The 60,948-nt window shown below is 42.5% G+C and overlaps 1 protein-coding gene across 12 annotated transcripts; it reads left to right on the top strand.

Moving 5' to 3' along the window:
- Positions 1–665: 665 nt before the first annotated feature.
- mrtfab (myocardin related transcription factor Ab) lies at positions 666–45,448 on the top strand. 12 transcript variants are annotated; one of them, XM_071463233.1, is made up of 20 exons: positions 666–824; positions 1,658–1,719; positions 7,165–7,350; positions 28,891–28,956; positions 33,385–33,440; positions 34,116–34,191; positions 34,924–35,085; positions 36,035–36,198; positions 36,347–36,487; positions 36,676–36,747; positions 37,395–37,579; positions 37,882–38,053; positions 39,345–39,740; positions 39,856–40,869; positions 41,091–41,297; positions 41,390–41,482; positions 42,194–42,334; positions 42,495–42,587; positions 43,714–43,774; positions 43,865–45,448. In XM_071463233.1, the coding sequence occupies exons 3-20, from the start codon at positions 7,227–7,229 to the stop codon at positions 44,446–44,448; spliced, it is 3,807 nt and encodes a 1,268-aa protein (XP_071319334.1). In that variant the 5' UTR covers positions 666–824; positions 1,658–1,719; positions 7,165–7,226; the 3' UTR covers positions 44,449–45,448. The 12 variants fall into 12 exon arrangements, with proteins under 12 accessions (XP_071319334.1, XP_071319333.1, XP_071319335.1 ...); XM_071463232.1 differs by having other exon boundaries at positions 720–974; XM_071463234.1 differs by lacking the exon at positions 666–824 and adding an exon at positions 1,080–1,215.
- The last annotated feature ends 15,500 nt before the right edge of the window (positions 45,449–60,948 follow it).

Below are 60,948 nucleotides of genomic sequence, written 5' to 3'. Positions count from 1 at the left end.
AGTTGTAATTTTAAAGCTCAGATGATATTCAGTGGCAGCAGGTGTTAGAGTGGGCGAGAGCCCACCGGAGCCACGCTCTGCCTCCTCATGTCCAAAGTGCACCCTGCCGGAGCTGGGTTTCGTCCCCTTCAATATTACATCACAGTTGTATCATCTGGATCTTGATGAGTAATAGACTTCAAAGAGAGATATTTGAGACGATAACAACAAGCTTTATCGGTTCCTATTATAAATTACTACAGACAGCACACTACATTACACTACAGGAGATCAATGCATTATAATATCCAACAGAAAACAGTAAAACAACATCACTGAGGTGCTGCTGCTCACCTGGATATGTTGTTAAAGTAGCAACACATGTTGGCCCTTCAGTGTGGCTCTTTATGTGAAAAGTGAACCAAAATAAAAAAGGATAAAGCCAACAAATATCACTGTACTTGCTGTTTCTTGGTTGCATTGGCTGAAGAGTGTAACAGAGCAAACATCACACCGAAATCTTAATCCTCTGGAAAGCCAGGCACTCTTTTTTTTTTTTTTTTTTTTATCTTTTTTGAATTAATAATGAGTTTGATCTGTGTCGTGCGATTTACAAACCTGTAGCTCTTGAAGTACACGTAGTTTAACACTAGATGGAGACCAAGACTCGTGCACCGCTGTGTCTCCACTTTTCAGAACCGCATACCTCTACCTTTAATTTACTCTCTCCGTTTCCCTCAAGTTTAAAACTTCACACATCCTATAGCGAACAGCGCTGCGCCTGACGTGTGCAGGCGGGACAACGCTGCACTGTGTCTCGCTGAAGAAGAGCGATGGTTGAACTGGTGAGGAAGGTGGCGTGAAGGAAGCGTGTTTTGCGTCCCACGCAGAGGAGGGTTTTCCGGTTAAAGTTTCCTTTGTGATTCGGAAGTGGCAGTGTGATGCCAAAGCCGTTTATCCTTACAGACACAACACACAAGTGGCGACCATGATAAGTAAGCGAAAACACACATATTAAATAGATAGCTTCAGGACATTAGTTTGTTAGTGTTTGTCGGACAGAAAAGCCGCAGCTTGACTGACAGACGTGACTGCGCCGAACAGCTAGCTAGCGGGTAGCGGCATTGCCTGGCTGTTGTAGCATGCTAACAGTAGCTAGCTAACTTGGGGTGTCTGGCTGTCTGCACTGAGCAGGGCTGCCGAACCGCTTCTAGACGTCGCCGGCGCTAGAAATAAGTACGTTAATCTGTAGTTGGTAGCCCTTCACGTCCATTATGTCGTATGTGTGCGACTTTATATTGTAGCTTACTTATGTCTAGACTGGTTAGGTTAACTCCCACCCAGACAAGCTAACAATAGCTTAGCACGTCTGTCTGTTTTGGACAGTGACAGCTGTAGGCTGCTGCTGCCCCATGACATCTGTGGAGAGGCCTCCTGCAGCGTGGATTCGTCCAAACCCTGTTATGAGTTTATCGTGATTATTTTTCAACCTCTTCTATTCGCCGCACAAGGGCCATTTTCACATGGTTACAGTTGTACAAATACTTTTGCAGCTCACCATCATAATCCGTAGCAGAGTAAAGCAGTGGACTGGAACAGAGAAACCGGCTTGGCAGGGAACTAGACAAAATATTAGTTATTCTCTGTTGAAATTTTACCATTTTATTTTCTTTAACAGAACCATTCGAAGCTATGTCCTTCTGAAATGGGAAAACGCCCCTTCAGGATTTTGTAATACAGGTAAGCAACACGCCTAGTTCCCATCTGGGCTGGTTGATCATCCTTTATCTGGCAGCAGGGATCTGAGAAAGTGTCGTAATACTTGGTAGTGATTTTCCTGTGTCTGATGGCGAAGAAAGCATGTCTGTCAGCAGTTGTGTATCTGTGTGTGTGTGTGTGCCAGTGTAACCATGATACATATCTAAAAGGCTAGTTTGGGCGTGTGGAGAGGAATGTTGGAGTACTTAGTATCCCCGTTTCCCCCATTTCAGCAGAACAGTAAACACTGCATGTTTGAACAGCAGCCCTCTGTTGGGAAAGTAAGGATGAAGCAACTGATGTTGCGGTGAGCATCTCTGAAGGGCCATCTATTTAACTGTGCAACACCTGATACCAAGGTCACTGTAGTGTCCAGGGCCTTGTTAGGCGAGATTATTTAGGCATCACTGTATACACTGTAGAAATATAAAACCACATATACTTTCCCATCTCATTTAAAATTGCTGACAGGAGATATGCATTTCATAGTAATGTTTTGCATGAGTCAGAGATCACATGTTGTCAGGCATGTACTGTGAGATCACAGTAGCTTGCACATCCCTCATTAAGAATACACTGTGTCCCAGATGCTAGCAGTGCATCATCAAGTGTTCGTCAAAGTGCTGAGTAATTTCCGTAGAGAACTATTTTGTCATACTGCATCAGTCTTACCCTCATTGACTGAATGACTGCTGCATTTTCAGCACCACAGGTTTTCACTGTCATGTCATTTCTTTTCGTAGGTGGATCAATTTCCTGGTTTGTCTTTCTCAGTGGAGAAGCTTGTGGCTCTCCTTGCCAGACTTGTTTTGGCTGTTAACACACTAACATGTGATATCAAGGTTGTAATGTGATCAGGTCAAAATCAACACACAAAACTCAATTTTGTATGCTTTTGCCTTGCGCTCTTCTTGGCACTAGGTGAGTTAGATTAACTGATATAGCAGAGGATTTGCTTACTGATGCTGTCATGACACAACAGATTAATGGCAAAGTCATTGACTGAAGGATATCAGGCAGCTTGACATGTAAACAGGACGGTGAAAGATTACTTATGCAATGACATTTAGAATGTATTTAATATAAATACTGACTTAGGTTTAAATATACCATCTTCCCTGAAGAATCTATGAAGATATCCCTCATCTCATATGAAATAATGATGCTCACAAGATAGTGTGGCTGGGTATTGAATCTCAGTAGTTGTTTGGTACTGACTGAAATGTCTTCTATAGGTGCATAGTCACCGCAGGTACTTCTCCCTGGGGAATAGGAAACTTGAGCAGGAGATTCTTTTACTCCTCACTAACTTACTAACTTTCTCCTGAAGGTTCAGGAACTTTCCTTTGGGCCTTGCAGCGCTCAGTGTTGCTGATGGGTCACCTACACTGGCATTAATATGGATGGAGCGACAAAAGCAAAAGGACTGTGACTTCCTTCATGTTTTGCATTACAGGATACAGTAGAGACGTGCAAATAAAACGTTCCGTCGCTTTATATGTCCTTATCACACTGAATTATTGTGCGTACTAAAGAGGAGTGACACGCCCCTTATATGTCAGTGGACTTATTTCTTTAAAGGAGCTATACGTAATTTTTTGCTGTTGCTGCATGGCCACATTTGCAGCTGTTAATTTAGCAGTCTAGAAGAAACATTGTGTGGTCAGCATCAAATTTGATTCCTTTACTGTCCCTAGTGATGGAAAGCAATGCCAATGTTGACTCTTTCTTGGCTTTTATCAAGTCTTTTCTTCTCTTGAAGTTAGCATGCCCTGGACCTGCCAGCCTGTCTTGTCACTTTCTAACAGTGACTCACTGTAGCATCCAGTCTTCCCTGAAGAAGTATTATAACCTCTTGTATTGTAAACGCAATGATGGTTGAAGCTTTTGGCAAGCAACCATCACCACCCCCTGCCCCCGACACAAAACCACATTCGTTGGCACAGAAAACTTTAATATAGCCCCCTTTATCTACTTGGGCTTTGACCCTGCTGCGGAAACACAAATCACACTGTGATGGAGAATCTTTTGCCCTTTGAAAAGTTTGTGGACATATTTTCAAGGGTAATTAAAGTTCCTGGAACTTACAACATCAAGTATCAAGAAGTGTCAAGTTTTTGACACTCTTCAGCGGCTGCAGGACGTCAGGAGGGGCTACAGGCTGTTAGCAGAGCTACTGCTAACGTTAGCTCAGTTTGTTTTTAGATGCTTAACTTTTTTTTAGGTTAAGATTCCATGAGTGTTCATAGTTTTTTACTGCGTGCCAAATTAGCCGCAGATGTCTCCCCTCCTCCACAATGAAGGGACCAGGTAATTAAAACTGCTAAAAACAAAGAATAAAGCATTTTCATATTTTAAATCAGTGTCTTGCCAACACTCTTGGGCGGACAAAGGACCCTTACGAGGAGCTTCGGGACGGGATGTTTGCTTGATTCTCTGATAACTTTAGACTCAGACATCCAGTGACTAAAATTATATTTATAAGTTATAAGGTTATAACTATGTGGGCACGAAACTCTGGATATGTAGTGGTGTAAAGCATAATTTTGCTAATATTTAGTTGTATTTCATTTTAGAGTAAATTTCTCGTGCAACTGCTAGTGACTAGAAAATATGTGACATTTGAAAACTTTTTATAAAAAAATAAAGTGAGTTATCGAAAGTATTGTTTTATTGTCACCAAAAATTGGGTATTGTATTTGCACTAGTATCAAAAAGATGAACTGAAACCCAGCCCTACATGCCAGAAAAGTTTGAGAAATGTTGCTTGTATTTTCTGTTTGGTAAATGCAGTTTTGCTAACAAGCATCGCAAAGGTCTTTAATGTTTTAAATTTGGCATGACAAGACTTGCATCCTGACATCCTGAGGCCAGTGACATATAGTGAACATTTAGTGGATCATGTGGTTAGTGTGCCTCTATTCAGAGATGTGTGCACCGGCATTTGATTGTGAGAGAGAAGAGTGACATCTCAGACAACACTGCCTCATTGTATTCAGCCCCGCTGTGCAGTAATGACAGAAGCCCCATCAGAACCCCACAGCTAGAAAACGCATATTTGCAGAGAGAGCAAGAGAGAGCTCAACACACAGCGTAGCAGCAGGCTCGCCTTTGTAAACAACAATTAGTGTTTGGGTGCCCAAAGTTCCTGGGCCTGCTCAGCCCATAGGAGTGTTTAAAATAACCAGTTACACCAGGCATACTCCAGTAAATCAGGAAAATCTCCTCCAGAAAGCAGGTGTAAATAAATTAGATCTGAGTTACAATGGAAACATAACCTTTAGACCAGTTTAATCTCAGACAGGTTCGTGTACAGGCTTCACTTCACTTCACGCTGAACCAGTTTGTATTACAAATGTACCTGCCTGTCTGAAGCACAGTGTTTTCTCTAATGTTCCTCCCCAGCAGTCCCTCATTACTGCTGTACTGTGAACAACAAACCGCAAATCATGTAAAAATTTTGACTCAGTAGTGTCTTTTTAAAGTTATGAAAATAGGCCAGATCAATAGCTCATTATTAAAAGGTGTCATATTTTTTAAAACGTCATCCATCAACAATTTCATGTTTTCCAAATTAATAATGATCATTTTTCATTGAAGAACGTTTAACATGTCATAACAGAAGAGAGCACAAGTGTAAATAATAATATGTATGATGGCTGAATTTAATTGAGCTGCTTCAGTTTCAGGATCCTGATGTTGTGCTCACTGTCACGCAGTCATGTGGACACAGTGTTACTGGGACAATTGAATGCATGTTGTTAATATTAATATTAATATTAATGTGTGTGGATTTTCATGTTTCATGACAAATACACATCTGTTGTGAAAAGGCCTATTCTGATGAAACTGTCATGTAAAACTGACAAAATTGGTTCTGAAGGTTTTTGTGTGACACATATGGGTCTAGGTTTTGAAGTAAATGTATGTTGTACCTTGTTTCTTTTAATCCGTAAAACAGTAAATAGGCCTTTAGAGGTGCTGGTAGGTCGATCTGTTGCCTTTGGACAGAGCCAGGTTACCTGTTTTCCCTGTTTCCACTCTTTGTGCTAAGCTGATTTAACTGGCTGCTGGCTGTCGCTTTATATTTACACACAGACACTTTTCTCGTATTTCCCAGAACACTGAACTATTCCTTTAAGTCACTGACTTGCAGTTATCAAGCCAGGATCATATTAGCCTGATCCCATTTGGTCTGGGTTGGCTTTATCAAACAGTTAAACTCTTGTTTGTTTTGTTAGGTTCACTCAAGTCAGGCTTTTCACAGAAAGCCCCATTTTTTAAATTTCCTCAATTTTTCACAGCCAGACGACTCAGAACAGAAAATAAACATAAACACATGCTTTTTATAACTTCCTTTATGAAATGCCTCCAGCTGTGGGGGTAAACTGTGCGATGGGTTAAGTGTATGGAAATCAGACTGTGGTTGTTAAGAAGTGAAAAAAAAAATCCATAAAGAGAGTTCTGCCTTTTTAAAGCAGCGGCCACAGCAACAGTCGTAAAAGCTCAAACATGCAAATTCTTCCCTGATGGCTGATTTAATCCCCTGGTCTGCAACCTCACATTCTTCCTCGTGTTGCAGTTGCTTGTGTAGTGTGTGAGGGACACAGAGAGACAGAAGGAGACAGAGAGAGAAAGAACGGTGCTCAGTTTTCTGGGACTAACTTTTTGACTTGTTGTAGCCTGCAAAAGTGCCCGGGGTAACATTTATCTCTATTTTTTGACTCCATCACTTGGTACAACGCTGATCTCCGAATAGCAACAACAAAAACAATCCAATGTATTACATTTCTGCACACGTAACACTTGTGGAAAAAAAGGACGGGCTGGGGCTTCTGAGATTAGATCTAAGGGTATATTTACCACATTCATGCCATGTACCATTTAGATGTAATGTTACCACACTCTACACTGGAAAGTACAGTATATACCTGCAACAACCGTGAAAGCTAGCAGTAAAAGCCGTGGTTAATTTTCATAACTGCATCTTTGTGTTTCATTCCTGTGAACTGGCACATGGCCAGAAAGACAGAACACAATGAAAGTACCACGGGATGTGTGTAAAATGTTATTGAACATGATGCTGTAATGGCTTGATGTTTGTTATTCTGCACCAAGACAAACATTAAACAGCAATCTTATCTGCTCTATAGCTAAATTACAATATAAACTGGTTACCTACTGTCAGATAATAACGCCAACGCTGCACCTGTTTTTCTGTGACTAATGTCATTATGCCTATTACATGCTGCACTAATGTTTTGATTTAGACACTGAGATAAAACTAAACTTTTTACATGTTTCAGTTTATTTACAGATTGCACCTTTTTAAACTGAGGGTCCAGTTAATTCTTGGTAGTTGTTGCTAATATCACATGGAGCCTTTTCTTGTGACTTTAAACTATTAATTTCCCATTTTTGCAACAGGTCTCTCCGTCACCCTGGCAACGCTACACCCACAGAAAGGGGAGGAGCCAAGTCCTGGCAGCATGGAAGTGGCTGGGACGCCAGGCTCAGCTCCAAGCCCTCAGAGCGAGGCAGTGACCAATGAGCTCCAGGAGCTGTCCCTCCAGCCTGCGCCCAACCTGCTGCCTCTACAGGAGCGCAAGAATGGTGAGGTTGTGTGGCATGCACACTTTTTGTTCTTTCAATCACCAGAACTTTAGTGTCACATTTTGGTGTGGTGGTTTTGAGTCATTTAGCAAAAATGTTTATCTTGGCTTAGTTTTAGAAGAAGCACATTCAAACTTCATCTGCCATGAACTGTAATGTTCAAGGAAATACATGCAAACACACTTTTTGGGTAAAATGTTAATGCTGCTGTTAACTTCACAAGCATGGGTTTGGAGAGACAAATTTTAACTGATAACTTCCCAGTAGTATAAACGACTGTACAGTGTTTTGGCTTCCAGAATAACCTTTTTGCATGTTTTGGATGCAAAGCTCTTCATAACTTAAACACAGCCTTGGGCAGATGAATATAAAAACACTGTTTACATATGAAAACTACAAGTCTACAGTACTGGTTTTACATAATTTTTAAAAAGTTTCTTATTCCCCTTTTTGTTCAACAAATAACATTTTACATAACAGCTACCATTTGGTAAGGAGTGGTGCAGACAGCCTGGTTACTTTGCTCGTCAGCACATGAAATCTCTATTCTGGTAAAAATGATTTCACTTAATGGTTTTGTGTCTCTGCAGAATGTCCCACACATCATAACTTCCATGCAGTGTTCCACTGTGGCTTTTCCTGTGTATATGTTTAGCTCAGATGATTTGTGATCAGGTGATATACTGCACTCTAGCAGACACGTGGGGACATTGTGTATGTGTTGTGCATGTTGACCTTTTGCCCTACTGCCTGACTCTTGGCTCTCACCATGAGTTTGACTGGATTTTATAAAGCAAACTTACCAAAACGCAGACAAACTACATTTTGCCACTACTGTCCTCTGGCAGCTTCACACTGTTCTCCGTAGAAATGTTTTGAAGTAGACACGCAAGGACTGACAGGATGTTTACAACATCAAGTTGTACATGCAAATTTTTCTTTTCCTGGCTATAGGGACAGTATTTGTCTGAGCTACTGTGTGAATGTGCAGGAAACACTGTTCTGTCACTTCACAGACCCTGCAGCCCTGTGTTCTTGCTTCCATCTCAAGTGAATATTTTGGCTTAGCACTACTCATCCTTCACAGAGGTGGCGTGTTTCCAGCATAAATTCTTCCAAACTAAAAAAGTCTGCATGTAGAACATGTTACGTAAGTTGAGGCGAAGTAGAAAGTGGGAAAAACCACTTATCTGGGAGACAGAAGTTAAATGTCAGATGTGTCTGTACGTCTTGTTCATTTGTTAGTGGAGAGCATACCTCACCACAGAGGGCGTTTAAAGGCAAGAGAGACATAGAGATTTAAGTGCTCAGGTGAAAGAGTGTGTGTGTGTGTGTATGTGCAATGAAGTCTCCAGAAAGAAGGGAGTAAAGAAGCTGCTGTACCTAATTGGCTTGCTCCTCTGTGCTGACCTCCCGTTACAGTAGATTAGAGTGTGCTGCACATTTGCTGCCTAAGACTCTGTGGGCCTTTTTGTGTCTGGAGTTAGCTTAAAGCACTTGGCTCTCTGTGCAGAGGAACGTGCACCAGCTTCCTCTGGGCTGAATCACTGTGGGGGAGCTTCACTTGACTGCATTTATGTATTTGGTTTGTTTAGATTCACGCTGCCAAATTGCAAGTGAATCAGAGCCTGCAAATGAAAGTCACAAGCACTTAAAAGTAGCTTTTCTATTGGACAGAGTTTTGTCAACATGTCTAACATGAGCTTTTGGTGACATAAAATGATCTGATTCAAGTCTATGGAAGTTTACCATAATATACTCTCATTACTGTATATAAGTACTAATAAGTAATGGGCGAATATGGGCTATATTATAACATAAACATGAAGCACTCTGAATTACCTTGTTGTTGAAAGGTGCAACAGAGATGAACCAAGAGGCAGCCTACAGGGCTGAAAAACAAAGCCAACATGTCCCGAAAACTGCAGGTCCTCAAATGGCGCCTTGAGGCTGGCTCCAAAAGCGAGTCAATCCCCATAGACTCCCATGTTAAATCACCCAGCTTTACTGCAGACATAAGCAGTTTACAGCCTAGTACAAAAAATGGTTTTGGTCTCTATAGTTTATTTCCTTCTTCATGGCAACTGTTGCTTTTTATCTCATCTGTCAAAATTTTATTAAGGCTTGAAGTTACACATAATTGAGGGCGTGCTGTTTTCAGTGATATGTGGGGGAGTGTATGCTAGGAACAAACCAGCATGCACCAAAGTCTCGGCTCCGCAAACGTCTAAGCTCTTTGCCCATTTTGGCATAAGCCGGGAGTTAGATGGAGTCAGATACTGCCAAGATGGCAACAGCGGTGCTGCCCACCCTGAGCTTTTCAAAAACCTATGGGTGATGTCACAGAGGCTACGTCCAGCTTTATATACAGTCTATGAGATAAACTTGTCTTGTCAATTAAATATCTCCAGGATCAGACTTGTTGGCCAAAACAAGATATTTGAAGGTGTCATGTAAATTCTTGGACATATGATATGGATTTTTCACAATTAAAACAATCATTAGATCAGATTAAAGGTAGTCCACGGTTCATGTTATTATGTTTTGTTCCAAGACCCAGCAGCTGCTGGCTAGCAGATATAAACATCAGTCTCCATATGCACATAAAGTCTGTTTCAAGATTGTTTTCTGTTTTGTTGGTGCTGATTACATCATCACATCTAAAATGCCACATGAGATCATGTAGCACTGCATAGCATCTTTCTCACCTGACTTAGTTCTACTAAACTGCTCTAAACGTTGGTGGTGGGAGAGCACCCGGAAAAAAGGAATACAATTGCATGCACAGAAAAGTAGGTGCACTTTGGTTTGTGTAACTTCATGTCTTCAACATGTCAAATTGTCTGAATGTTTCTGTCAGATCAAATACAATCAGGCACAGCCCATTAGATAAGCATCATACTGGCGCATTGGTTAGCCCTGGTGTAATCTAAGTATTGCTTGTATACACACCTTGCCATATCGGAAGACTCTGCCAAGCTGGCCATTGTTCCAAGCTGGGCGTTGGTTGCCCGTTTTTGTGGAGACACAGCCGGTTGACCCGTTGTTGATTTGGGAAGAGAGCAAGGTTAAGCAAGGTTGGACCAGTAAATGATTTGCCATCTTTAGGGAGGGTCCAACAGTGGCAGAGAATAGTGCACAATAACAAAAAATCTACAGCAGAAAAAGAAGTTGAAGCACCGCGCAGCTAGCTTCAACCACGGACTGCAAAGCAGAGGAAACTGTTTATGTACATGAACAATATTTCAGGTGATGTTTGCATCATTTAAGACATGTTTTAAGGTCCTGCGACGAGCAGTCACAGGATCATGTTTACCTCACAGAAACACACAAAGACACACACTCTCTCACACAGCCTCAGGCTACCACTCCTGAATTTAAACAACCCCTGCTTGTTGGCCTTTTCCCCATACACTTCATTCTTGTAGCCAGAGACAGGCATGTTGCTGCAGGTACTCCTGCAGCTAATCTAACGTGAAGATGCTTTCACAGCACCAGGGAGATGCATTGCATGCAGATTTCTATTTGCACACAGTACGTTTATGCTAGTGAAACAGTGTGGAATGCCCCTATAGTAAAGCTTATCAAAGCTTTATCTGAGACACCATGTTATGCAATCTGTTTATTGCACAAGTTTCCTTCCTCGGTAAGAGACGAGTGCTGGAGATTTATTGTTAAACACGTGTGTGTGTATATAGAGAGAGGGGGGACATGGTTTACAGGAGAGACACAAGTTCAGTTCATTGTGCCCTGGAGAGGGGGAGAGAGAGAGAGAGAGAGAGTGTGTCAGCTTTTATTCAAGATAAACAATAAGGACTGACACCAGAGAATGGCCTTGAAAAGCAGTTTACATTTCCTGTCTTCCCAGTCACAAACTTGTCACTGAATTGTTCTACAGCAAACAAAAGCAGTCACGGTATGATGATGCGACTCAGATCATTCAAAACTTAGAGGTGGATAAGCTAGTTTGAGTGTGGGAGTGCGGGCTGCAAAGGCTGAAGAAGAAGGAGGAGGAGGAAGGGGGAGAGGAGAGGAGGAGGAGGTCATGTCTGAAATGGCAGTATTGCATAACTTCTCAGAGACGGAACAGAAGGAAAGCGAGGGAAAATGGAAAGCAAGAAAGGGAGGGTGTGTAACTTGTGCTTAAGGAGGTGAGGGTTGGTTTTCTGTTTTTCAGTTTGTACTTCCAAAGGGAGTGCAGAGGAGTGACCAAAAGTTTTTATTTTTTAAGAGAAGCTCCAAAAAAAGTTCACATGAGCAGGAGGGGACAAAGGTGCAGCCGCAGAGAGACTGGAACCCATGGGTGGACCTTGTCGTTCTCCAAGGAGCAATAAGGGACAGGCTCACAGACCTACACACGCCCTCTCTGACGGGGCGAGCAGACACTTGTAGACAGACAGTCCACAGAGAGGGAATGTGAGGTGCACTGCTACCTGTGGAGTACCAGCTGCCGGTGAGAGGAAAACGTGTTTAATGTGGCTTTTCTCTTGCTGGACTTGTCTTCAGCCTTCTACCACTGTTGTGTTTTTTCACACTGTTCACTGTGCATGTGTTGGGAATATGAGTCCTTAACTTGCCGGGAGGGTGAAGCTTCCCTTCAGCATGGTGCAGAGGGATATGACTATCCAGTCAGGTAATATCCATTTCACTACGCTGTTTTCTGCTTTTATGTCTCTGAGAAATAATGACAGTGACTGAAAGTTAACTGTGAAGTCTACCTTAAGATGAACTTAACTGACTACAGGTGTGGTGTGAGTGCTTGCTTGTTTATTGACACTGCAGTCTGAAGAGCTGGTTTACTTGTTTGTATGAGAACGGCTGCTCCACTGCAGCTGCAGAAATGTTCTCACAAACTTTAAACATTGTTTTCCTGACACACATACCATTACTATCAAGCAAATCTGTGGGTATTTAATGACAAGCTTGATCACAGTTTTACCGGAAGCTTACTGAGGCCACAGTAGAGATTGTAATTGCTGCTACAAAGCAAAACTTCAACTAACAGAAGAAATAAACCGCAAACCTCCAGATGTTACCAAATTGTATAATGATGTTGAGTGTGGATGCTGTAAAAGCAGTTCTCTCATAAGTCTGAGATGGAGGCAAAGAAATCACACAGTATGCACAGTAGTGTGTAACTGTAACTGTTTTTAGGTGTTAACTTTAAAGGGTCTCCAGGAGAAAGGGAACAGGCGGAGCTGTGAGGCCAGGTTAGCGGGGGTCTGTCCTGGGCAGAGCTGGGCGGAGGAATAGGTTGAGCAGGTCAAAAGGTGTGGTTGATGAACAGGGCCCTTCTCAGAAACTGACAATCCCACCCCCACCCCCACACACCCCACACTTAAAAAAGACAAGGCCACCACTGCTCCCTCAGGAAAGACTGCAGGCCAGGATCTAGACTGGAGAGGTTTGGCTGAGGGAGGAGGAGCAGAGAACACAGACCGGGCTCACTGACGGAGACTGGAGCTGGGGGGAAAAGGAGGTTAGAGGCATCACAGACTCTGCTCCAGATCTAAGTGGAAATGACCCACTCATTTCAGTCAGAACAGCTTGTTCCAGATCAGGACACAGACCAAGTCTACTACTGTAGAGACTAGACAGTAGATTTTAGATGATAAATGCAACCAGACAGTGTGCCAGCACTGTCCCCAGGAAGAACAACAGTGATATTTAATCATGGAGTCTGCACATTTTTGCTTCAGCCGCACACCACAGCCACTGATTTCCCTGATTCATACATCTACAGTCAGATCAGTTGGTTGCTGTAGTGTTCAGTTTGAACTGAAAACCTGGAGTGTTGTGTTGTAGGCACAGACCTGTTGTCGGGTCCAGAGACAGAAACACTCCAGAGCCTGACTGGACGACAGTGATTTGTTTGTTGTCACAATAAAGTGATTGTGTTGACTGTTGGGACTGAGAAAAAGTTATTGGTTTTTGAACAAGTTACTATGGAGGAAAAACAGCTAGATTGGAGGTGCCATGGACTGAATAAAAAATGGAATGACTTTTAGACAGAAGTGAAGACAAGGCTGCTGACTCAGGCTGAAATCCCATCAGTGAGGTTGTGGCTGACAACATCACCCAGACTCGTAAACAAAAACAGATAATGATCACGTCCCTCTTAGTCCCCACCCTTGCATAATGACAATAGCAGACACTGTGATGTTGGATCATTAGTGATGGGTTCTGGCTGACAGGAGCCAGAAATGATAAGCTTGCTTTCAGAAATTAAAAACGCTAATGCAATCTGATCCCACACAGCCAGACTCTTGTGCTGTTGAGCAGTATTTAAAATACGATAGCTTGATATGTAGCCTGGCCGAGGCTAGCCTTGCCCAGCAGTGATTCAGGGAGGCTGATGGTACTGTTATGTAACAGATTGGGAGGCTGCCAGCAGCAGAGTCCCTACAGCACTCAGTCTGGCTGAGAGTAGGAGGAGAAAGCAGAGTGAAGAATGAGATAGAGAGACTGATAGATGGAGAGAAAGAGGAGGAATAAGCTCTGATTTAAGGGAAGAGAATGAAGAAACATAACATGAGAGCAGAGAAAAGTGAAGAATTAAAAAACAGGACCATAAAAAATACTGTAGAATTACACGGGGCAGGAAGGAAGGAGGGGTTATGTTTCAATCTTATCTAAACACGCAGCTGCAGCAGATGCAATCCAGCTGCATGTCTCCTCGTCTCTCTGCCAGTGACTCCGTCATAGCATGAGGTAATCTTCATGTTCTCAAGAAGCTCAAAAAAACATAAAAAACTTTCCAGTAAAAAGTAAAATAAAACCTGATTGGAGCACCAATAAAACCAAAAAAACAAGAGGCATCAAATTTGATATATATAAAAATTTTAATGAAAACAACTGGTCACTCTTGTTTGAGTGCATACATTTCCTCGAAAGAATTAGAACATGTATTTAATGATAAAAGGATGTCCGTGCATGTTAAACTGCAGCACAAATCTGAGCCTTTCAGTCACATTACAAAGCAGGCTGAATCTAAACAACTGAAGACCAAATGTCGTAGTTTTTGGTGAATGTAAACAGCTTTCGATCTAATAAACATACAGGCAGAAACATATTTATGCAAGCGAGGTACTGTAGTTTTGCGAGAGGGCTTAAATCTTAAATGTGTCCAGCACACCACGCAAACACCCACGTACTATGCATGACTCACCAGGGCACCGATACACATACACACACACACAGACACACTTCACAACTCATGTCACTGTCGGGACCTGGACATGCACTTACAGGCTTTGGTAGCTTTCCATTTTCACAGTGTGTCCTGACAGCACAGTATTTCAACAAGCTCTAACACACTCACATCTTGATTTGTGATCCAGTAAATTCCTTTTAGATAATGAGAAGTGTGAGAGCACAGCCAAAAGGCCTCACTCTGATCTGTAGCCTAAAGCTAAAGAAAAGAGCTTTATCAGCTTCGTAGGTCTGCCCGTAGCAACAGGAACACAGTGCCTGCACACCCAGTGCTACAAGCCCACTCATGTAGCTCAGCGATCTTTAAAGACACACACCTACTGGATCTCCTAACATGCACTTGACAGCATCAGGCAGGTCTTAAAACATACAGGACGGAGCAGATGAGAATGCACACAACTGTCACCTACCACTTGCACACAAAATACACATACTAACTCTCACACACTTCATTCATAGATGTCATACTACATTTTTAGGGTCTCTAAGCATGACAGTGGTGGATAGATGATGTGGTGGATAGACGCCTGTGATGTGGTGGATGGTTTTGGGCACAGCTGCAGCACACTTGCGTTGCAAGCCACGATGCTGCAACCTGTTTTTGAAAAAGTGCTGCTACTGAAACCAGCCTAGCTTTATAATCACTACGAACATGAGGAGTTTCAGTGACTTACTCCTCCGCACACACACAGTTGTCACAGGTACAAGCCTGCTGCTCCTCCAACACACAGCCGCACAAACGGAACGCACGCGTCCTTGAGTCGGTTAGTTTGTCTCTCGTCTCTACTCAACTTGCTCTGGTGTTTCTGAATAATAGAACAGCTATTTGCCTGTGACTCACATCCTAACAAGTGCGGCACACTTAACGTTAGCTGATGAATGTAGCAGAGGTCACCGTGAGCTGACGGGACTCCTGTTGTTTTGTCAGAGTGACTCAGACGCTCAGCCATGTGCAGGAGAAAATGACTTTGTATCTAATTTAGAAAGTGTTGGGTCTAATCCCCCCTAACATGCCAATTCTGAGTCACTGAATTTCACCCAGAAATTGAGCAATTAACTTCCTGCGCCCTCTCTTGAGTTTCATAAGGTTATTTATTTCTCTTCTGTGTGGTAACTGTGAGGACTGCCAACTAAGACAAGATAGGTTATCAGTCACGCATCAGTGATTCTTTTTAACCGAGAAAAAACAGATTTACAAACACCACACATGACAAACGGTGAGAGGGAGGGAGTACCCGACATGTAAACAGAGAAATGTTAAAGCATCTTTTTTTCCAAACAGTTTTTCTTTCCTATAAAATTGTCTCACGTACATGTCATTTAGCATCAGCATCTCACTTAAGTACACAGATAAAATTGAAACCTGTGTCCCCATTAAAAGTCTGTGTCCCTAAAAACCCTTAATTCGCTGACGCAAATAAACAGCCAGGCTTTTATTAGATGTTATATACAGTAACAGAAAGAAGAGCGGCGAGCAAGGCAGGAAGAGGAGTCCAATAAAACCCCAAAGATCAACCTGAAGGAAAACACTGCACAAACACACACATACAGTATCGAGGAGACTTTCTTGAAGCCAGGCTCTCTGTCCGACGCCCTCTTCCTCTTTATTTCTCTTTGGCTCCCGCTGTCTTTCTTTGCTTCTAGGCTGTTGTTGTAGGAAACCACTCATGAAGGAGAAAACAAAGCCTTGTTACCCCTATAAGTAGGGCAGGAGGTTAGGGGGTTCGTCACAATAAAAATGATTTTCAGATGTTGGAGTTATGTAACAGTCGTCATCACTGAGCAGGGAACACTCCTCTCCAGCTCCGGTACTGTTTTTCCCCCTCTGTCTCAGCCTCCGTTACTCTCTGGAAATCTTATTTGCTGAGCACGACCTCCCCTCCCCTCCTCCTCCTTCAGTCCTTTCTGTTTTACAGTGAGGCTTCATGTTACCAGATGCTAACAACTGCCAGCTGGCCTAAGGCTCTATTTTTCATTCAACACTTATGCTCTTATAGATCCTTCATCAGTGTACAATTAGTCCTCAGTAGCACTGCTTTTTGTTGATATGACACAGTGATGTGTGCTGCTGCAGGTGTGGTCCACAAAGAACCTTTGACCATGTATCTAGGACTTTTAAATAGCTCTCTATTACTTTGCTCAGTATCTACTTTCTCTACCTACAACAAAATGTACTAACATTCATATTTCATTTAGTTTTCTGTGCCTGGCTGCTTGTTTTTCTTTTTTTAAGCTTCATAAAATCATAATTCTCTCTTGTTAGCTAGTAGCTGTCATCAGCATGACAGTAGATATTTATTGTCTTGGGAAACACCACATTTTGACTAGACTATAAAAGAAAGTTGTGAAGCAGCAGATATTTAACAGCCCTTCTAGTGGATCCAGCAGGATTGGAGAGGTTCTGAAGAAAAACGACATATAATTACTACTAGGGTCTTATTTCTGTAGCTTGAGATGTCAGTTTGAGCGGTACTCACCAAAATAAATGCTGAGACCTCAGAACACAGATCTATAAAAGGGTCCAGTCCAAGTATAAGCAGACAGATGATCATATACTTTGAAAACAAATCTCCAGTTTAGTCAGTCTTATTTGGAAGAGAAAATAAAGTTGACTGGTGAAATTACAACCAAAACTGTCTCTTGTGAATATCCATCACAATTTACACCTTAATTGCTCCATTAGTATGTACTTCAAGTTTCCCTTTAGAATTACTGATTAATAACAGCAGTACGGGTGCTCACTGTATGTTTTAGTACCGAATAAAGTGGTATCTTATAAAAACTTTAGGCTTGTTTACAGTCTTTCCGATCATCTGACTGTGTTTGATTCTGGTTCAAGAGACCTCCAATATTATTTTTGTAATTATAATGTTATCATAACAAACAGCTACAAAGGTAAGACCAAAGTAGTTTTACTTAAATGATTACCTAAATCTGTCATTTTTTTGTTCTAGACCTTTAAGAATCAAGTGAATTTTACTGTCCATTTAAGACTCCACCCTTTTTAAGCAGTTAGCCAACGTATCAGCCAATTTATGTTATGTAATGTTACCTCAGGCAGCTGAAAAGAGAATCAAATACAGTTTCTCTTGGGAGTGAAGCTAAAGTGCATTGGTCAGTGAGGGATTATGCATCCAATATCCCAGGAGGACTTGTGCATTTGCTCCATCTGCACACACATGAAGAGTTGCCTTACAAGCTTCTGGCAGTGAGTTTACATCTTCCAGTACAAACAGAGTGAGTGTTTGTGCTGGAAGAGTACAAACACAGTAAGTGATTAAGTGCAGGCTTGCTATAGCAGTATTTACATTAAGGTTTTGTGCCAGACTCCTCCCCCTTTTCGTATGACTACACACATGGCTGCCATGCAGCTACCAGTCCCCTGAGTTTGAACACCCTGGTTCAGATATCATTAACACAATTCCTTAGGCTGTGTCTTTTGACAGCTCAAAAATGTCAGTGGATCAACGCTAAGAAATCCCAGGCCTGATGTCAGTGTTGACTCACAGCCAAATGCAAACAGTGCTGGTAAATTCCACAGCAGAGTGGGAGGGGGGAAACCAGGAAGTAAAGGAAAAAACACCCTCTGTTTTCCCTGCTGGAATGTTAATGGCTAGTGTGACCTGTGGTAGACTGAAACTCGGTCTGGTTGGTTTCTCAGCAGGTCAGGTTTTGTTTGGTTCATCTGTTTGGTGCGTTCTTTATCCAGCCGTCCTGTTCTTAAACTTACTTGTGACTAAAGGGTCACCAGTTCAAAACCCAGGACCTCTTTGGAAACACATGTGCAGAGTCTCCATGAGTATCGTGTCAATAAGTGACTATACAGATAACAAAATAAAACCTTTTCTGAACATTTTAAATCCTTTTTTAATTGATCAAAATATGCCAAACTGCTTTGCTGACATAAAATATAGTATAAAGTTAAAAGTTTTCTCACTCTCGCTTGCATACTGTGAGAGAGATGCTGGTTTCCCATGTATGCATTCCCTTACTCCACTAATGTTATTTACTGGCAAGGTAATATATGTTTTTAAATATGTGTCCAAGAAGTATCAGTGGTAAATCACTCTTAAGCAAGCAATAAGATAGCCACTGTTTGGTAAATTTACTGACGTGGATCATACTTTGACCATTACACACTAATTAATGGGCCAAATAATAACGGACAAGAATTGTTACCATACCAGAACCATTCTGCTGCAGCCTTGCCTAAACAACAAGAAGAGAAATTGATAGAGATCCTAGAAATAGATAAACAGAAATGAACAGTGATATAGTGACCAAGCTGTTCTTTGCTTTCTTTGATCTAAAGTATGAAGGAGAAACCAGGATAAATATCATAAACATGGTGAGAGGTAATCACAGACATTCATAGTCATTAGACAAGGGGGGTATGAAGGCAGTCACATCTTTGTCAACAGGAGTCGGTGATAGCTTTGGATAGTGCTCATAGGGAATGTTGTAGTGCCATTTATGGATGGAAATTTTTGGTCAAACTTTAATTCCTCACCACCTCCTAATGTGTGGTTCACCTTGACCAGACTTGACCGGTCTTGTTTGTCAGCGATCACTGGGGAGGTTTGCGGAAGCTGCTAATTGTTGTGGGGAGGTTAATGGAATGTGGTGGGGTAATTGTTTTGGGCAGGTCGTGTCTGAAGGACATGCGCTCTGTGCCAAGAGGGTCATAATGTTCCACAACCAGGTTAGAAAAACATTTAGGCTGTATGCCCACAACTTCAGGCATTTTTGAGGATAACAAAGATCTACTGGGAGGTCGTGCTGTATTTTTGCAGCTGTTAAATTTGGACCTGATGTTTGGAATGCCTCAGCAAGTAGCAGTGGACCAACAGGGATAATGTACTGAATAGTACACAATTAAACCTGTTGTCAGGTCACTGACACTCCACACTCAGTTGTTGTTACTTGCATATCCAACAACGACATTGTCTTCTCTTCAGCTTTTCATCCAGGGCCGGAGTAGATTGTACTTTTTAGTTCCAACAGCTTCTCTTGATTCTTCAAATGAACGAACAGTTCAATCAAAAAAGACACATTTTAACATGAATGTAGAAACTTTCTTAATAAAGACTTTGGCATTGACCCCGTTGATTAAGGAGATGTATAGGGACAGAGCCCTATGAATAGCAGCCAATCTGAGATCCCCCGAGGGAGCCTTAGACAGGGCCTTGATTCTGGCGGCAGTGGGGTGGTGGAGGGGAGAAGTTGTAAGTGGCATAGACTGCAATGGCAGCAGAGAGATAACATAGGTAAGGTAAATATTCCTCAGCTAAGATGATAATTGGAGCCCTCCACAGAACCCGGTGAAATCATTGGTTAATAGTGGTTAACTGGTTGACTAACTATATCTCAACAGCAAAACATGGTATATTTAGCCATTTAGAAAATGGCTGTTTATGCCCCCAGAGGTCCAGGTTATAATGACCAACTGGAAGCTGTGGGGGAGTTTTCCATTCATTTACACATCCACAGGAAGCCTTTGAGTCACTATTTCAACAAGACCGTCATACTGTAATTGTATCCTGTCTGCTTGCATAAAAAGCAGTGTTTTTTGTTTTTGTTTTAATTCCCAGAGATATTTTCAGGGAAGGATAAAGAAAGACACAGATAAGGATGTCCAAGGCCAAATAGCTTCACTGGAATGTTCCCGAAGGCCTGACTATGACGGATAATTTCTCTTGCTAAAGGTTAAAATTACCACCCAATCGGATGGTTGTGACTGTAATGCTATACATGAACTGCATGCAGCATCCTATAGTAGTAGCACTGGTAAACACTGTGAACATAGGCAACCCTCCTGGCAATCACACCTGTCATACACCTGTCATGTTCATGTTTTCATGCTGTTTTCAGTCATGCTAGCAACACGGCTCCAGTGATAGCAATGTCGGTCCACCACTTGGGTGAAATATATCTACTATTGAATGGATTGGCATGTAGTGTGTTTCATACATTCATGGATCAATTGTAAAAACCTTAATCCCCTGACATTTCACTTATGTCACCATCATGTCAGTTAAAATCTGCACAGTCCTTTTTTTATATCACCAAATATCTGCAAAACTGATGACATTCACATCAGCCTCAGTTGTTCTCTGTTTAGTGCTAATTACCACACGCTATACATCAGCATGTTAGCATTAGGATTGCGAGCATGTTACCATGTTGGCATAAGCGTATAGCTCAAAGCACAACTGTACCTAAATACAGTCACACAGAGCCACTAGCATGGCTGTAAACTCATTACATAAAATAGTTCCAAGATGCTTTGTCTTCTGGTTCTGTAGGTATTTGTTAACTACTGGTTCAAGTGTGGACAAGTCATGGGAAACATCACTTGTGCTTCCCAAACACTATGGCCAATGAGCCATAAAACCATAAAAACTCCAGTGCCGACTGCATCTTTATCTCGTCAGTCAAGGTAAAGATTACAATCATCACAGAATTTATACTTTACTGCCAAGATGTAAATTACCGTCCTCACATGGGGTTTATATTGCTGAGTGTGTCTGAGATTGGCTCAACCCACGCAGCAACATCCTAATCCCAGTGTGTGTTGTCATCTCTGTGTTTCCTGCCCAGACTGTGAATCATAACAGCAGGTGGACTTTAATCACACACTCATGACAGACAGTTATTGTAGATACCAGCCACCGTTTGTTCAAGGTGTCGTCTGTGTTTTCAGGTGCACTGTAGTCATGTGCGTGTCACCTGCGTGATACAGGAGCGCTGTACTGGTCAGCCACAATGTCACACAGTGTGCTGAGTTTTATATGTGATATTTATACTCAGACTGTTGCATTATTAATATGTCAACTTCTCTCTGTCCTGTATGTATAGTGAAAAAGAAAGGTATGAAAGCTACGTATCTCCCTTTGTGTCACGACTCATGAAACATTGATTTAGTCCAAGGAAATGGGGCTTAAACTTTGTGTGTGTGTGTGTGTGTGCATTTGCAGGCCATGATGTGCGTGCCTCAAAGTAACCTTACCCTGCAAGTGCACAGGTGATACCAAGCTGAATATAGCGCCCTTATGGCCAGCTGGCCTTGCTATTTAAAACAGTGGACAGAGGGGGGGGTGGCGTTTACCATCAGCATTCTGCAGGAGTCAGAGACAGTTTGATGGCGGTACTGGGCTGCAAAAGAATCAAGTTTTTCAACAGGATTAGAATCTGCCTTCATTCTCAGGTTGCACCAGCTTCATCCCTTCTCAAAACAGATTTTCAGAGTCCTCGTATGAGTAAGCTGCCTTTTCTCAAGGGCAGACTGTTCCAAAAGCACATTCAAGAATCGCAGTGGTGATTAGGTATCAATCAATCACTCTCTAAAAGACGCGTGATTCATCCCAGTATCAGATTAACTCGAGCATCTTTGACAAAGGTCGATTATGGGGGATGAGGTCATCACTGAAAACGGTTCCTGTCGTTTCCTCCTGTCCAATAAAAAGTGTTCATAGATGAACTGAGTCACCAATTTCGAGAGAAAGCCTGTGTGTTCAGAGTAAGACGAACAAATTGTGTCATCGCTGATGTTGTTTGTGTGTCTGTGTTGAAGGGGAGGTGGTTTTCATGTGGCAGACCCCCTCAGCCTGTAACAGTGAATGAATGGCAACAGCTGAGCAGGAGAACTTTATCAGCAACGCTCCCTGCGTGTGTGTGTATGCGTGTGTGTATGTGTGTGAGAATCAGGGGGAGCAGCAACCAGAGCAGTCTCTCTGGGCACTGCTGAGCTCACTGCTGTCCTCTCTTCCTCCTCCACTGGCCTCTTTTCACTTTCCTCCCATCGGCTCCCTTGTTCTTTTCATCCACGACTCGTCCTGTGGATTCCCCCCCCCCCAATCTCTCTGGGAAACCTTCGCAGAGCAGTGCTGTCGTGACTCTCCGGCTGCCACTGCAAGGGAAGGAGAGAGCAGGAGGAAGAAGAGAAAGAGAGAGAAGCTGAGACAGACCAATCGATTACTCTCGTACAGAGGAGAGAGGCACTGGGAGAGGAAAGGCAGTAGCAGTATTTTTCCTACTTGCTTTGGTTGGAAAGGTTTTCTTTGACTTGTACGGGAGTCTTCTGAAGCATTCGATTCACGTCCTTCCCTTGGAAAGAGGGGACAGCTAATTGAAGGGACAGCTGGTGCAGTTTTGACACATCAAGGACTCTTTTCCCTCTTCAGCTAAAACTGCCAACATTTGGGACTTTGAAGCAGGACCCCTTTTGATTGGGAAGTTCAATGTTTACCAAATAACTGTGCTTGATTCTGAATGATAATGCTGGACACCAACCATTGCCTGTCCTTTGAAACCTCCCCCATGGGCTCTCCTCCAATGGGAGACGACATGGAGAAGGCAGGCCTGAAGATGGAACATGACAGACATGTCTATCACAGCTTGAAAGAAGGTGGGCAATCAGTAGAGACACAAGATGTCTAATGTGATTTGTGTTTTTGTGCCTCTGCAGATTGATATTGGTGCTTTATGACTTCATATAAATAGTTAATGGGGTTGTGCTAGAGATAAGAGATTTGCTTCACTGGCCTATGTAAGGAAGGCGAAGTGGATGTATGTTCTTTCTGATAAACCTTTCTAATACACCAGACTTGACCTCTGTGGTGAATTAAGGAAGTGTGAATAAGGAAAGGAGTTAATAAAAGCCAGTGACATTAAAGTCACACTGCACTGGGTCTCAAGATTAAAGGTGCTCTGTGGAGTTTTTTTGTAAACACAGAAAATAGTGTTTACAGTCAGTGTTCGTCGTTATATTACATAGCACGGATCCTTGAAGTCTAACAAATGTGTTAAATGGATTTCCTGTCATTTTTTTGTTTATTTTATTTTGAAATTAAATTAATTTTTTTTGTGCACATATGCTGCATTTCTTGTGGCGTTACCACCACCTGTAGATCAGTGGAACAGAGTGAAACCATTAGCAGGACTCATACTGAGTCACCTTTATGCTCATGTGTGCCAGATAAGGATAATAACACCAAGGATAACAAAACAAGGACCTACTCAAAAACATTTCTCTATAGCACTACTGGTGGTCAAAAAAGGTTGAATTAATGGCCTCACTCAGGGTATGTTATTTCGGAGAAGATGTAGTTTCCTGCCAGTGTGGAAGTTTCTGCATTATAAGAGTTTTTGTAGTTGTAAAATTAGTAGTGTATAGTTGTGCAGAGTATTGTCGGGTTTATAGTGGTGTGACATTTATTGCCACTATAAATTTTGGGAATTTGATGTTATGTTATGAATTACAATAACTTACAGAAGGATCTTGTCCCATTGAAGTGTATATAAGTATTTTTAAACACGGGTAAACCCACAAAAAAGGCGAGTGACTCCTTTCACACTGTCTGATGAGTTTACCTTTGTGTTTGGACTGATAAGACGCAGACACACTGCAGGGAACAACGCCATCACGTGCTGTTACAGAACACACACACACACACATCTTCACAGATTCAAAGCGTGAGTCACTAGCTGTTGTGCAGACTGTTAAAATGGATCCGTCGTGTCTCATCCCGAGGTTGGTGCTCCTGTGTCGGAGCCTCTGTGTGAGACGCTTCAGTGTCAGTGATTGTGTGTTTTTAAAAGTGCGCTCAGTCTTGCAGCACACTCTCAGTGGAAGGTGGAGCCGCAGTGTTTCTGGTTTAACAGCACCGCGCCGGGCAGGTGACCGGTCTGGTTACAGTGTTCGTGTGCTCTGGAAGATGTCACAGCGAAAAATTAGCATTGTTGTCATGTTGACATCCCTGCCAATTTGAGCTGGAGCCAAGAAATACTCGTGACTACCGCGAAAGTCACTTGACTTTGCGGGAGTGAGGGCCGATTGTATACTTTCACATTGACGACGAAAGCCAGATGTTGGTGGTGAGGTTTGAGATGTGAGGTTACAGTGACAGAAGAAGGAAGCTTAAAGAAAAGCAAGTGTAGTGAAATGAAAAGAAAGCCGTTTTACAGTACGTACATGACATTGCCCTGTTTAATGTGCATACATGATGACACTACAGCTGAAGAAGTGAGTGTTCCAGATCTGCTTTTTGCTTCCTGCTAACCTTTGCTAAATTCATCAAAGGAGCATGTATCACATCTACAGAAAGCATCAGTGTTATGAAAGCTTTGGGAATTTGACTTGTCTTGCTTGAACTTTAAGACAATTAGTATTCACTCCAGTCCTTCCTGTTGTCATCTGCCTTCCCAGAGCAATGCGGCAGTTCGAAGGCAGTGGGAGTGATTCCAAGGTGTCAGTGGCCTTAACCTTGTATTGTTCCTGCCCTCTGGCCTCTTTCCATTGTCGCCTATGTGTGAATCTGATGTGTGAAACATTTGCTGTGGTCAGGCACGGCATTCATCTCTCTGTTCGACAGATGCAATCAAACTGTGCTACTGTGCAAGCGATGAGCTCATGTGGGAGAACATTTGAACGCGGTTTCCAAAAAGAATATTTCCAACAGCAAGGCCAAGTTTAACATCCATTCAGAGAATCTTGTGTAAGTGGGTCTGGGGGGCCAGTTATGCGTCAGTGTAATCATATATATCTCTGTCTTCATGTGTCCACTTCCTCATCCAATGTGGGTTTGTAAGCATTCTTCCGTCATACGTGTTGCTATGGTGGGTGTGTGTAGGCTTAGCTGTGCCAAGCCCTGGGGTCTTTGGGGACAGTGACAAACTCAGACATGTTTAATCAGATCTAATGACACATGAGCGCAGCAGGATTAGCCCAGTTGGCCACTAAGAACTTGGCCCCTTCTCAGTGATCTTTTCCTTCTCCCTATCTGACGCTTCTTTAACCTTAAATCTGTCTCTCTTTCCCACTTACTTTACTTTTTCAAAGGTTTGCTGTGGAGGCTGACAGTAGTGTCTGTGACCTCTGTATCAGTATCTGCACAAAGACGTCCATAACTGTCATGGTGTTAGTCTGCAAACTGCAGAATGAGATTAGAAATGTGTGAAAAGCATTATTATAGTGTCTCACTATACAACAACAAAAACTAAGAATTACTCAGATAATTGAATGGTCAGTCAAAAACTGTATCAGTTATAGTTAACATCTGCGTCACTGGTTATTTGTTTAATTATTTATCAGGTGAAATATCAAGATTTACTTGATTTTTAGAGGGAATTAGTCATTGTATGTGACATGTTATGGGTGACGAGATCACTCATTTACTCAAAAGACATTCGATATCAATTTATAATTGCAAGAAAAATGTAAGATGTAGGCCAATGATTAACACCCAGATCTCGAACAAAAAAAATGTGTGAAAACAGGATGTAATTTCTCTTGACTTCACAGTCTATGTGACTTTCACTGTGACTCTGTCTGGCAGCAGGTTGGCTCAGTGGTTTGAGATGCCATGTTGCAACCAAAAGATCACCGGCTTGAACGAGAAGCTAAATGATTGTTGTTCCCCCTGCTTCATCTGTCACTGCTGCCTCCTCTGCGTCTCTCCCTCTGTGTTCCTTCGCTCTAACTTTGTACGACTGCAGAGGCCAGTTTTGGCTGTGGCCTAGTATCCTAATAAAACTGCCCTGCCTTTTCATCCTTTTCTTAAATTAACCAAAATGGCCTTCAAACCTGATTTAAGCTCCAGCGTGTGTCCTGATCTCCAAAAGACAAAGACAGCATCATGTTTAAGCCCAGTTTTTCTCAATCATCAGTTCAGCTTTTTTACAGTTACAAGTAATAACATCACCACTGACTAGATTCATATGCACATGTGGAATTATGTTACTGTCAGTCATGTTAGGGCAGATCAGGTAACATGTTTACATGCTCTGTCGTAATAACTTTTCTCCTCAACCCTTCACCAGAGAAGGTTTTTCTCCTGCTGAGTTTTACAGATATTCTTCACTTCAGGATTTTTATTTAATTTTCTTTTCTAGAGTGATGTTTCAACTGATAGTGACACTAATTAATGGTTATGATTCTCATACTAGCAATTTATGCATCCATGTTTATTAACTGCTTGACTTGTATGTAATTTATTGACAGTTACATTGTTACTTCTCTGCTATTGTATGATTCGGTTTCCCTGCATCAGCTTACAGTTTCGACACCACTGCAGCTTTTCACACTTCACACTATCACAAGCACATCAGAGGTGTCACTCTGAGACTTCTGTATTTTTTTTTTAAGTCAGAGAAAATATGTTGAATGATGGTCGACACTTTGTCATGTTTAACTGGTAATAAAAGTCATTGCGAGCAACTATAGGCACTGGACTAAGCAGCGAGAGATGAGGAATAAAGAGAGGAATGAGAACACGAGTGCAGGAGAGAATAAATAAGTTAACTGGAGTGTCCTTGGTGTGGAAGGATGGAGCACTGAGATGTGAGGCTGGGATAGAGAGAAAGTGTAAGATTCTCTTTCCCAGAATAAACCTCTTGGCATCTTATCGTGCACTGTGCCACGGCGCGGTCAACATGTCTGTGTGTGTATAGGTCCGGGCAACACGTGAGTCTCCTGAGTGTTTGCTTGTGTTCTTGGCACCGCGGGAAAATGAATCTCTTAGCTGCTGCATGGGTGCAAAATATACATGAACTCATCTGGCTCTGTTTAGGTCCGCTGAATGTGAACTGACATGCTATTGCTTCCGGGGGGGGGGTCTCTAGCGCTAGTCTGATCCCTTAAGGTTTAGAGCGTACACACTTGTAAACATAACAGAGGGGAGCTGGGATCGCCAGCGAAGATTTAGAGCTGAAGAATGACATTTACTTTCATAGGCTCTGACGTTAATTCATAGGAATCGCAGTGTTGCTGTCCAGGCCTGGATTGTTTGTCATAACAGAGAGCTAACACAGCAGCAGCTATGCAGGATGCTAACTGGTTAGCTAGCCTGCAAGTACCAATGATGTCACTTTGTTAGTGGGGAGGAACAGGTGCTGGTCCTCAAAGTAGCAGACACAACCCTGGCCAGAAATGCTTGGGCCGCCTCAGTGGTGTGTTCCACTTCACACATGCATGCACACACACACACACACACACACACACACACACACACACACACACACACACACACACACACACACACACACAAGCGCGCGCGCGCCACTTCAGCAGGGACAGCTGGTACATATAAAACAAGCGTCTCAGCAGAGTGGAGCTGAGCTGAATGTCTGTATCATTCAGCTCAGCTCAATGTCTGTATTGGTATAAGTGCGTACTCACTCCTTCCTCTGATTTTTATCAAACTGTGCAAACTTAAAACAAAAATGATAACAATGCGCTTCGCATTGTCAGTTTTAAACAGGCAACAGGCTGTTTCCAAGAAGCACAGTGGAAGTGTAGAGCATCAGTCACTTATTGATCTCAGAATAACCATCATACCACAGACGATTGTCTGTTTTGTGTATTTCTGCCACAGTCTGTGATCTGTTGGAAGTTAGTTGTCTGTGTTTGACTGACAGGTCCAGTTCACTTCCCTTAGTTGTCACTGTGTTGCAAGAACCTGATACTGCAGCAAATGAAGAAATACAATGGCACTTGCTTAATCCTGCAGCCATCCATATTTAAATAATTCTTGTGCAGAATTCATCTTTTTGCACAGGTCTAACTAACTTTTTGAGGCTAGAATGAGAAATGATAAGCTCTCAGCTCAGGGGACAATTTGTAAAATGAGTTTGACTTTAAAAGGTACAAAGACGAGAGCGACTGGGCTACACAATGCACAACAACTAAAATTTTGTGTGTGCAAAAGGGTCAAACATGATCCATCTACTTTTGTCCAGTGCTGTGTTCCTTAAAACTCTCTCAGCCTCTTTGTTATGTAACTAACACTTCCTGTTTTGAAATGACGCTGCAGTCAGCCCATATGCTCTATTTTTTTTTTTTTTTTTTGGATCATCTCCTCTCAGATCAAGGCAGTTCTTGTTTTGGTCTAAATTCTCATTGTTCTTTTTGCTTTCTATTATCTCTTTTTGCTGTGCTTGCTTTATGTCTCTCGTTGGTTCTTTGATGAATGATTACTTATCTCTGCACAGAAATAGAAAAAAAAATCCAGAAACAGGAAGTGTGTAGTACTCTGCTCAGGCCCTCCTTGTAACCGCCTCCTCTGCAGTAGAAAAGAAGGGGGAAATGGGAGGATGACTCGGGTGCCAGAGAGTGCAGGTCCTCTTCATGTCAATACAAATGCATCTGGGTTCCCCTGCTTGGTTATCCATCTAAACATGGCAGATGGATTTCTGACCAGTGGACTTTAAGAGACAATTAGGAAGCTTTAAGAGCTCAGAGCTCCCTTTGCTGTAGTTTCGTATTCTCACCGGGCCGCTACTGACTCTCTCTTCCTCTGTGTCCCCCTCACCTCCTCTTTCTCCATGCAGTCCTCCAGCTCAAACTCCAGCAGAGACGAACACGAGAGGAACTGGTCAGCCAAGGGATCATGCCACGTAAGTCTCTTCCTTGAGTCTCCGTGATGCTCAGGATTTTTGTCAGTGAATCAAACAGTGCTGTGTTGTGCAACTTCCATGATGCATCGTCAGTGTGGTTAGTTCCCCTACAATATATACATATGCTTTATTTTTACATCGACAGCCAGCGACGCACATGCTCAATACACAGTAGCGAAAATGTCAAACTGACCTGAGTCTCAGCTAAAGAACTTATTGTTGACATTTCATAGAAACCCAAGCCGACAACTAGGGAAGTGTGTCTTTGCCTTTGAGTCGAGGTCAAAGTGTAAACTCTTTCCTGCTCCAGCATCAGACAGCATATTGGAGCCTGTCAGATTGATCGGGTTGTTTTATAATACCAATGCCAAGCTCTGTGTATGGGCCATTACACTATAACATACCTGTTTATCTACATCGGCTATGCAGGATATGTTAGTGAACTGTATCTGTCTGTGTTTGATATCAAAAGCTCTGCAGGGAATGCAATATTATAAAGGTTGAGCTTCTGTTTTTACATTTAGTTTTTCTGCAGAAACTGACAGCCCTAATCTTCATTTGATATCAGTATGAAGTTGTGCATTTCACATGTGTCATATTTAATGGTGTCTTGCACCACTTTGTGTTATCAAATAGGGCAGCTTCCTCTTCTTCTGTATCCACTTCCTGTTTCAGAGTTCCACACATCATAAGAGGCGGGGACATATTAAGTTTCCTTTCCTAGCAGGCTTTTTATAAGAAGGCTCTTTGTATAAAAAAAAAAAAAAACACACCCAGCACCAAAAAAGCACCAAGCACTCAGCCTCATACAGCACATGTGGTAGTTAATCTTCTGTGACCAAGTGATTGTGGAGTAGAAAAAGACACACAGTGTCTTACATGATCGCTGTTTACGTGTTCAGAGGAACTAAAGATGTACACAATGTGCAGAAGCAGCATCGGATCTGCTTATTCTCACAAGTTTGGTCTATTTTCAGCTTTGTTTCATGTCAGACTTTGTTGTCTGTCACCACTGCTGTTTGCTAATAGTAACATCTGACCCTGAATTAGCAAGGTCCACTAAAAACTGTAGTGGGTCCTCTATAAATGCACTTAATTAACTCAGTTTATATAAAAATGTTAGGCATGAAAGAATGCACTGGAGCGGACACTGAGACCGAGCGCTTGTTTTAGTGGAGTCTCACATTTGACTATTTAGCCGTTACAGTAAATCTGTCCAACAGGGTCAATGCCAGACCATTAACTGCACTGGGATCAGGATCAGCATGTACTGGTGGAATATTTCATTGTGTAGATACAATTGTGTGGAGACACAGAGACTTAACACATAAAGAGAGAAAAGGAGAAGGTATGGCACCTATTTTGGCTGTCGTCTTGAGACTAAGGGAGGTACAGCAAAGGCTGTTCAGCTGTTAAGGCCCCTTTTTGAATTACAGGACCATAAAGGTCATATGAACTGCTGACGAGCGAGGAGAAGAGGGTGCATCACCGTTTATCGACTTCCAGTGGAATTGTATCATGATGATATGAACGTAAACAGCTGTAGAGGAGAGAGAGAGTGCAGGGAACTGATGAAGGGCGAGTACCTGCGGTGGTATCAAGTCATCACACTGGTTTTGCAGCAGTAGATGGTGTGAATGAGTAAACCACCCTCCTCGTCTCAGGTCTAGGTATTTTTGGGTAAGGCACTTGACCTCCCGTCTGCTGCAGTGATGGACCTAAGTCGCTGCTGTTGCACCGAGTCAATATCTAGTGTGTAAATGTGAAGCGGGGTGATTCTGGACAAGAGGATACAAAAGAGAATAATTAGGGTGGATTAAGAGAGGTTAAATGCACAGATATATGGGTGAGCAAGCAATAACAATGCTCCTGTGTGTTTAGGTCAGTCATGTGATGCATCTCTGACATAATAGATCGAAAGGTCAGTGTCAGGGTAGTGGAGTTTTGGCAGGTCTGAGCAGTATCAGGTCATGGTCCCACTAATGAAAACAGGTTTGAGAACACTATGTATGCGCCAAAGGTTTTTAATTCTTTTCTTCTCCACGTCATTTTCTGCCCTTTTTTTTTTTTTCTTAGTTTGTTCGAAGTTGTCAAATTGTACATTTGTACATCAGTTGCACCAACTTGTAAGGAGCGCTCATGAATCAATAGATCATATAAAGAAACCAGTTGCTCAGCTTGATCCTCAGGGTAAATAACTTGTCTGTTGTCTCGGACTTAACTGTGATGGTCTCTTTTGTGTGTCACTACAGCCAGAAACACAACGCAGGTGTTGTTGCTTGTGTCGCTTCTGTTAACTGCACAAGTGTTGAGCAGAGATTGATGTGGGAGTCATAAAGGCCAGCTGCCACTGTTTTATACTTGTGCAGAAACAGAATAAAAATGTCAATTATAGCTATATTATGAACCAAGCAATAACAGAGGCGGCAGGAGGCAGTGGCTGTGAACGTAGAAATACTATGAGAGATTGAGAAGCTGACAATTACATGTCCCTGTGAAAAAGAAAGAAAGAAAAGTGTGGTTTTTCCGTTAGATTATGTTGGTTATGAGAAGTCTTTTCAAATGTATGAGCTTTAAAAAAAAAAACACTTTTTCTCAGCTTCTCAAGTCAGTGATAGGAGAAACTCCAAACGCCAATGTTAGTCCAATGTGTTGACAAACTGTTCTCACTCTTACCATGAAATATCAGAAATAAATAGATGTAATAAACAGAAATATCAGTTCCAGCAGATGATAGTGACGTGATCAGCTGACTGGTTGTTTGTTTTTTTTTGGTTTTTTTTTGCTGTTTTGTTGTGATCTTGACCGTTGGGTTATATCTCAACTGGTATGTAGGTCTTCTTCTTTCAACGCAACGTCAGGGGGTTGTGACACAGGAATGTCTCCCACCCCCACCCAGTCATCTGTGGCACACACACAGTCGACGCCCTGCTGTAGCCATAATGTCCATGCTAACACACCCTTGGCAGGGATTTCACCAGCTCTTGACCAATCAGACCTTTGCTATGTTACATCATTGTAACTGCCGCTGTCCTCCAAATATCCTTCCCCAAACAGAGTGAACCTCTGTGTTTGAGTTTAAGCTTCACCATTAAAAAGTTTCTAATGTTAAAGACTGAGAGACTGGCGGGTGGGGGGGGGGGGATCCTGGTGTACAAACCTAATTAGAACATGTTTTTCCTGCATGGAACAGTTGTAACGACGTCCAGTAACACAAAGTGATGGTTTTTGCTGTTTTCTGTCGACTGTAATACACTTATGATTTTGAGACCAGACAAATACAGGCCACAACTGGCTTTCTAAAAATATCTAAATATCTGTTCTAACTCACACACACACACACACACCACACAGACATTTACAACCCCACCCACACACTATGCACATTACAGACAGTCACGGCTGAGGGCAGTGATGAATGTAGACCTTCTTTGTGTGCAGCAGTCTGTCCATCAGTCCACTCTCTCCTCTGCCTTCACGCTCCTCTTTAAAGATCAACTCCAGACTACTGGACATCAAGAACTGCCTCTCCGACATCCAGGCACAGTCCATCTATCAGACTTAACACAGACAGATGGCCTTTGAAATAGTTTGGGTTGTCTGCTATCCACAAATCTGGTAAAGTCAGCACACATTAGTTGTGTTTTCTCTTTAAAATGTCCATAAAAGTGTCATGAAGCAGGGTTATTGTGCTGATTTCAGACTATCTAAGAGTTTAATCGGGACATATGAGTATTTAGTACGTGGAAAGATGTTGCTACATTGATTCTGTTATGTGTGTTGGACTTGGTGGTTGTGTAACAGAGAAACAAAAGTTCAAAATATGTTCAAATGTTGGAAAAACTGTATGGAATAATGTGACCAACTGCACTCCCAGAGGGGAGTTTGGTTACATTTAAGCTGATGAAACTGCTGAGTTAGGGTTTGGGAAAGCTCATGGTCATGGTTACAGTCACGTGGCTTCATGAGGTATGGCTTCTGTAAAACCATAAAAACATATTCAAGCCAAGCCAGCGCCACGGACTGCAGCTAATCGCTTTCTGCAGCTGCTTCACTGTAAAAGCCACAAGGATCCGAACAGCATAGTGACAGCCCAAAGAAAACAACTGTATTTTAAATGTTCTTAGTGAAAACAGAATTGGCTTCTACTGCAGAAAAACGGTGCTTTACTCGTGCACACACAGCACAGTGCAGAGGCTCGTCAGCCTCCCGCGCTGTGCTCAGAGTGTGCGGTTTAGAACAGCAGTCTTGACCTTCTCCTCTGCAGCCTCTTATGCCTTGAATCTGTCTTCCTCTGTAGCTGTATCTGTTCACTCATTGTCACTCGCTGAAAGTAGCATCACGACACGAGTCTGCATGAGTCTGTGCTGCACTCATGTCTCTCTCTGTTTCTCCCTCCCCCTCTCCTCCATCCCTCTCTCCATGCAGCACTGAAAAGCCCGGCAGCCTTTCACGAACAGCGGAGGAGTCTGGAACGAGCAAGGGTGAGTGTCTTAAGCACAGCGACTGATGGATTTGCGTGGAGTAAAACGTACGTGAAACATACAGTATGTATTATATAAACAGCATAACACAAAGCAGTAATTGAATTCTGGTCTTAGTGAAGACACTTACCTGCACACAGGAAGTAAATCAGAACCTCAGGTGCCATACAAACAAGTAGCATGTTTATGTAATACATAAACTGACTGGGTATGCAAAGTATTAATAGCATGTCCTTTTTTTTTATCGTGAAGTCCAGACCGACCTCTTGCTACCATCTGGGGCCTCCAACATTCAATTCTGCTTTGTGAAAACTGTAATTATCTGTATCTGTGTCACACTCTATAGCTAACTGATATTTTGGAGTAGTTAGCATTAGCTTTGAGAGCCACCCTCGCCAAACAAAGAAAAAAAAGCACCAGCTGCAGAAACTTCACCTGCAAAGAAAATGAATTGCATGTGATGTCACATTATTCAACTTTTTAAAAGCAAAGATGGCAATTTAAAAAATATGGGATCCATTGTAGCAGTTTATTGACTTCTAACAAGTGTCCATTATTTCTTCACCTTCATCATCTTCCCTACACACTTCATTCTTTTTCATCCTTCTGCTTGTGATCCTCTTTCTTCCGTTTGCTACCCCACCCTAATGTGAGCATCTCTCGTGTCCCCCTCAGACCGAGGACTACCTGAAGAGGAAGATCCGGAGTCGTCCTGAGCGCTCCGAGCTCGTCAGGATGCACATTCTGGAGGGTGAGTTTTTTTTTTACCTGCAAGTGAAACTGCACGTTTAGATTCAGAAGAATTCCCTTAGTGAGAACAAAAGTGTAGAGTGAAAGATTGAAGTTAGGTGAAATACATGAAACTTCATTTAAAAGGAACCATATAGTACACAAAACGGAACAATTCCATGTGATACGGTTCTAGATAAGTAGGATAGTTCCTACTTATATTTTACTTTGGACTTTGGGCTGTCATTTCTTATAATTTGACATGAGCACTATAAAAACTCATTAGCCTGATTTAGCTGCATAGATCAAGTCTCAGGTTACTTCAGAGTGAGTTTGAAATAAGGCGTCTCCCATGTTCTGCAGTTGTTGTCTCGAGACGATTGTATGTTTGTTTTATATACCAGTTTGGTACGGTTCAACTTGTTGTCCCAGAATTTATTTTATTGTTATACCTGTTAATGTAAAGTCTCAGATCTGTTTTTCGGTTTCAAGTAGCAGCGGGTTTGCTTTTTGTTTGGTTTGTAAATTGAGCTTGAATTCTACTTAAGGAAGTGCTTAAAAAAAATCTTCTGTGATCTTGAGGAAGCCAGCCTCCTCTTTCTGTGGATTTGCTGAAATTATTTACATGGACTACAATATGTCGATTCATTTCCCACTGGTACTAAGCACCTACCTGGTGCCATCTTGTTAATGTTGTAGATCAAACTTGAATGAATTTGCATGCATGCATATTGTCTTGCTGTTTCCTGCACAGAGACGTCAGCAGAGCCGTCCCTGCAGGCCAAGCAACTGCAGCTGAAGCGAGCGCGACTGGCCGACGACCTCAACGACAAGATCTCCCACAGACCCGGTCCCATCGAACTGGTTCACAAGAACATCCTGTCTGTCACCTGCTCTCTGCAGCACTCACTGCTGGGTAACTACACACAGCAGACAGTTACACACAGCTCAATGTATGGACAGACTTATTAACAGTCTGACATGTCATTATCATACATTACAAGCACACACAGAAACGCATTCAGAAGCAATCAAAAAGCCCAACAAACACACAGCACAGTTGAATTTTTGTACACACTTACATTAGAACATATTATAAATCCAGACTGATACAAATACAGATAAAGCAAGAACAATACAACCCCAAGAAAACTTTTTCTCGTCCATCTCTGACGTTCAAATGAGCTGGTTCAGCGATACATACTTGCACACCTGCAGGATTCATGAGGACTTGCACACAAACTACAGGACTGCATGTCAAGTGATTTTTGCCTCACTTGATTGCTGGATTCTTTCTCAGTTCATTGAACCGTGCAGCTAAGGGATGAGTGCAAAGTTAAAACATGTTCACCTCTGTTATGTCGTTACCATTGTACTGGTGACTTCAACTTCTGAAATCTTGATTTACGTTCAGTCTGAACACACCTTTAGCTGAGTAATTACAACATTTGGGAATCTACCCACACTTGTAATACAATATTTTAAAGGTGAGTGTATACACACACTGCTTAGTAGCTCCTGGTTGCATCATCCTGGAGGATGTGATAATAAAAACTAAACCACAGGATGTTTGACCAACTTAAAGAAATGACACAACACTTTTGTTTGGACATAGTCCTGTTTTGAAACTTGGTAGGACATAACTTCTCTAAAGTTACTCATCTGTGTTTTGCAATCTTCATCACGATGTTTGACTTTGTTTCACACTGTGAGAGAATGACCTGTTCAACCTCTGGCCACTGTGGTTTGGGAAATTCTTAGGTTCATGAGCCATTTCCAGTCTTTTACTGGCCACAGAACAAACCACCAAAGATGCCGTGGTGACTCGGTTCACTGAATCTGAAAACATTTCTGCTCTGTCACAGATTCTCCGAAAGGAGCCGGGGGAGAGAGCTCGTCTTTAGATGAAGACAGCAGTGATGCTCTGTCACCAGACCAGCTAACCAATCACGACTCTCCCCTGAGTGCTGTTCCTCAACTGTCTCCCTCTGATGCACTCACCCAGAACGGGGACATTTCTCCCACACAGGTACCATCACAGGATATCATTAAAGCAAATCAAGAGAGAGTCACTTAAAGTTGAAACTATTCAAACTAAACAAAATTCAAATGAAATAAATCTGCAGAGTGTTGGATAAACATGATCGCACCATTAACCAGAGTCATTTTTTCATCAGTTCCTTACTCAGCCCCCTCCTCCGCCTCCTCCACCACCTCCTCCCCAGGTGAATGGGTCACCCTCCTCCCCACCCCCAAAATTGACAAATGGAACAACGGTGAACTCGGCAACTTCCCGTCCCTCTGCTGGACACGTCAAGGTGTGCAAACGCTGTAACGTTTTTTTTCATTTCTTCTTTATACAGACATTTGATTGTTTCGATTTGAACATCATGCAGATTCAATGACTTGTAACCTTGATCTGTGTTTGTGCAGCAGCTATAACTGGCTAACCCTCCCTCATTCCCTTACTTCCTCCTTCACGACCACATCTCTCATGTTCTGTCAGCAGTCTCAGTCCAAGATGAGCTCAGATCGTCCCCCACAGAGACCTAAGAAACCAAAAGACAACAAACCCAAGGTCAGCACGCTCTTTGTTTCATTTTCATTTTGCCAGGCACTGACGCAGGATTTATGGCGCTGATGGATAATATTCATCCAAAATACTGGAGTATGAAGAGACATGGAGTAATGGTGGCTGTCAGCACATCATTTTTAGCCTGCCTCATGACAGCAGTTCAGCTTTTATGAATTTAGATTGCGTTTTGTCAGATTCATTTCTCATCTGGTCCATCAAGTTATTCCAAAACAGGCTGAGGAAAGTCTTGGTGTTGGTTCCTGTAGAACCAGAGAGTGAGAGCTTTTCCCTGAACTTATCATTTTCACATTTACGATCATACAAAGAGAAGAAGAGGAAGAGAGACCACTTTCTGAAGCCACAGTACCCTCAGTGCACTAAAATACACAGTTGCTTTTTCTTAACTGGAACTACTCTGTTTTTGTACTTATGTTATTACTAATGATCTGCCCACTGAAATGTGCTGAATACACATACTCTTTTTTTAAAAGGCTTTTACAAATCCGGAAAGTTTTTATGAACTTAAATATCAGTAACTTATGTAGACCAAGACAATGCAGGGTGAATATCATGCATTAAAGACATCTTATAGTGTAAAATTATTGTAGGGTGGAATTGTCCTTTTAACTCTCTTCCTCATCTGGGTGTAGGTGAAGAAGCTGAAGTACCACCAGTACATCCCACCAGACCAGAAAGCAGACAAGGAGCGACCGCCACAGATGGACTCGTCCTATGCGAAGCTCCTCCAGCAGCAGCAGCTCTTCCTGCAGCTGCAGATCCTCAGCCAGCAACAGCAGCACTACAACTACCACACCATCCTGCCCGCGCCTCCCAAGTGAGTGTCAAGCACGACACTGTTAATAATAATAATAATAACATTGAAGGATCATCAACTTAAAGGAAGTTAAAATGTAAAACTCTAACAATACCTGGCCAAGAAAGAGTAATTTTGGAAGATATTTAGAAGATATTTCTAAAACATTAAAACATCTGGCAGTTGACAATACCAATTTTAACATTTAGCAAAATTACATTCACATGAACCTGTGGTCTGTGCTCTATCACAGCATTCCCTGTTCTTTCAGAGAAGGAGGAGAGATGGACATTCATACTTTCCCATTTTCTGTCTCCCTTCAGGCCTCCAACCGAGCAGCCTCCCACAACCAATTCTGGCCCCTCTCCCTCACGCAGCGTTCCCACAACGACCACCTTGGCCTCCTCCAATCAGAGCGGGACTGCCCGTCAGAGCCAAACTGCAGTGGGAGGAGCCAAACCCAGCACTCTGCCAGCAAACCTGGATGAGTTCAAAGTAATTTAAACAAACATCTTCACCCATTTTTTTACTGAATATGTTTTTAAGGCATTACAGCTCCTTGTTTTAACGGCCATCTATTAAAGGAGATCAGGAAGTGTGCGCTGCCAAGTCACGCAAACGATTAAGTCTGTAAATGATAACTAAGTACTTTGAATTTAAGAACTAGGAGTTTTTTGAGAACATGTTGACACACACACACACATACACCATCAAAAATAGAATTTTTATTGTCTCCAAATTTTACTGCAACATTTGGCAGCGGACTGTTAGTGGTTTATTTGTAAAAGAAATTAGTAATGTCAGACATCGCTGTCCCATCTCACCCACTGTAAATGCCCTTTAGAAAATCCAACTATATCTTGGCTTGTGACCCTTAAATCAAATCAGTGTCTACTTGCTACCCCACATCAAAAGTTCAGGCCACACTGGGACACGAGTTGCGACTCAAGAGGGATTTTTAGGCCCTGTTCAGACCTGGTATTAACATCCATCTGAGGTGATCCGATCACAAGTGAACCACTCTGAGTACAGGTGTGAACGCACCCAGGGTGCATTCAGGACACATTAGCAGTGAGAACACAAATGCATCCTGGCCTAATTAAAGGACCGCCTACTCTACTGACGTCCTCTGCCACAGTCTAATGAGTCCCGTCACAGTTTCATAATAAACCAAAAATATTTCACTATTTCTAATGGATAATACCTTATTGCACTGTAGAGCTGTGAGCAGCGCATTGATTCGCTCAACACCTCATTACCGCTCGCTCTCTCTCTCTCACACACACACACACACACACACACACACACACACACACACACACACACACACACACACACACACACATTGACAATGGACTCGTCTGTCTGATTGGCTAAAAACACCACGGCATACCTCTTTATCTGCGTATGAAGCGGAGAAGTGACATCCAATCACAAGTGGTCACTGGAGACACGGGTGGAGACGCATTTTAAAGCCAGATGTGAACAGACGAACTTGGAGCTGTCCACTTGTGATCAGATCACTCAGCACGCATGGTAATACCAGGTCTGAATAGGGCCTCCCAGCTCAGTGACTGATTCGAAAAATTTGTAGCAGCCTGGAGAGGTCCAAGTGTCCAGTAGAGAAGGCTTCATTTATAATAATCATTTTACTAATCCCTCAGATTAATAATACTAATTAATGATCTCCCAGATTGGGAAACACTGAAAATGAAATAATGTTCTCAGGTGTATCAGTTGTTCTGTTCTTTCACTTTTAGTCAATGGTGGTTTGGTTTCTCATCAGGTCGCCGAGTTGAAACAGGAACTGAAGTTACGTGGTTTGACCGTCTCAGGCACAAAGAACGATCTAATTGAGAGGCTTCGCAACTACCAGGAGCAAAACGGTGGCACCACAGCGGTTTTGAAAAATGGAATATTGCAACCCAGCCAACAGGGCGCTAATTCAGCCGCTAGCACCATCACATCCTCTCCAACCACAACTACCACCCCTGACTACCAATCAGGAGAGGGTGGGTTTAAGCTAGCTTTGTCCTCATTGGCTCACGCGGTCCCTGGGAGAATAATGCGTTTTGGCAGCACCAGCTCCAGCCCGCCCGTATCGCCTACTCCATCTGAGAGGTCACTGGCTGGGATGAGTCCGGATGAAACGAGCTGTAATGGAGACATGTTTGGAGAGATGGTGAGATCTACATGTGAAGCAAATAGACTCTTTATGATAAAATTACTGTTAATAACACCGGCAATATTCCCTTGAAGAGTTTCCTAACATCCTCTTCTTGTTTTGTGTCTTTCAGGTGAGCTCTCCCTTGACCCAACTCACCCTGCACCCATCTCCTCAGCACCCATCGAACATCTCTCCACTCTCACAGCCTCTCCCTAAGGTCAAAGAGGAGATCCAGAGCCCATGTAGCCTGTCCAGGTCTTCAGCTGCCGCAGGCCAGCCTCCGGAGTCCCTGCCAGGGGTAGCCATGGAAACGTCCTCCATGGACAAGGACCAGATGCTCCAGGAGAAGGACAAACAGATCGAGGAGTTGACCAGGATGCTGAGGCAGAAGCAGAGGCTAGTGGAGACCCTCAGGTCCCAGCTGGAGCAGGGCAAGGTGGTGGGTGGATTAGTTGCAGAGAAGGAAGGAAGTGAGAAAAGCAAAACATCCCCAGAGGTTAAACTTCAAACTCTAATAAAAGCCTCAGCCATTCAACCCCCAACTCTCCCTAACGGCACTGTGGTGAAGGTGAAGAGGGAGGTGGACTCTGAGGAGGAAATGGAGGGAGTAACAGAGGAGGCCCTGGGAAAGAAGCTGGCCCAGCCGATGCAGTGCTCTCAGGAGACTCTGCTCAGGCTGCAGCAGATTCATCGGCTGCAGGTCCAACAGGCCGAACAGCAGAAACAGCAGCTGCAACAACCCAAACAGCAGCAGAGTCCGGTGCAATTGCAGAAAGTGGCCGAGGCCAAAGCAAACCCTCAAAAACAACAACAGCAAAAGAAAGAAGCTCAAATCCTGCTCCATCAGCAGCAGCAACTCCAGCAGCTCATCATACAGCAAACCCAGCAGAAACAGCTGCAGGCCCAGCAGAAGTTAGCACAACAGAAGCTCGTGCAGCAGAACCAGCTCAAACAAACCCAAGGGCAAGTTCAACAGAGCCAGCAGAAGAGCCAGGTTCAGCTGAAGCAGGTTCAGGTGCAGATCCAGAACCAGACGGTGGCAAGCCAGAAGCCTGCAGTGAACCACACCCAGCAGAGGAAACAGCTGAAGACTCAGCAGAGGCAGCAGCAGAAACAGCAGACGGCAGCTGTCGCCACGCAACAGGTAAAGACCATGACCACAATTAGCACCAACATCAGCCCTCTGAAAGTGGCATCGTAATTTAAGTATAAACTGTGAGGACTGAATGCAGGGAGAACCACCTCACATCACTGCTTTTAAAAATACTTTCATATGGTTTCATTGTGTTGTAACACCATCAAAAACCTTAAGGATTAAAATAGTAAAATTAAAAAAAAAATTTGCTGTTTTGTTTCCGCTTCCAGGTGACTCCGGTCTTCATCAACCAACAGAACAGCACTCAGATCCACACTCAGGCCATTTCTTTAGACCTCCTCAAGGCCAACGGCACACCCACACTGGTCACCGACAGCAACGGCAACCACTACCTGATCGCTCTCACCAGTCACACCACAGATGGTCAGAATGGAGTGTCCTCATTGGCCAAAACCAATGGACGCATCACACTGCAGGTACAGTAAAATGTCTATCCGTTGATGGACTGTACTGAGTCAGTGTGTGATGAAATATTTATCTACATCTTCCTCTGCTTGTTCTTTTTCAGAGATTGCAGTCAACTCCAAGTAAACTCCCCAGCACCGACAGCCAATCAAAAGAGCAGACAGAGGCGGGGCCTGTGAGCCAGCCAATCAAAAAGGTACGAACCAGACTCAGAATATGTCACTATGGCACATGCGTATGTTCCCACTTTAGCCATCTTTTTATCAAATATAGTCATTATTCATTATGAAATAGATTTAAAATTTTAACATTTTAGATTATAGTTTTTGATGATCTCCCTCTTTTTTACAAAGCACATTAAGTGTATCTTGAATGCATTAAACATATATATATCATGTGTGATAACATAGTATGACATACACTAATGAACAGTATTAAGTAACAGGTTAACACAAAAACCTAAGGAAAGTTTTTTCATCTCAAAAATTGTTCTTGACAGTTTAGTCATGAAAATATTTTTTACTTGTAATATCAGATTTTATTTTTTTTTAAGTCAATAGATCAGGTTGGCTATTAATCATATGGTTGATGGTTCAATCCCAAGATCCTTTTGTGTCCCTGAGTGAAACACTGAACCCTAAATTTCTCCCACTGTGTGTGAATGTAAAGGAAAAAATATTTATGAAATGAACTGTAACAGCGGTCTGACCGTCAGTCTGCATCTTCCAAGCACCAACATCTTCCTGCCACAAAGTGTCTCACACTAACACAGTTTCAAATAATCACAATCAAACAGACTATGAACTGATGAAACAAGAAGGAGCCAGTTGTTCTGAAATAATGCTTCGCAAGTCAAACACAATTGAGTATTCAACATATTCTTATCTTTGCCATGTTTTTCCTTCAGGGACAGAAGGCCGGGCTGCACCTGGACACTAACGGTGTTCCTCAACCCAGCTTGTCAGCCACAGCTCCACCCAACCTGCAGCCTTTCTTCGACGACATGTCGGACAGCGAAAGCCAAAGCAGCTTAATCTCATCTCTCAAGGTAACCCCAACATTTCCTCTGCTGCTGGGAGTTCCCATCATCAGGTCATCTCTACTGTTCAGTCTGCTGCTCCACATGTCGTAAAACTACATTAACCTTTTTCTCCTTGTTTCTTCTCTTTTCTTTTTCATTTCATCACTTCATCACTCCATCCTGACAGAGAGAGGAGGTGTGTCCGCCTTACGACCGGCACACACTGTTCACCCCTCCCTCTCCCAAACCCAACACCTCCCTTCCCACTCAACGCTCCAAAGTATGTCCTCTAGCATGTCTTTTCTTTCCATCTCTTTTTTTAGTCTTGTTCTTTTTTCTATCTCCCTCCATTTCCCATCTTATGTCTTTCCACTGAAATTCATGTACATTTTAGTGAACTTTGAAGCGTGTATGACTTAGTTTTAGACTTTAGTTATTGCCTACGTTTCCCAGAATACTTTAGGTAGTCCCCAGCGAGTGGTTGTAAACTTTCTTTCAGATGTGAGACACGTGCAGGTACAAAAACATGACATGGTCACTCAAGTGTTTCCAGTCCAGAGAAAGTGAGAATTCATAGCAACAGGCTGAAACTAAGCTTTGTTTGAGGGTGTGATAAACCAGCCTGTGGGTGGGCATTATGCAAATGTTTTACATAGTGATGTCCATAAGTTATGGAGGAAAAGCCTGGAATAATACAAACAAGGTGTTTCAGGCACTTCAGGAGCAGTGTTTTCTATGGGAGAGAAAAACTCTTTTGGCCGTGTTGAGCTTTTACATGCATAAAAAAAACTATATAACACACTGAAAGATGGAAAAACCCAAAATGCATAATATGGGCAATTTATAAAATGAGGAGACATTTGCTTTCACTGCAATGTTAAAACCACCAGCAGCAAAGATAGTGAATATTTAAAGCGACAGATAAATGCATGTTACCATGTGTGCAGGGTTTTCTGTCTTTGAAAGTTTAAGCTGATTTTACTTTTTGAACAGATGGAAAGAAATAGATTGAACTAATCAGTTATATATTTATCTGCCAATGTGCATAGCAACATACAACTGCTGGCTTTTATATTATATTATTTCACTGAATATTGTTCAAGTTTGCATGTGTTATACACACAGAGGCCACCATGAAAAAAATCATTAGGGTGGGGTGCTGTGGTTTAAAATTGTTTGAGAACTGCTTGTTCAGAAAAAGAAAAACAGGCTGCGAGTGTGCTGTAAACATGCATCCGGCCAGTTACCCACTGAAATAATAAAGATATGAAGCAGAGAACAGAAGCTGCAGAATGCAGAGTTTATCTCTGTGTTTCAAAACATGGAGTTTGTGTGAGTGCAGGTTTGTCTGTTGTGCGTTTGTGTACTTGGTGGCTGAGGAATCATGTGTTCCTCTCTGTTTGCAGGAAAATGGCGTGAATAGTCAGCACATGGACGACCTGTTTGACATCCTGCTGAAGAGTGGAGGTAATGAACTCTTTGACACGTGGAGAGGAAGACGTCCTGAGTCTGTCGTCTCCAGTGCTGATCAGATTTTCTCTTTCTGTCCTCCTTCAGAAATCCCTGGCTTCAAGGCCAACCCGGACCCTTCCCTCGCCCCTCTCCACTCTGACCCGCCCTCCCCATCTTCTCCCCCATCTCCCCTCCACCTCTCCCCTCCCACCCCTACAGAGCCCCTCATCTCCCCTCAGCCCTCTGTGGGAGATCCGTGCACAGGCAGCGGGCGCCTGGAGGACTTCCTGGAGAGCACCACTGGTGCACCTCTGCTGGGCGTGGAGCCAGATGGTGGCCTGACACTGATTGACGACCTGCACAGCCAAATGCTGAGCACGCCCAGCATCCTGGACCACCCTCCCTCCCCCATGGACACATCCGACCTGGGCTTCTCCCCCCACTCTACGGGGCTGGACTTTGGCGATCCCACCTTGGACAGCATGGACTGGCTGGATATTTCTATGGTGGGCAGCACCAGTGGAGGGAGCGGGGGCGATGGAGGGGGAAGAGGGGGAGGCAGGGGGGCTGGCGAAGGAGACGGAGGGACAAGTCTGGCCCCGCTGGCGCCGCACACTCCGCAGAGCGTCTTCTCAGCTGATTTTCTGGACAGCACGGACCTGCAGCTGCACTGGGAGTCATGTCTGTAGCTCCGTACACAGATGGACACACACTCACTCACACTGTGTACAGGCTCTGTCTTTATTTCATGCACATACAGAAACCTTCTCTATGCTGTCTCTACCACTGCAGGGGTCACTGGCACATGCAAACACACGCACACACACATTTACACAATTTGTCCTGTCTTTCACTGGCTGTTACTGTATGCAGGACGAGGTGGAAAGAAAAAGAGAGAAACATAGAAATTAAATTCATAGAAAGGACTTGAATTTGGTGGGACTGAAGTGGACTTTGAATTTTAATTCTATGGGGATTCATACAGGAGACCATAGAATCCCATCTCCTGCATTATAACCAGGTTAAATTAAACCAGCAGAAAACTGTAGGTCACTGTAATATCGTCATTTCAACCCTTGGAAATGGTTTGACAGACGAGAGCTGAGGAGGAGCTGTCAGTGGCGTTTACTGACAGTGGCTCCTCGAGATAGCAGAGTGTGTGTCAGTGCCTCCTAAACTTTGCACTTATGCTGAATCTGATTGGTTTCAAGGGGGTGTTCAGGTTGACAGCTGAATTTTAGTGCTGTGTGGTGAGGCTGTGTGAACGCCACGATGTGCTGCATTGATCAGTTGATGGTGTGAAAAGAAAGGGCACAGTTGGTGGTTTCATCAGCTCACCATGGTAACCTGAACTCCACCCACACTAGTCAAAAAAAAAACAAAAAAAAAACCAACCGTCATTGGTTGACAGTTGCTATTGAAATGAAACATATCAGTGGCAACAGTTTGAATTGAAGCCTCATTGGAGGTTGCGTATTATTGGTAACATTATGGTAGACCACTATGTATTGCTGTATATGGGGTGTATATTATCAATTGTCCATATGACTATTTTTCTTTGCTGGTTGCTTTAGAGTCGAGCTGGCCGGCTGGGGAACATAGGGTAAGGGCGGGGCTTCCAAAACCTTGGACCTTGTCATTTTTTAAAGAAAAAAATTTAAAAAAATAAACATACTATAAAAACTCTAAGATGTGTCTTGCTTTTCTTTTGCACACATCAGCATATACAAAATATATCAGATATTCCATATCAGTCAATAGACAGTTCTCTACTATTCAAATATTTTGACTTAATTTTCCACAATAAAAATCAACAAACGAAACAATTACTTTACAAAGAAGAACATCTGAGTCTTCTTTATAAGGGTAACTATGAATTACTTAATCAATATGTCGTTGGTATCTGGTGCCACCTGTTTGAGTGATCCTGGTGATAAAGAGAAAGACCACTAGAGGGCGCCATTGTTACGAAATCAGCTGTCTTCACCCTTCATCATATAGCAGCCGTCTGGATATCAACAAGTGTGGTGGATGTTTTCAGATATTAGATTGGCTGACAAAATTACAAAAAACACAAAATTTGGGTATTTTTCTACAGTAGCAAATAGGACACAAGCACAAACAGTACCTTTACCAATTTCTTAAGAGTGTTTGTCAGCATCCTATCCTTGTTGTGCAAAGCTGACAAAGGTTTCACTTGCAGTTCTATTTTTTATAGCCATGCATTTCTTCTAAACATTTAGATGCTTAAATCAGATAATTATTTGAAGTTTTTCATATTTGCTCCTGCCATAGTGTGAGTCCTTGTCTACCTGTGTTGTCAAGAACCTGACTTTCCAACCACAGATCTGTGAGTTCCAGTCATAAAGAACCATGAACTGCTTCATGCTTTGTCGGAACCAAAACACACACCTGCTCGCTTTATGTAAACGGCTCAGGAGAAGAGTGAAAACCAGAATGTTTTAACTGCAATCTCCTAATACATTTTATTTTGAAAGTGCATTATTCCTTCCTGTCAGCTGTGCCTGATGGAGAAAGCTCATCACTGTGGACATTGAGTTTTCCAGAAACACTGTGTGATGTCATGTGACAGTCCTAGCTGCAGCAAAGATGACTTTAGGTGCTGTTAGGTCAACATACTGAGCATTTTTGAGGTGAACTTGTGTGCACTGTAAAGCACTGCAGAACAAATACTTCAATGTCAAGTCAGTGGAAACTCATGGTCTCCTGTGCCTGACATTTTCCTTCCTCTGCCAGCTCATACACTGACAGACTGTTGTGTTTAGCGGACTAATAGAGGTAATAATAACGCGCACAGTTCTGCACCTCTGTGGTTTCTTCAGTCACTGCAGTTGTGTTGCATTATTTGTTATTTTTTTTACACCTGTACTCTTCAGCTCGACAGAACTGCAGAACATTGTTTACTGGTTCCTGGTGAGACTTTCACAGTTTCCCTCTGACTCAGAAAATGAAATAAGCTCCGACACTTTCTGTTGCACATGACAAGCTGTGTTCACAGTGCATCCGTTCAGGTTTAAAGATGAATCTTGAGGGTGAGTAGATTATTTGTTTCATCAGGGACTGTACAGAACTTGTCAGGGTGAGGAAGGAAGCTCAGTCTTATATGTTATTTAATAAAAAGGAAGACCCTCCCCAGAGTTGTTTTATTTTCTTTGGACCCCATTTATTTTAACTCAGTTGAGGGTTTTCACACTGAGTTACACGTCTGTTTACAGCTCTTGGGTTGCACCACTGCTTATATATACTCACCGGCCATTTTATTAGGTACACCTGTTCAACAGCTCATTAACACACATATCTAATCAGCCAATCCCATGGCAGCAACTCAATGCATTTAGGCATGTAGACTTGGTCAAGATGAAGTCCAAACCGAGCATGAGAATGGGGAAGAAAGGTCATTTAAGTGACTTTGAACATGGCATGGTTGTTGGTACCACTCCTGTCAGCTAAGAACAGGAAACTGAGGCTACAGTTCACACAGGTTCACCAAAATTGGACAACAGAAGATTGAATAACGTTGCCTGGTCTGATGAGTCTCAATTTCTGCTGCGTCATTGGATGGTAGGGTCAGACCTGGCCATCAACAACATGAAAGCATGGATCCACTCTGCCTTGTATCATCGGTTCAGGCTAGTGGTGGTGGTGTAATGGTGTGGGGCATATTTTCTTGGCATACTTTGGGCCCCTTAGTACCAACTGAGCATCATTTAAAAACCACAGCCTACCTGAGTATATTGTTGCTGACCACATCCATCCCTTTGTGACCACAGTGTACCCATCTTCTGATGGTTGCTTCCAGCAGAATAATGCTCCATGTCACAAGCTCAAATCATCTCAAACTGGTTTCTTGAACATAACAATGAGTTCACTGAACTCAAATGGCCTCCACAGTCACCAGATCTCAATCCAGTAGAGCACCTTTGGGATGTGGTGGAACAGGAGATTTGCATCATGAATGTGCAGCCGACAAATCTGCAGCAACTGTTGCCATGTCAATACGGACCAAAATCTCTGAGGAATGTTTCCAGCACCTTGTTGAATCTATGCCACGAAGAATTAAGGCAGTTCTGAAGGGGGTCCAACCCTGTACTAGCAAGGTGAACCTAATAAAGTGGCCGGTGAGTGTATATAAAAACAGTTGTATGAAGCATTTTGTGACTATAGAGGGAGCTGCATGAAATCTGTTTACTGTCCTCAAGTGATCTCACCTGAGTCATCGGTTGGTGCTGAGGACTACATGTTTGTAAATGAAACAACCTGGGGGTGGAAAGTTAGAAAGAAATGATCCTCTGTAGCCCACTCCCATCTCTACTTCAGGCTAGCAGCTAGACTACATTAGCTGCTTCTAGCATAACACACATTAATCTCTGACTGAGAGAAAGGAAAAATGCGCAGGATGAAAAAACACAGTATCTCTGGTTCTGCTACAGAGAAGGTGTCAGTGTTGGACTCAAACAACAAGGGCCATTTTCATGAAGGGCCATTTTGCTGTGGCACAGTCCTACAGGGAGAAATCCCTCATGAAAAGAGACTAATTTCAAAACCCACAGGAGCCTCAATAGACCATGAATTATGGGGAGAAGTGTTGGTAATTAGAGAGCTCTTGTTTTGAACGGGGCGGATAAAGTGACCTCTTCATCATCTCCTCCTCTTTCTTTTCTTTGCAACATTGACTGAATCGAGCTCTGATGCCCCCCACCCCCAGTCTTTCAAGCCCCACTCAGCCAGCCCCTATCATCTCTCAAAGACCCTGATGAGCCGTCAGTAGTTCTCAAACACACACACACACGCATACACACTCACAGACACACACATACATACTGAATCCAATGCACACTGATATTTGATGCACGGCACGCAAACATGAAACCAGCGCAGTACACGCTTACAATTACAAATTCACTTCACACACACACACACACACACACACACACACAAACACACACACACACAGGTCACAGCAGCTCCCAAGTGCAGCATCAGTACCATCTCTCTTTCTCTCTCTCTCCCTCTCTCTCTCTCTCTCTCGCCCATGCACCGAGCAGATAAAAGCCCCGAGGCCATGCCACTAATTAACTACAGTGAGCTCCAAAGGGCCACAGCGCCACAAGGGCTAAAGATCTCCTCTGTATTCCACATCCCACTGACAGGAGCCTGCCACCCTGCAGCCAGCAGTCACGCATGATTTTTAATCACATGTGCCCAGAAAATCTTCTATCGCCAAAATATGAACAACGAGAATGAATTAAAATGGCATTTTACTAAAAAAAAAAAAAAAAAAGAAAAGACCACCATTTTTGGTGTAGCATTGAGTCATGGGGTTCAAAGGTTTGCTGGACAAGCCTTTTTTTTCCATATGTAGATCACATTTTGTTTAACACTGATTTTTGAATATTTTCCTCGAAGCTCCTTCCCTTAGAGGAGTGGTCAGACATTTGGGGAAATGCTCTCATTTGGGCTTCACTGTGCAGCATGAGGGCTGTTTTCACATGTTAATCTGTTGAAGTTTTGAAATGGATGGATGTACATATTCATAGACTTAGGATTTTTCAGTGAAATAAATGAACTTTCCATATAAATCCCATATGAGACACAAATTATTATTCGAAGCTGAGGGAGGGGACCTTTGAAGTTGAACCTAAATGATTCAGAACAGAACAGGGGTACTCCAGAGATTCAGTGTTGCACTTTAGTATAGTTGAGGGATTTATGAGAGACAGATTACAGATCAGCACTGGTGTGAGGTCAAAATCTGAGTATCAGAGATACAAGTTCCTATTATGGGTCAAACTCAAAAAGTTCTTGCTCCTACAGTTCCCACAATGCAATTCAGTAACATCTTACAGAGTGCCACAGGGATGATGTATTTTTGTTGGCCATCCTGGATGTCAGCATCACCCTCTACAAAAAGCCAATGGGATTTTTAAATTGGCTTTTGGATTACTGCAGAACAATGTGCTTTGTGACAAACAAAAGTTTATGATACTCACACATTTTGTTCAGCAGGATAATCTTCACGAATGAACAACGCTTTTAAAATGTTTGAAGCCAAAATTCAATTGCCAAAATGTAAAACGCTAATGTTAGGCTATAAACAAACTACACCACGGTCACATGACTTCATCATCTCCACCACAGCACTTCCAACTTGTAGTTTGATTCAGCTCTGACCTCTTCTACAAAAGTTAGTAATAGTTTGCAAGAGCGTGAGTATAAACACAACAAGGCTGTCAAGGCAGACTGGTGATGATGTGTTCGTCGTGATGACGTTTTACGTACCCAACAACCACTGTAATTTCATTTTGCCACTTGTCAGCATCTGGCCTTTTTTAAGAGACAAAAAGCTTAAAGAAAGCAAGACTCGGGGTATTTACTGATATATTTTGTGTCATAGAATAAATCATGAAACCACAAACCTTATTCCAGCCATCTAACCAAAAACCCATTCAAAAAAAACTCACTGACTTTGTGACAATGGAACTGGAAGTGTTACAATATCGACTATTTCCTGGGTTCTGGTATTCATTCCAGTGGCACTCTTTATTTTCTCAGACTTGACAAAGCTCCTCCGAGGCCACAGAGGACATCAAAGGTTGAGAAGTGCTCCTCACAACTAGCAACTTTATTTTGATTTGTAAATTCTGTGTGGTGCCCCTTTAAAGGCTTATATAAAAAGTAGGTTTTAGATTCAAACTTCTGCAGTTTTTATTCAGTCAGGTTTCAGTCAGGTATAAAACTGTGACGCCACCACACAAACAAGCTCCGTTCTTTGTGCTGTTGTTAGTCAGGACGAGGGGATGAGTTTAAATTTCATGGTCATCGTCTTTCCTTTCGGTACACTTTGTGATTATGATGTCATTTGACTGACTTTAATGTCTGCCAGAATGTGAAAAACATGGAAGGTACAACACCTGATGTGCGTGTTTAAATATTGAATGAGACCAATGAGATCTTGTGCTTCAGTGCATAATGTTCCCCATTATCGAGCAGAAAGTTACACATTCTTTTGTCTGATTGTTCAGATGAACCATTCTGTGTTTCAGGAAGAGTAACCGTGTCTCGTTGTGCCTCCGTCTGCCTTTTTGTGTGAAGTTGTATGATGTGAGAGGAACAGTCAGGTTGGGGTGGATCCTGCTGCGGCTGCGGAGCCTTTGATAGCAGAGGATGTGAAGGCTGACATTTGCACGGGCAGGGGGGAGATGGAGGGGGGATCTCGGAGGAAAGAGGGAGGAGGGCACTGAGAGAATCGCGGGAGTTTGCTCTACACCTGTTTGTTTGAAAGAAACAGAGCACGTGGGCAAAAAAGACAGAGCGAGACAGCCGCAGAGGAGAGCGTGCAAACGGTGCACACAGAACACAGTCACTCTGAGCTCTTTGAGCTACATGCAGTCCTCTGATCCACACTCAGTCACCTAATTACTATTCCCTTTTAATTGTAAGGGACAGGTGACAGATTATGACATGGCTGTATGGTAGGAGGCATGCTATAAACAACTCAGTATAAATCAAAAATAAAAACCTCCATTTCTTGAAAAAAAAAAAACAAACAAAAAAAAATATAGTTATACCTAACTTAAAGCTGCACTAATCATTATTTTTATATTATCAATGGATTAAAGAGATCTGGATTCAATCTCACTGCCTGTTTCCAGACACAGCAGGCGGTTGTTTTCAGAAACAAAGCTATGACCAAATACGCTGTACGTTACCTGCAAACAGCAGACAGACAAAGTCGGCAACTAACTGGTGAACATAATGGAGTATTTAGCAGTAAAAGCCAGATATTTCCCTGACCTGAATCATGAGTCTGAATGAATGCTAATGTTGCTCAGGGTGCTGCTGGATATGTGAATAAGTAACTGCTAAGAAGTTGGCCATATCAGCTTCATAATGGGATAATATGTCAGTGTTGTGTTAACTTAACTTAAAGAAGCGATTGTAAGCTTTGCTTTTGCTACATAGCTGGCGTTAGCATTAACTGCTTTTTAGTTAATAGTCTAGAAGAAACATTGCAAGTTCAAGTCACTTGCAAAGTTCAAACAGTGGTGCTGTCTTCATGTCATATTGGAAAAAGTTAAATCATATAATATCTTGTTGCTACAGCCTTCTGCGGACGCCCACTTGTGTGCCCTTGCTGCAACACTTCAACACAACAACACAAAATAACTGCTTCAACCTGACATGACAAATTGGGTGGCATCATATTAGCCTTTGGGAGGGACGGCTGCACTCACGGATGACCAGTCATTACGTAATCGAGGGCCGAGTCTTTTAACATAACCTTGGGACAGCTCAACAGCGTGAGGGGGGAGTTACGTAACACAGCCATGTTGACCTGGTTTACAGATTTTTGTTTTGGACGCAACAGATGTGAAATGGTGACCTAGAAAACGAAAAATATTATAGGTCAGGTCAATCACACAGGCTGCAGAGGAAGTTTGTGTGTGAAATACACAGTTTCACTATGAACGATGAGGCATGAATGTCGAGTTCGACACAATCGCCCGCTTTGTCAGTTCTATTCTGGATCAATGGATCTTCATTAGTATACAAGAGGTGTCAGACAGTTTGACGTGAGGTTTGGGCCCATTGAAGCTGGTGTCCAGTGACAGATGTGAGACAACTGGTTTTTATACAGAGGTTTTCTACAGAGCAAAATAGATCAACTCCCCATATGTATAATATAAGTACATCATAACATTGCATAACTTTGTAGGTAAAAAAAAAAAAAAGGTTTTGCAAAAGCATCATTTCTACTCATCTGTTGCTCAGATCATTACAATGAATGGGTCTGGCAGCTCAGTACACTGTGTCTTTGTCAGTGATCTGATATGGGATTGGCACATAATACTGACTGGACATGATGAGAGGACAATATGAAAGTAGGTTCATCACAATGGAAGCATTGATTAGCATTAATTGACTGGTTCATCCCAAACAGCCCTGAGCTCTAAGTTTAATTGGAGAGAAGCTTTGGTTCAGACGGTTGAAAAGAGCGAGGGAACAGAGACGTGATCAGAGCGATTGTACTGGGAGTCAGTTACATTAATTAGTGCAGTTGGATTGTGGGTACAGTTACAGTAGAAACTGGATTCTAGGAATTTGTGTGTTTATATTTTCATGTTTCTTATGAATATTCCACTGTCATCATACATTACCGTTAATGACAACAAAATATGAAAACACCCTCAAAAGGTCCACTATGCATTTATCCCACATCCTGCTTCAACTTTCTCTTTGTTAAAAACAAATCAAAACTTTCTGGGATCATCCAGCACCACCCAGTCTCTCACTGTCAGACGGCTATACCCAGGCAGTAAGACGTAATCACATAGGACATGTCACACCCCGTCCATAAATTAGTCCAACTTACAAAAAGCCTCTAGCCACGACAAATATATTCAAAAAGTCAGCTGCCATTATCATGATGAACAAGCTATGAAGGAATTAGTACTAGCACATGTGCATATTTGCACTTTGGCATTTCCTGTACAGCCAAACTCTGCTCATGTACTATATACCGGTATATATGTATAGTTTTTTGATGCTTTGTGCTACACGTATGTTTTTATTCCACATGTACTCTGTGAGCATTGCAATGGACAATAACATTTTTCTGAATCTGGTTTTGAAATCTAAGAAAAAAGTGACCTGAGAGCAAATTTTTAAACAAACCCACATGTTAGCTCATTTGGAGGTGGTGTGTGTGTGTGTGTGTGTGTGTGTGTGTGTGTGTGTGGGCAACATTTAAAAGACACACTTTCTGGGTGGAACTGGATTGGAGGCCTGGGAGTGATGATGGTAAATGGCTATTTATTAACATGCAGCCAATATAATGACATTCCACACCATCATCCCTGTGAGACTCTGAGTGATTAAGAGGGAAAAGTGGGAGAAAAAAAAGCAGCGGGAAATGAGAGATGTAGACGAGTGGAGGGGAAGGCGATCCGGATGTAAGATATAAATAAAAACAAGGAGCAGCAGTGAGAGCGAGGGGGGGGGGGGACGAGAGCGGAGCCAGAAGAAAAAGGGAGAGCCGATGGAGACCCCAGAGAGGAGAGAGGAGTTGTTGTTCAGTCTGATTAACTCCAGAGAAAGAAGCCTGCTGGAGGACTCACCAAAATAGCTGCTCCCTATTAAAATCAACTACAGCGACTGCCACTCACCTGGCTGCTGCTTAGCAATGCAAATGTACATGACAAGACGGTACATTACAGCGTGTACAGGAGGAAGGAGTCAGGAGGAGTTTGTCCTTGTTCTAGGCGAACATGAACAAGTCTTTGATTTAAAGGTGTTATGTTTAGAATATTAATTATCTGTCAAAAGATGAATCTTGAGTCATCAGCGTCAGTGCTGAGGGAGAGACCCTCTCCGCTCAGCTCACACTGGTCTTTAGGCTGCGTGTTACAACTGTGAGCCACCAGGTCAGCTCTGGGGAAAGAGCTGCTTTACAGCACAGACAGAAAGAGGGACCTGCTCTTCCAGAGCAGAGTCTCTGGTGATGGCAGGTAGATGGAAGCGTGAATGCAAAAGGTACAGTAGAAAAAAAGAACAACACACTGGGAGAAATAATAGTAATCTTCTGTGATGTGAAACAACACTGCGCGCTTCAGTTTCAGAAATACAAGCACAAATAACTTCAAAGGATATATCTCTTGTCTCACAAAGATCTGGAGAATATACAAGCCAAAAAAGTTGATTAAAATAGGACTGAGCGAAGAACTTTTTCAGGTTTTTGCTACATCTACAGTAAAACCAAGATTATGCTCCATCGGGCAGAAAACTGAGCAGAAGCAATTTCCAGAAAAGCTTTTTCAAACGTGTGACCCGTTGAATGACTCTGGATTTTCAAAGTTTTGTTCTCGCAAAGACTTTCTCTAATCTGTTAGAGTTTAATGAGGCTCAATTTTGTGAAAGCAGAGGTAACAATAGTACTGTGCAGTCAGAGACTCTCATGTCAGAGAATTGATGATTTATAGTAAATGGTTACACAGTTACATTTGGAGGAAAAGCAGGAGCTCAGGAAAATGAGCAACAAGGAGTTAACATCAAATTAGAAACATCCTGTTTCAAAAGGATGCTGAAAAACAACTTCATGCATTTGTTACCTGTAGACTGGACTGCTGTAATTCTTTATCATCAGGAGGTCCCAGTAACTCCAGCTGATCCAAGATGCTGCAGCACGAGTACTGACAGGAACTAGGAAAAGAAATAACATCTCTACGGCACCATCGTATCTTAAGGAGCTCATTGCTCCCTTTTATCCTGACAGAACACTCAGGTGTACTGTGCTTCCTCCCGAGTTTCTAAGAGTAGAATGGGAGGCAGAGCCTTCAGCTATCAGGCTCCTCTCCTGTGGAACCAGCTCTTAGTTTGGGTTCAGGGGGCAGACACCCTCTCTACATTTAAGATCAGGCTTAAAACTGGCCTCTTTGATAAGGCTTATATTTAGGACTGGCTCAGGTTTGTCCTGAACCATCCCTTAGTTTTGCTGCTATAGGCCTAGACTGCCTGGGGGGACTCCCATGATGCCTTGAGCACTCTCTGTCTCTCTTTTTCTCTGTCCTCATTCTGCAGGTATCTCTGATTCTGGTGCTGCAGGATCAAGATCTGACCTCTACTTAACTAATAAAAACACACATGGACATTCTTACGTGCGCGATATTAAAAAAAATATAGCACAAAAGAGGGAGGTGGGGTGGTGGAGGACGCTACGACAGCAGACAGCAGTGGGATGAGCGTATCAGGAGTAACAGTGAGGAAGGTCAGGTTGTAACAGGACGTTAGTCAGCTGGCAGCCATATAACTGATGAATGAGGCACTGACTGTGAAGCATGAGTGATGCCAATCAGCTTACACGAGCGCGACCTTAGTGCTTGATCGAACTCTATGAACTAATCAACTACCAATCAACCACGAGCTCATTATTTTTACTCAGATGTTTGCAAAGGTGAGTGAAAATGGTGGCAGACTCGTGCAGTGTCGGGTGGTCACTTAATAGGAAAGGAACAGCATCTCCCAGCAGCAGTGAACTAAATGACTCAAATAGTTTTGGTTTTTGTGTGTAAATTCAAATTCAAACACTCTTTGTAGCCATTTAAAACCACTGAACTGTTTCTTGGTTCCTGTAGGTTAAATATCACCTGATCACCCAGTCATCACAAAGTCAATGAGATGTGATGCTGTCAGACTGACTGACACCCACACGCACACATGCGCGCGCACACGCACACTGCACACGTTCAGTTTCTGAGTTTTAGCTGCAAATCTCTTCTTCACTTTTTCATTCCTCATCACCCGGTGCTGTGTCACGGGTATCAGAGCTTTGCACTCCTCCACTAAGCCATCCCTCATTCTCCTGCTGTAGTTTCCTCTCACACACTGATTTTCTCACCTTCCTCACATAAGTCGCATCCAGTCTGTCTTGTGTGTTTGCCTTCAATTTACTTCTATTCTTGTGAGAACTTTGTTTAAGAGCGTCCAGAGCAGTTTGGTTCGGAGGAGGCAGATAGTGATGAAGATTAACTCCACAACCTGTTTGAGTTCAAATCAGTTCAAATGATTGCACCATCACATCAGGTGGAAAACTGCACCATCTCCGACAGACTAACACATACTCCTTGTGTTGTCTGGGTACAAAACAACGTTTCTCTGCTCTGACAAAACGCAGCTGTGTGATTGGCTGATGTAATAAGGAAGCACTGACGCCTTGACCTTTTACGGCTACAGGTTAGAAAAGTCTCTGGCTGAGTATAAATCAATGGCTGGACTTCATCAATGGATTTTATGTCTGGAGTTGTAAGGTTGAGTTTTTTTTCCCCTTGACATTCCAGATGAAACTTTTGTTGAGAGACTCAGCTGTTCGAACAGGCTGTAATTCAGGAAAAAATGAGAAAGATGGAAAACAAACTTAAAAACAGAACAGGAGACAAGGAATAAAGTAATAAATACAGAGAAAAAAGAACCTGGGGCACATCTTAATAAAAATGAATAACGGTTCCTGTGTAAGCTGAGAAAATGTAGAAGAAAACAAATTCTCTGTTATGACAGTCATTTTACTGATATGTCCATCCATCAATCAATAATGCGACACAAGGTCATTCTCTGTTCATCTATGCATCCATTTATCTATCTGCCCCTTCATCTGGCCCCTCACCATCACCCATGTTCTATGAGATCAGCTTTACCAGGAAAAACAACATTGATCTAATAAGTGTTTGTGTCTCTTTGTCCCTCGATGTCTCACGCACAAACACCAGACTGAGACCACCGTGGAAATAACATCACTGAATATGTGCACGTGAGAGGACTAGATGTTTTCGGCTACAGGCGTTTGGAAGCTAACTCAATCAAAGTGGAAAACTTCTTGACCAGTTCAGGTCCCGCAATGCATCTGTATATTTGAAGTGTACAGTAGTGCACTGTAGATTTGGTTCAGAGGTCCAATCTACTGTGAGTGCCCGAGTGCTACTCAGAGCAATATACTGTATTCTCACTGTAAAATCACATTATTTTGACATTACAGTTTACATGAGTACAGAGTGAAGTTTGCAAAATGTCATATTCCCTGTCTTTTTTCATCTCCATCAGTTCCTGATGGAAACATCAGGCTCTATAGCTGCTTGATTCTCCATCATGTTCAGCAGCCAGTCTCCATCTTTGTCTGCTGTTTGGTGCTGAGTAGATAGTGCACAACTGGTGAAAACTGCTTCCTGCTGTAGCCGAAAACAACACTATGAGAGCAGTGAGAGTGAACCAAAACAGAACATTAAGAGAAGTGCAGGGTCGAGTGATAGTTTTTGACTCATTTGATTGTAAAAATATTGATTAGATTCACTTTGAACAACTATTGTGCAACTGGTGGCTATCCTGAAATAGCAATCTAACAGTTCACTGGGAAAGCATGTGATGACGGAGAATTCAATGTTAAGCTGTGACACTTCCAGCTTGGATGTGCTGTGTTTGTATGCAAACCCACAGTGACATACGGTGTGAACATGCAAATTTATGGTGATTTGATGAGTCGTTATGAAAATGTATGTTGATGTAGCTCTGCACAGGTCACTGCTGTAGCATCCTTGTAGGTCATTTACCAAACTCATCTGATTATATTTTCCACCAAAACCAATTTTTTATTACAGGCTGGCTAATTTCAAATCCTTGTTATAATATATTTAATAGACTAAGTTAGCATTATGAAAAAGTCTAATATATTAAAATGACTAATAATACATGCAGCAGCTTTAAAATCATAACAGAAAACAGGACAAGGGTGTGAGAACTGTGTGAGAGGAGCAGGGTGGGGAGACACAAAGACTGTGGGGAAATGAGATTCATTACAATTCTCCCTAGAAATGATGCCAGTAATGGACGAGGCAGCGTCAAGGCTGATTTGTATCTGTTGAGGAGAGTCGGGGGCCGAGGGCCAAGGCCCTTCAAATTGCTAATCAAAGCCGGCCGAGAAGACTGACAGCTATTCTCACTGGGTGTCTGCACAGAGCTCATTCACTTCTATAAGTCGCTGTGTGTGGAGTTGTAATAGGCCCAAATGAAGCTGGATATTTGCATCTCCTTTGATTTGGTAAAGGTCACTGCTGACAGGGAGGTCCGGGGGGACTGCGCAGAAAGACACACACACATACACATGCACACACACATGGTAACCTGATTGGAGACGATACAGTTACACTCTTTGCCTTGTGTCTAAATCATCCAAACTGAGACACTTTGTACTTTACAGTCTTCAAAGAGCACACAGAGTCTCCTTAGATGGCAAACATTTAGTCATATATTATTCCTTATTCACCCTTGAGCCTTTTGGCTTTTTTTTTCTTTTGTGAATCTTCCGCTCCATTGTGTGGCCATAAAAAAAATCCTTCACATGTCACTCTGTCTTCAAAGCACAACCAAACAAACAGCCAAATCTTTTTTTTTTTTTAATTTAGCAAAGTCCCCCAAACATTAAACATTCCAAACTAAACTTAAAATGCACTTTCGTGTGTGTGTGTGTGTGTGTGTGTGTGTGTGTGTCTGTTCATGGGGTCCAAAAACCAGGAGCCCACTATACTTTGGGTATCTTGCAGCTATGTGGGGACCAAACTGCCTGACCCCACATGTTTAAAGGCCTGTTTGAGGGTTAGGCTTGGTTAAGGCTCGACTAAGGTCTAGGTTAGAGTTATGTTTTGGACTGGGGTTTAGCATTTAGTTGTGATGGTTAAGGTTCAGGTAAGGGGCAAGGGAATGCATTGTGTCAATGACGGGTCCCTGCGAATATAGTAAAACAAGGAGGTGCGTGCGTGCCTTCATGTGTGTCTGCATGTGTGCGTGTTTTTCAGGGGATGTTGTGGGTTGTGGTCCTGTGCTCTGATGCAGGCCCTCTGGGCTCTGCTGCCCTCTTTGTCTTTGCTTTTCTAATTGGCAGCTGAGTGCAACCAAACAGTCAGAGGAACATCACTAATCATTCACCTAACCAACTCTAATAACTCTGCTGTCCATCTCTGTCTCTGTCCCTCATTCAGCACCTTGTTCCGCCTCTGTTCTGTCTTTCAGGGAACACAGTAATGGCCAGGTTGCAAAACCAGACTTGCAGCTCATCTAGTTAGTGAATTTCTAAAAAGTCTTTTTCAGTCCGGCTGAAATAGACAAGCGATCTGACTCGTGGGCAATAAACCTTCAACTTGCATGTCTGCTGCCGTTCACACATTTTGACAGCTTTTATAAAACATAAAAATATGAATAAAATATTATTTTATAAGCATTTTTAGATCATGTGTAAGATGTTTATATAATCATACTATATTATATTATATTGGATGGGAGACACCTCTTTATAATGTACCAAAAAAATACATGTAGTGTTTTTTCCATTTGAGCATAACACGTTACCTTTATTTACATTATATTATTTTTCATTTAGTTTCTTCAGTTTCAGGCTCCCAATAGTTATTATTAGTTATTGTAGTTATTGTGTGCTATTCAAATAAAAAACGGTAACACCTGTGCTTTTAATTCTGTCAAAGATCAAAATGTCCGCTGTGAAAAACACCTGCTGAGCTCATCGCTCTTCTGGAGGTTTGATTCACAACTAGCAAACTCTACAGATCTATGATTGGAAGACTTTGTTTTAGACTCATTACCACCACTACTTTTTAATATGGTTTGTAACCAGAGGTGTAGTGATCTGTTTGTTTAAGTGCCAGAGCGTTGTGGCTCATTTTGAAGGTTATGTAACCGCTGTTCCTACAGTGGTGAGTTTACATAGGTCAGTCCACTATGACCACATGATCAAACGTTAGACTGACTCCATGAACAGTCCGATCATGTTGAGAATATGACGCAGCATCAGACTAACCAAGCCAAACCAGCTAAGTAATATTCCACTATACCATGAATGTAGTAAGTTTGATTAGCGTGGCATTAAGCAGTAGGTGAATGAACACAAGTATCTTGTGTTGTGAATGATTTAGTTCACTTTCGCAAACGAAGCCACATTGGAATCATCCATTCAGAGGAGAAGTTGCAGTGCAAGCAGAGGTCAAGCTAAGCTAATAGGCTAGGCTATGTAAACGTGGCTAAGCTAGTGTAACGTAAAGAAACGTCTGTGAGAGTGAACAATGAATGAGAGGATGTTTTCTGCCTCTCCATCTTTGCTGATGAACGATTTAATTCACTTTGCAGCTGCTACCGGCAACTTTTAGGGTGGAATATTTTCTTGCTCATTACTCAATGTATGATTGACACTTGGAAATCAATCAATACACCTTAAATGTCAGTATGACAACTTTGACCATTCATTTGTTTTATATTAGCTCTCTTCGCGACCTACGCTTTAGTGATGATTGGATCTTCAAGTGCTTAAAAATGGCGGAGTGTCGTTCTGGTGCGCTCCGGCAGCACTACACCTATGTTTGTAGCTGCGCCATGGTACTGAGAAAACTGAGCTGGTCTGCACTGACATTCAGATGATAAAAAGATTCTGTAAATTTACACATATACTGTCTCTATTCTGGGCAGCTTGAACGTCCCTTTAGTGTTCCATTTTTGCTGATATGGGAAAACCCTACTTGTCGTTTTGATTGGATGTTAACACAGTGGCTGAACCATTCACTTACCCCAGCTATCCTTTTCAGGTTTCTAAAAATACAGATATGAGATCACCCCAGTCTTTG

The sequence above is a fragment of the Trachinotus anak genome, unplaced genomic scaffold (assembly GCF_046630095.1).
Source record: "Trachinotus anak isolate AG129_WGS33_773 ecotype Australia unplaced genomic scaffold, CSIRO_AGI_Tana_v1 ptg000025l, whole genome shotgun sequence".
NCBI lineage: Eukaryota > Metazoa > Chordata > Actinopteri > Carangiformes > Carangidae > Trachinotus > Trachinotus anak.
The sequence above is the reverse complement of the archived record's forward strand: the minus strand, read 5'-3'. Positions and strand labels throughout refer to the sequence as shown.

Bases quoted from the DNA above. Each gene is read 5' to 3' on its own strand.
- mrtfab (XM_071463229.1), top strand. From the start codon at position 22,834: ATGATAATGCTGGACACCAACCATTGCCTGTCCTTTGAAACCTCCCCC. The intron at 36,748-37,394 runs GTCAGCACGCTC...ATCTGGGTGTAG, and splicing joins CAAAAGACAACAAACCCAAG to GTGAAGAAGCTGAAGTACCA. The intron at 37,580-37,881 runs GTGAGTGTCAAG...GTCTCCCTTCAG, and splicing joins ATCCTGCCCGCGCCTCCCAA to GCCTCCAACCGAGCAGCCTC.